Here is a 61,266-nt window from a genome sequence, read left to right as displayed (position 1 = left end):
AAAAGTACAGTGTAAAAATGCACAAAATTACTTCTTGCAATTAATGTTGGTCTGCTGTTCTTGCACTGAAAAAAAAAAGAAATCACAGTAAGTTGTTATTTTTTATTTGCTTCAAACCTTTTGTATTCCTATTTATACTGTTATACATAGATTTGAGCATGAAATATGTTAAGTTACTGCACTGTAAACATATCTAAAATTCCAGTTTCATCATATCTAGTTAAGCGCACGGCCCTATATGTGGCCCTGTGGTAGTGTCCATGAAAAATTGTGGCCCCCTCCAGCATTTAAGTTGCCCATTCCTGCTTTAGACCATATGCTTTAGAACACAATTATATACTTCCATATTTAACTTAAATAACACAACAAACCGCAGTCAGAGTCAGAGTGAGTTTGATCTGATCATCCACCTGACGTCCTCCCTACGCGGACTTTGTCTCTCTTTATTCTCTCTATCTCTGCTGTCATTATTACCACGGCCACTAGAGGTCACTGCCTAAAACTACAAACAACTGGACGAGACAATGAAGCTGTGAGAGAAAACGTCTGGTCATGCCTGTTTTCTTCTTTTTCTCCCAATTTTTCTTGATCAGTAAACAAAGGACCCCTTCTCTCACAGTGTGCAAAAACTCAAAACACAACCGTCACTGCTGGTTTCAGTCCGATACAGAGTCTTTTCCTCTCCAATCAGCTGAATCCACCGTGTAAACACTAATGCAACAGGAGCATCTGACTCTTTAATTCACGTTACCGCCAAAACACAACGATGACTAATTAACAGACTAAACACAACCTCTCTGGCCCTTGTGGCTCACTCTTCACTCACATTATGCACCGTTTAACAAGCAAAAATGGAGTTGGACTCAACCTAAACACACCTGCACCATTCACTTTAGACCATGTGCTGTAGAACACAATTATATATTTCCATATTTAATTTAAATAACAACACTGACTTTAGTTTCACAGGGACACAAACAGCAGTCAGAGTCCTGTTAGTTTGACCTGTCGTCCTCCCTACGCGGACTTTGTCTCTCTTTATTCTCTCTTTTTCTGCTGTCATTATGACCACGGCCACTAGAGGTCGCCACCTCACAACAAATATCAATATGAGTCATGACAAGCTCCAGCTTACTCCATCACACTGACTTTTTCAGCCTGCTCAAATTCAGTCTTCAGTCTTTTTGTCCCTGAAGGTGACAGTTTTCTTCTGGTCATCAGTGTTTCAGTTTCAGCTCCTGAAGTTTTCCTCGTAATGTCCCGTCAGCTCGTCCTGGTCCGGTCCGAGGCCGTCTTCAGTTGGACGTCTCCCCGCTGCTGACCGTGTTCACCACCTGGACCACGTGCACCTTGTTGACCTCCCTCCTGCTCAGCGAGCAGCTGAACACCTTCCTGAAGCCTTTGCGGAAGTGCTTGGAGACGAGGGCGTAGACGATGGGGTTGAGGCAGGAGTTGGTGTAGGCCACCAGGTGGGACAGGATGCGGAGGACGTAGGTGGCGTGGTTGAGCGGGAAGCGTCCGAACCACATGCAGAGGATGACCAGGTGGTGGGGGAGCCAGCAGAGGCAGAACAGAGCCGCCACCACCAGGATCATCTTGGTGACTTTACGATTGGACCGCCGCGACTCGGACACGTCCTTCACGGGGTCCACGCTGGTCCACAGGTAGCGGATGGTGCGGGCGTAGGTGAGGCCCAGCACCAGGACCGGGACGAGGTAGCCGAAGACGAAGGTGCACACGTCCATGATGAGGCGCGGCCGGGACTCCCAGGCAGGAAGACACACCACGGCGCCCGACAGGCTCACCTGGGAGTAGTAGCTGAGGTACGGCGCCGAGAAAACCAGCGCCAGCGCCCAGACCAGGCCGATGGAGGCCAGGGCGTTCCTCGGGGTTCTCATCTCTCGGGAGCGGAGCGGGTAGCAGATGGCCAGATACCTGAAAGAGACGACAGAACACGTGAGAGTCTGAGAATCAACCAGAGCTGCAGGTTGAGGCTTTAAGCACTTTAAACCTGCATTCTCTCTAACGACCAGCAGGGGGCGACTCCACAGGCTGCACCGAGAAGTCAGATTGATTAGGAGTTCATGATAAAATTACTTTTAGACTCTCATAGTGAGTTTATGGTCTCAATCGTTAGTTAAAAGTCTTCTTCAGTACAGAATGATGATTATTTAGTAATTTATGGTTCATTTAGAGTAAACACTAAAAAAACTGTGCACTTGATCTTTTATTTCTCAATTTGAGGGCACTTTATCATGTTTTATCACCTATGCTGTTTGTTTGTTTTCCCCAATATGTTAATTATCTAAATCCAAATATGTTTAGTTGACTAGTTAAAGCCTTCTTGACCTCACTAGTTAACAAGTGAGCCTCAAAATGTTTACTAGTTAACTAATACAGGCCAAAATACTAATGAGAAAGTGAACTCTGTCTTCCTATTGGCTCTCCTGTTCCAAATAAAAAACACCAACCAATCAGGACTTTTTGAAGGGATTCGTCTTTACCCATGCTTCATTTGCATGCTGTGACTCAAACTGCAACTAGTTAACAAAGCTAACATGTTAACTAGTCAAGACCAAAAATGCTGATTAGTTAACTAGTGAAGTCAAAATGTCAAGGTCGTAAGACTCCAACGAGTTGGAGTTGGTGTTTTGTCTTGACTAGTTAACTAGTGAGAGAATGTGTGTTTAACTAGTTAACCTGTAAGGCCAACACATCCCCAACTAGTGTAACTAGTGGGCATTTTGGCCTTACTACTTAACTAGTTAACATTTTAGCCCCAACTAGTGTCTTTTGACTCATGTGGTACTTGTGGACATTTTGGACCTCACTAGTTAACTAGTAAGGTCAAAACATCCAACTAGTCAAAACATCCAACTTGTCAACTTTCACACAACTAGTGTGAAAATGTGTGTAACTAGTCAACTAGTAAAGTCAAAAGACACAAATTAATGTTTTATATGTTAGTACATCTATCTATCTATCTATCTATCTATCTATCTATCTATCTATCTATCTATCTATCTATCTATCTATCTATCCATCCAGACTGAAAAAAAAGATTTTTTGGCCCTGTAATTATAAGTTCAATCATCTATATAAATTCTACAAAAAAAATACAAATTCAGTGCTTTTACTTTAAAATAGCAGTTTTTCATGTCGTGCATTACTTAGTGATTGTTTGTTATTATGTGTCCTCAGTTTTGTATGTAAATTGAATCATTCGTTCCAAGTAATATTCACTAAACCAGTTAATTGGCTTAATTAGTTGATATTTCCAAGTAAAATGTTATTGAAGGACATCAGTGAATCTGCAATAAATAAGTGGTTCTATTAAATAAATATTGCTTAGAAACAACCTGAGTAAAGATTACAAACGCTTTCTGTGTGGAAAAACTTGCCTAGCTTTTTTTTTTTAAGTAAATGTCTGTCTATAATCCTAATAACTCCTCTGTTGGTACCAATTATAAATATAACTTCATATTTATGTTTTTCCATCTACTCTCACATTTTCTGACTGTGTTTACTCTCTTGTACATGCACATGCACGTGTCTCTCTCTGACCATGCAGCCTGTATGAATATGAAGACATGGAGACATGAGGTGTGCAGGTGAGCGGGTCGCACCTGTCCAGGGACACGGCCGTCAGGGTGAAGATGCTGGCGTACATGGTGAGGAAGATGATGAAGTGCAGGACCTTGCAGAGCACGGGGCCGAACAGCCACTGGTCCAGGGTGTAGATGGTGGCCTGCAGGGGCACGCAGAACACGATGAAGCTGAGGTCCGCCAGCCCGAGGTTCAGGATGAACAGGTTGGTGGTCTTAGAGTTCATCTGTCCGTTCCGGAAGAGAACCGCCAGAACCAGAGAGTTCCCCACCGCACCCAGCACGAAGATCAGAGAGAAGCCCACAGAGATCAGCACCGACTCCGCTCTCCAGGAGGAGGAGGAGGAGGAGGAGGAGTTCACCCAGGACAGGTCCATCTTCATAAAATCACCGTTTCAGAATTCACATTTCAGTCCAGGAGCTCTGGGAGACGCGCGCCTTATTTCCACATTTCCACGTTTCCGTCTCCAGACGCAGCGCAGCGCGGACTGATCCGTGATGAGTCTGTCACCAGCAGCACAGTAACTGAGTACATTTACTCAAGTACTTCACTACAGTTTGCACTATAACGCACACACACTACCTCCAGTACTTCTCTGGTCTGAGTTTTATGTGTCTCACAATCTTTAGATCTTTGTCTCGGAGGATATTTTGTGTCTTTGTGGTCATTTTTCTTTTGCCTTTGCATCCCTTTGTAGTCCTGCTTCACACCTTTTGTAGTTGTTTTGCGTCATTTGTGATCATTTCGCATCTTTACCGGTTTTGCATCTATTTGTAGTAGTTTTATGTGTGTCTTTGTGGTCATTTTTTTCAATATTTTATCTTTTTAAGTAATTTTTGCATCCCTTTGTAGTTTTTTTTTGTATCTTCTTGGATCATTATGTGTTTTTTGGTGGTCATTTTGTGTCTCACATTCTTTAGTTGTCTCTGAGATATTATATGTGGTAATTTTGAGATATTATATGTGATCATTTTAAAAAAATCTTTTAAAGTCATTTTTCATCCCTCTTGTATTTGTTTTGCATCTTTAAGTGATCATTTTGTGTTTTTTATGTTGGTCGTTTTATCTCACAATCGTTAGATCTTTGTCTCAGAGGTTATTTTGTGTTTTTTGTAAATTTTTTTGCCTTTTAAAGTTATTTTTGCACCCCTTTGTAGTCCTTCTTCATTCCTTTTGTAGTTGTTTTTGCATCATTTGTGATCATTTTGCATCTTTACCTGTTTTGTATCTATTTGTAGTAGTTTTATTTGTGTCTTTGTGGTCATTTTTTTGTCTTTTTCACTCACTTTGCATCCCTCTGTAATCATGTGTCCTACCTTTATAGTTGTGTTTCATCTCTCTGGACTAGTTCTGCATCTCTGAGGTCATTTTGTGTCTCTCTTTAGTCATTCTGCGTCTCTTTTGTATTATTTCTGCCTCAATTTGTCATTTGTTTACATTTCTTCTTGCTTAATGTGTCAATATGTTTATAATTCATGTTAATATTTCTATTTCATAGTAATATTTCTATTTCTTGTTATTTTATTGACGCTTCTTTCTGTTGAGATGTCCCTGCTGCGGGACTAATAAAGGAATATCTGATCTCTTATCTTACTTTCTTTTCATGCCACTTTCTACCTGTGCTGCTCCACATTTCAGAGGGAAATTATTCTGCTCCAGAAATTACTTTTGTTTTCAGATTTTTGGACAGAAAACACATTAGTGGTGAGGAGGCTGAAGTTGGTTTGTGATTCTGCTCTCCAGGGGAAATTTAATGAACCTGAACTTACTTTGCAGTGTTTTTTTTTTTTACACCTCTTACTGTTAGAAAAAATCTTACTGCTGTCTGAGACACGCTTTCACATTTGTACAGGCGTTAATCCATTTGTGACAATGAAATCATGTCAGATTTCATAGGTTTTTTTTTTTCCACATGTAGACCACGTTAGACCAGGTCCAGATTTAAAACCACTGAACCTGGACTGCTCAGATCTGGACTGGATTATCTCAGAGAGACTAAAGACTCTTTAACACAGTTTCTGATCTGTGAAAGTTTTATTCTGTTTGTTAAAAATATGCAATAAAGACAGATTTATGTCTGAACCACAAATGAAGAAACTGTGTAAGAATCTGAGTTTACCAACAACTTTATTTATTTATTTATTTAACATCGTTTCAGTAATTTTTCATTTTGGTTCCCACTTCTCAAACATAAAGATTTTCTTAATTTGTATTTGTATTTGCTAATCATTTCTATGTTTTGATAATAATGTTGATGTTTGGACAAAAACATTCTAAAAGTGTCACTTTTACTTGTTTCAGATTATTTCTACGCTGTGGTATTGTTACTTTTATTGAAGTAGAATATCTGATAACTTCTTCCACTTATGGCGTTGCATTAATTTATAATTTAAATGGATAAATAAATGTTGAAAAAGACTCCGCAGGTTATTTCTCCTGGTGACTGGCAGCAGTCTGCCCCCTAGTGGCCGAATCAAACCACTGCACTGTTGAGTCTTAATCAAATTACAATATTCTGCCATAAAAGAGATTAAGTGCAGGGTTTTTTTAATTATTATTTATAAACGGCCTTTAAATTAATTTGTGCATTAATTTTATTTTGATAAAAATCAGATTTATTGCCAAATATGTTGTCACAAACAGGGAGTTTTGGTGTTTGGTGCATTTAATTAATAAAGTGAATAAAATAAAAATAAAAGTTACAAAAATATATATAGAGACAAACGAGTTTTTAGAGTATGTAGAATATAGTTAATAAACTCTGTAGTATAAATGAGTAGTGATGGTGGTTTAACATGTATTTTAACAGATTATAGTGAAGAAATAAAGACTCATTTTCCTGCAGAAAGCTTCATGTTGTTATCTGACCACCAGGTGGCGCTGTTGTCACACAAATAAAGGAAGGAAGCAGCAGGTGGGCTGATGAGGCTGATGACTCAGGATGTTTCTCTCTGATGAAGACACAAGTTTGTGTTTTCTCACATATTTAAAGTTTCTCCTGCAGGATCTTTGAGTCCTTAGACGGCTTCAGCTCGTCACCGGGTTTCAGATGAGTGACGTCATCAGTCATCAGGTCGTTGAGTCTTTTAGTTATCATAAAATATCTTCAAATGTTTGTAAGGAGAAATGGAAAAAAATGAAAACATTCCGTTAAACTGAGCTTCTCTGTGGCTGATTTGCTTCTCTGCTTATTTTGAATCTTTGAGGTTGTTCTGCTTTGGTGTGGCTGTTTTACATCTCTAAACAACTGTTTTTCACCTCTTTTACTTCTTGGTAGTTGTTTTGCATCTCTGAGGTTGTTTTTCATCTTTGGTAGTTTTGCTTCTTTGTTGCTGTTTTGCATCTCTTGTTGTTTTGCATCTCTTGTTGTTTTGCATCTATGTGGTTGTTTTGCATCTCTGAGATTGTTTGCATCATTTTGGTTGTTTTGCATCATTGAAGTTGTTTGCGCCTCTGGTTGTTTTGCATCTCTGTAGTTGTTTTGCATCTTTGTGGTTGTTTTCATCTCTGGTTGTTTTGCATCTCTGTGGTTGTTTTTCATCTCTGGTTGTTTTGCATATCTGTTGCTATTTGCATATCTGTTGTTGTTTTGCATATCTGTTGTTGTTTTGCATCTCTGTGGCTGTTTTTCATCATTGTGGTTGTTTTGCATCTCTTTTAGGCTGTTTTGGATCTCATTATGATCATTTTGTGTGTTATTGTGGTTATTTTGCACTTTGCCGTCCCTTTGCATCTATGTTGTTTTTTGCATCTCTGTTGTTGTTTGCTGGTTTCTGTAACTGTGACCATCTCTACATCCAAACAGAAGCTCTGCTGACACAGATTTTATTTATTTTACATCCTTATAAATAAAGTCTGTCTTACATTTTAATCTTGGAAAATCTGGAAAAAATTATGACATCAGGAGTTCATGATGAATGATGATGATGAAAATAAAATAAAAAGCTTTCGGCACTTTAGAAGATTGTGTTTCTTTTCTTCCCCGCATCTTTTTGCAGAAAAGTTTTTGTTTTGCTGAAGGAAAATAAATGAAAATTTTGTCAGTGAACATTTACTGATTAACTCAACACTGAAATCTTAACTGAGATCAGATCTAGAAGACGTGATATATTTCTTACACAATGTGTTTGAGCTGTTGATGAGGATGGGAGCGGTGTGGTTCTACCGGCTGGACGACGGAAAGATTCACTCTGCTGCTGCAACAGAGCCTCACTGTTTGACAGTCTGCAGCCTTCAGCTGTTTAATCAGTCAAAGGAGACGACAAGACCAAAATACATCATGCTGCTGAAATACTGCAGCCAGACACGGCATCGTTTTTAGTGGTTTTATGTGTCTTCGTGGTCATTTTGTGTCTTTTTAAATCATTTTTGCATCCCTTTGCAGTCGTTCTTCACACCTCCTGTAGTTGTTTTGCATCATTTTTGATCATTTTGCATCTTTACCTCTTTTGCATCTGTTTGTAGTAGTTTTATTTGTGTCTTTGTGGTCATTTTTTGTCTTTTTAAGTCACTTTGCATCCCTTTTGTAGTTGTTTTGCATCTTTAAGTGATCATTTTATGTTTTTTGGTGGTTGTTTTGTGTCTCACAATCTTTAGATCTTTCTCTCTGAGGATATGTTTTTGCCTTTTTAAGTAATTTTTGCATCCCTTTTGTAGTCATTCTTCATACCTTTTGTAGTGGATTTGCATCATTTTTGATCATTTTGCATCTTTACCTATTTTGCATCTGTTTGTAGTAGTTTTATTTGTGTCTTTGTGGTCATTGTTTATCTTTGTTAAGGCCTTTTTATCAGCCCTTTGTGATCATTTTTGCATACCTTTTTGTATTTGTTTGGCATCTTCTTGGATCATTATGTTTTTTTGGTGGTCATTTTATGTCCCACAATCTTTAGTTGTGTCTGAGGATATTTTGTGTCTTTGTGGTCATTTTTTTTGTCTTTTTCACTCACTTTGCATCCCTTTGTAATAATTTTTCATACGTTTTGTAGTTGTGTTTCATCTCTCTCGACTAGTTCTGCATCTCTGTGGTCTTTTTGTGTCTCTTCAGTCATTCTGCATCTTTCTTCTTGTCCATTTGTCATAGTTTTGACCCCAGCAGCCCAGTTTCAGCAGGTCGGTTCTCATTCATGTGTAGTAGTATTATCTGTGTGCATGTTTCCTTCATCACGCTGGAACATGTTGCTCACATACAGACAATCAGAACTGTGTAACAGGCTGTTATCCTTCATCACCACCTGACGCAAGAAATGTTCTGAAACAACACGACATGACTGAAATTAATTAGGAGCGATAATTCATCGCCAACTGCCAGAAAGCGTTCTTTTACAGAAACCAGTTGAGGAGGTTTAAATGAGTCATCGTCACCTGTCTGCAGGTGTGGCTGCCTCTCTGTACTGTCACCTGAAGAATCCCTGAATGCTCTCAGTCAGTGTGTGGGAGGGGAAATATTCCATCTGGTGCCAAAACCATCATTAGTACTGTGTGTTTATAACTGTCTTTAGACAGTATAGTTGACAGTATAGAATGTATAGTTGACTTAATTTAAAGTGTAACTCTGCACGTATAGTAAGTGGAGCTGCAGCTTCATAAAACTGTTTTGCATCTGTTTGTACTAGTTGTATGTGTCTTTGTGGTCCTTTTTTGGTCTTTTTAAGTCACTTTGCATTCCTTTTGTAGTTGTTTTGCATCTTTCAGTAATCATTTTATTTTGTTTTTTTTTGGTCTCTGAGGTTATTTTGTGTCTTTGTGGTATTTTTTTTGTTTTTTTACTACACATTGATAATGTTAAAGTGTTTCACACACAAAGAAAAAGAAAATGGCATGTAGTGATACTTCTAATCCTTATATTATTTATATATATTATTTATATTAAAATTTCAAGGCAACAAACTTGGATAAAATTTTAAGTTAAACTAAATATTTTAAGTTTTGTTTTTGAGTTTGCTCAACTGTAAGTTGTACTAACTTACAATTTTACATTGTAATAACTTTTAATCCTTACTTCTGCAATGTGCTGAATTGGCACGATTGTAACGCTGCTATGAAATGTCAGCTAATGTTACGACCACAATTTTGAGTTAGCATTGATACAGTAATGGCTACTCTTGTAGCTGTAACAAGCAGCGCGGCTAGCATCAGTTAGCCGCTAGCTTTCGCTAATGAATTTCACCGCTTTCCCGCATTTCACAACAAAGAAATAAGGGTTAGCAGAACTATTGTCCCTTGTTTTGAATCCCAACTTATAGATATAAGTAACAACAACTCACAAACTTGTTTTTGAGCATACAGCTGGCTTCCTTTGTTGTGCTAACTTACATTATTGCCCTGAATGTCAATCATTTATATTTCCAAGTTTTACCAACTTAAATCACTGTTTTAGGCCAAAAAAATACAAGTTGGCTTTTTTGCAGTGTGGGCAAATCAATATTTGTTGTGAGCACCTTTTGCCTTCAAACCAGCATCAGTTCTTCTAGACATTTCTTTCTCAGACTTTTTCACATTGCTGTGGCTGACAGCGACACACCCTCAGTGTGTGTGTGTGTGTGTGTGTGTGAGGTGTGACTGCACCTGAGAGGGCGTGACTTGGTGTTTGTCTGCAGACGAACTCGACCTGTTTCAGAGACTCGCTGCCGTCCTGCCGAGTGTGTGACAGAAAGTACCGTAAGTTCTTTTACTTTGACATAATTATTGCAGCATTCATCAAACGTTTTAAGTGATAATAATCTGTAGAGGTTCTTTTTCTTTATGTTGACATGAAATAATGTTGGTAGTGATTTAATGTTTGCTGTATTTGATGCATAGTCATTTATTTCCATGCCGTACTGTGTTTAGATGGATAGTTCACGCGCCTCTGAGCAGTTTGTGTCAGTGGAATATAACACGTTTGAGCAGGACAAATGATTCTTGTCACTGAAGATATAAATCTTCCTCCTCAGCTGTTCCTTTTCCCGCTGTGTAGCTCCCAGCAGACGCCACCATGCCTGAGACCGCCGAGGCCCACTCCCGCCACTTCACCACCAACCGCAACTGCACCGTCGAGGTGACCAACGTCAGCTCCGTGTACTGCCTCTACAACCCCAAGTAAGACTCCAACACTCAGCACCAGTCACACAGAGATGATCAGACACCTGGAGGCTACTTTAATGCATGGTAAAGCTTTATATTAAGGTCCTTGTAATAACCATTAATTAACAAGTAATAAGGCCCTTGTAAGTCCTTACAAGATGCTTATTAACATTATTGTGTGTTTCTAAGCTTATATAAGTGTTAATAACGGCATTACAAACAGCCATGACCCACCCATTATGTCTTTGCCATGCCTTTATTAATCTTATTTTGTTTGCTTATTGATATTAAAATATACTTTATTGCTCATCTATTATAAGTTAACTATAAGTTAACTATGCTTTTTGCAACTACCGGATCTAAAGCGAGAACAATGCCTTATTACTTGTTAATTAATGGTTATTAAGGACCTTATTATAAAGTGTTACCAATGTATTAAATATAAATGCGTCTTTGATTTTGAGGCAGTTGTTTAAGTAACTTTAAATTAGAAATGTTTGAGATGGAATCTACTTATTTTGACCGCATTAAATATAATCTTTATATGTATGTAATTCTAAATCAAGAGAATTTTGAATGAATCCAACACAATAGAATTAGTAATTAAAGTTGTTATTAACTCAACTTGTAACTTAGTTAGATTTAATAAATAATATTGCGTGCAATCTGTTGCCTCAACTTTATCAAAATGACCAAAAAAAGACACAAAATGACTGAAAAAAACACAGAATGAAAGAAAAAAACTAAATTACTTAAAGGAGAAACAACATGACAAAAAAAAAGACACAGAATTACCAAAAAAGACACACAATTATTAAAAAAAGACATAAAATTATTTAAAAAAGACACAAAATGATAAAAAAAAAAAAAACATAACACGGTAAAGTGCCATTCATATAAAACTCACATTAAACTTTCATATCAAGGTGGGGACCACAAAATATCGTCACGAGGGCCGCAATTGGCCCGCGGGCCGCAAGTTTGAGACCCATGCATTAATGCATGACCACCAGTGACGGAGAGGTCATTTACTCAAGAACTCTACCTACAGATTTATTATTTTTATGCAAACAAAAGGAAAATTCACAGCCTCAAATATTATTTTTCTCCACACATCTGCTCCATGACAGGTCTGATGGGAGGGGCTTGACTTTTCTTACTCCACTATATTTGCAAGATTTTATTCAGAGCTGAATAAATACATAATATTATACTACACATTGATAATATTGTGTTTTATACACAAAGGAAAATAAAATGGTATGTAGTGATATTTATGATCCTTATATTATTTGCTTTTTTCGTGCTGAATTTCCAAGAAACCTACGAGCAAATCTCTGCTAATCTAAACCTTTAACTGGTGCTTTTGCATGATTAGATTATTATCAGAAACTCAGAAAGTTTTACAGATCGGATGACAAAATCCCCTCAATAATTTCTTAGATTTAGTAACATAAACTGATCTTTTTTCTCCTAAACTTAATTTAAAGTGTGAGAACAACCTTCTGCACGTATAGTAGGTGGAGCTGCAGCTTCATAAAACTGTTTTGCATCTGTTTGTACTAGTTTCATGTGTCTTTGTGGTCCTTTTTTTGTCATCATCCTCATTTTATGTTATTTTGGTGATTGTTTTGTGTCTCACAATCTTTACATCTTTGTCTCGGAGGCTATTTTGTGGGTTTTTTTTGTCTTTTTAAGTAATTCTTGCGTCCCTTTTGTAGTCGTTCTTCATACCTTTTTGTAGTTGTTTTGCATCATTTGTGATCATTTTGCATCTTTACCTGTTTTGCATCTATTTCTAGTAGTTTTATTTGTGTCTTTATGCTAATTTTTTTATCTTTTCAAGTAATTTTTGCATCCCTTTGTGATAATTTTTCATACCTTTTGTAGTTGTTTTGTATCTGATTGGATCATTAAGTGTTTTTTTGGTGGTCATTTGGTGTCTCACAATCTTTAGTTGTCTCTGAGGATATTTTGTGTCTTTGTGGTCATTTTTTGGTCTTTTTCACTCACTTTGCATCCCTTTTTCACTCACTTTGTAATGTATGTTTCATACCTTTGTAGTTGTGTTTCATCTCTCTCGACTAGTTCTGCATCTCTGTGGTCATTTTGTGTCTCTTTAGTCATTCTGCGTCTTTCTTCTTGTCCATTTGTTGTTTGTTTCGCCCCCTCAGTCCCCACTAGGCCTATATCAGCAGGTCAGTTATCATTCATGTGTAGTGGTATCATCTGTGTGCATGTTTGCGTCATCAGGCTGGAACGTGTTGCACACGTACAGACAGTCAGAACTTCTCACATTCAATAACATAAACGGATCTAGTTGTTTTAAGCTTCTGATGTTTGTTCCTTCCTCTCCTGTTCATCCTGATGTTGTGTCAGTATTATAACTGCATGTATTCTCCCTGCAGGGTGCACATGGAGAGCGGTTTCCCCTTCAGCCCCCCCCAGCCGACCCTGCGCAGCATGAACACCGAGGTGTTCTCCTTCGACAAGGACGACAACACGGCGTGCGGCGCCGTGGGCGTCGTGACCTACGAGCTCTTCAACATGCACACCCGTACCTGCGACCAGATGATGGCGATCATGTTCTCCGTGCCGTACGACTACAACTTCTACAAGAACTGGCTCGGGGTGGGCATCTTCCCGCACGGCACCGAGTGCAACGATAAGCTGTTCGACACCATGTACAACAAGAAGGACTTCACCAACTTCATGCGCCACGAGGCCGACGGCTCGGGCGTGTCCTTCAGGGGGGCGTCGCTGGACGTGAGGGGCTGCATGTCGGACGGCGGCACCGCCATCATCAAACTTGAGCTGTATGACAAGATGGGCTAATTTTTTCTAATTCATCTGTTTGTAATGATGCAGAGAATCCTGAAAACCTGTCATTCGTGTCCTGTATGGGTGCTTTCAATCAATAAAAAAACAATACAAATGATTTCTTTTCCTTGATTCTTTTTGTATCACCTCCACTGATTTTTGCATGCAGCAGCTGCGGGGAAATTAAAAGTCTCACACCTCAGAGCGTGAACGGTATGTCACAGTTAGACGTGCAGACGAGCTGCATGTTCTTCTTCACGTGCACAGTAAAGACAGTTTGAGACAAAAGGTGTGGCGCCGAGCTGCGAGACAATGTGTCAGAAAAGCTGCACAAACCGGCTTATAGCTGAACAACATAAAGGCATTATGAAAACAAAAAAAATACCTTAGTGATGTTGTCGTTGGCTGCACCCTGTTCTTACACCGCAAAAAAAGGAGTGTCTAAAAACAAGATAAAAACACTAAGTCTGAGGGAAATGATCTTGCTGCATGGGCAGATAATTTCACTTGACAAGATTTATTGAATTAAGATTGTTAAATCTAGAAATAAGCATGTTGAACGCTTAAAATAAGAAATTAACTCTTAAAACAAGATAAATTATCTAACACATCTAAATCTAAGTTTTTTTTCATCTTGGTAATAACCAAATACTTTGCAGTGTAGTGCATCTCTTTGTGCTCTCACTGTCCCTCTAAAGCAGGGATGGGCAACTGGAGGCCCGGGGGCCGCATACGGCCCACACCCTCACTTGAAGTGGCCCTCAGTACAACTACATGCATTTGAGCATGAAATCTTAAAAGTGCAGTGTAAAAATGCACAAAATTACTTCTTGCAATTAATGTTGGTCTGCTGTTCTTACACTGAAAAAAATAAATAAATCACAGTAAGGGGTTATTTTTTATTTCCTTCAAACCTTTTGTATTCCTATTTATACTGTTCTACATGCATTTGAGCATGAAATATGTTAAGTTACTGCACCGTAAACATATTTAAAATTGCAGTTTCATCATATCTAGTTAAGTGCACGGTCCTACATGTGGCCCTGTGGTAGTGTTGATGAAAAATTGTGGCCCCCTCCAGCATTTAAGTTGCAACGCACACTGCAAATGATTTGTTTCTTACCAAGATTAAAAAAACTTTGATTTAGAAGCGTTAGATAATTTATCTTGTTTTAAGAGTTAATTTCTTACTTTAAGCGTTCAAAATGCTTATTTCTAGATTTAACAAGAAATCTTGTCAAGTGAAATTATCTGTCCATGCAGCAAGATAATTCCCCTCAGATTTAGTGTTTTATCTTGTTTTCAGACACCTTTTTTTTTGTGCAGTGTACTCCGTAACCTCAGGAGAGGCAGCAGCAGCAGCAGCAGGAGGAGGAGGGTGGTGCTGTGGCTGCTGTGGGTGGAAACAGTCCTGGGTGGGGCTCAGGTGCCAAACATTCCCAGACAAGAACGACCTGAAGAGTGATTCAGACCTGCAACTGCCTGAGAGAGCAGCAGCACACCTGAGCTCCGGACAGGTAAGAAGCATTCAGCACTGAGCTTTATCTTTTATCATCACGGCCTCTCTTCTCTTCTGTCTCTGACTCTCTGCCTCTCTGCTGCTCTATCCGCTGCAGCTTTTACCTGCAGCATCATGAGTGAATCAGCAGAAGCCGTGGCTGCGAACCTCAAGAGCAGTAGAAACGCCACCATCGAGATCTTGAACCTCACCAACGGCTACTGCCTCATCGACCCCAAGTGAGTGAAACACGACACGGCACAGCTGCAGATACGTTCAAGGGTGAAAAGTCAATAAATACATTTACTGGACTACTGTAGCTTTAAGTAAGAAGTGAAGGTGCTTGAATTTTACCTGATTATTCCCATCTTATGTAACTTTATACTTCACTACATTTTTTTGGCAGATGTTGTACTTTTTTACCCAAATACATTAATCTGACAGCTTTAGTCACTTTACAAATTAACATAAAAATAATAACTACAATCCAAGCGAAAGTTATGGAAGCTGATCTTGAAGTAAAATTCAACCTTCACGAAAGTGACAATTTGCTGCTTTTATTATTGTTAATAATGCTAATATATTATTATATATGTTGAGGTTTGGACTATGTGAAGGTTTCATCTTCTTTTTTACAAACCAAACAATCAAACAATAATCATTTAATCAATGAATGCATAATGAAAATATAATTCCTTTAAAATAGTTTCAACTAAAACCAAAGCAATATTTATTTAACAAGTACTTCTGCTTAAATAATTTCTGGACATTTTCTTGATTATACTTTCATACATTTTCTTAAGTAATATTTTCAAATTTTCAATGCAGGATTTTACTTTAACAGTTTCTTTCTTACTGTTTGTGGTATATAAAAATGTTTTTTTTAAAACCTTCATCTACTACTGGATAATTTGAGGTTTAAACTCAAAGGTACAAAACTGTAAATACAAGTTCTGCCACTCTGACTGTAAAGACTTAAATTAATATTCTGCCTCCTTCCTCGTCTTTACATTTCAATTTAACGTTTTTAAAAAATTTGAACAGCTGAGAGCATTGCAGCTGTCAGATGTAAATTAAAGAAAAATTAAATTTTTCTGTTTCAGTCCAATCAGTTTTCAGTGCCTTCACTGTCCACTATATGGCGCCGTAAATAGCAGATCTTCTAACTTTTCTCTCCTTTCAATGACAGGGTTTACCTGGAGAGTGGCCACGTGTACATTCCGCCGCAGCCCACCGTGCGCCCGCAGAAAGTTGAGGTCTGCAACTTCAGCAGGGTCAAAACGTCGGGCGCCGTGGGCGTGTTGACCTACGATCTGTTCAAGAAGGGAAGCCACAGCGCCGCCGAGAAGATAGCCATCATGTTCTCCGTGCCCCGCGACTACAACATCTACAAGAACTGGCTGGGCCTGGCCATTTACAAAGCCGACAAGGAGTGCAACGAGAAGCTGTACAAGGAGATGTACGAGAGCAAGGAGCAGGTGGGCTTCGTGAGGGAGGAGGCGCACGGCTGCGGGCTCACGTTTGAGGGCATGAACGTGGACATCATGGGCACCATGTCCCCGATGGGCCGGGCCATTGTAAAGGTGGAGATCTGGGACAAGCTCTTCAACCCACCAAAGACCCAAGGTCCGTACTAAACCAACCAACCAACCAACCAACCACCGACCATCCAACCAACCGACCGACCAACCGACAATCCATCCAACCGACCAATCAACCACCCAACCGACCAACTAACTGACCATCCAACCGACCATCCAACCAACCATCCAACTGACCACCGACCAACCAACCGATAATCCATCCAACCAACCAACCGATCATCCATCCAACCGACCAACCAACCGACCATCCAACCAACCATCCAACCGACCATCCAACTGATCATCCATCCAACCGACCAACTTACCATCCAACTGACCAACCAACCAACTGTCCACCCAACAGACCATCCAACCGACCAACCAACCAACCAACCAACCAACCACCCAACCGACCATCCAACCCACAGCTCAGTTCTATAATAAACAGTGTGCAGTGTAAGTTCAACCTTTGTACACCTAAACTCTTCATGCAATAAACCTGGTCTGAAAACAAACTTGTGTCTTTGTGATCCTTGCAAGAATAAAAAGTCTTGGCAGAGGTTCAGAACAGGAACCAGTGGAACCAGTTACTGTGTGTCTCTGCACTTGATTAACGTATGTTTGTTCATTTAAAGCACAAATATAATTTCTGCTACTTTCACACAAGTTCATTCAGAAAGAAGACAAAAGTGTGGTTTCTCATATAAATATAAAACAAAAAAGACAGATTAATTTCCAACATAATGAGGTCTGTTTTATTAACCCTCTGAACTCCAGCATGTCTTAGAGAGAAACAGGTAAAATCAGGCATCATATCGTCATATATTCAGTATTTGTGTCAGAATCTCTTTATTCTACATGTGTCATTTAAAATAAAGTGTTTGCACTAACAAGATCCTGTTAAAACATTAAATTCTGCTCCTCAGAGACACTGTGAAGACATTGATCTGACTGTCTGATTGATGAGATTGATTCTGCTGAGACCAACGGTCACGTGACAAATATTCACTGAAAATCTGTTTACACAGAGCAGAGAGGAGAGGACAGGAGAGGCTGTTCACACAGAGCATAGAGGAGAGGACAGGAGAGGCTGCAAACATGTCAATATTTTAATATGGACAATATGTGGAGCAAACTGTTTTGGTCGTTTTGTTTCTTTTTTGTGTCTGGTTGGTAAATTTGTGTCTTTTTGGTTATTTTTTACGTATGTTTTTTCGTAATTTTGTGTCTCTTTTGTGTCGTTTTTGGTCATTTTGTGTTTGTAACAACATTCATGACACTTGGAATTTCAATTCATCAGATAAATGCAACTTTTTCTCTTATTCTAACTGTGTTATTCTGTACAAAGACATGTTTGAGTTGTTTCCACTTCTAGCCATGATTGTGCTGATTCCATAGAGCTGCAGGACTTGAATGTAAAAAGAACTTAAAAAAACAAAACGCCCTGAAACGTTTCGTTGGGGTTCAGAGTGTAAATTAACAATGAAATCATGAAAGATGAAACTTGATGTTGCAGGTTACAGTCACTCATCTTTATGTATTGCACAAAGTCGCCATCTAGTGGTCAGTATACAATAATACACATGCATAAACAAGACCTTTTCCTTGATAATTCTTCTGCATATTTAGAGGTACATGCACACATTTTACTGAGCAGAAAGTCTCCTTCACCAGTGCTTCTGTTTTAGAGTTACTCTACATACCTGCACAATTAATATGAAGCCAGCATCTGGTTAGCTTAGCTTAGCACAAAGACTGGAAACAATGGAAAGTGCTAGCCTGGCCCAGGCTGTCCAAAGGGAACAAACACTGTGCCTCCTGCAGCTGATGGAGGCTACAAAAATACTGCACAGTTCTGAAGAAATGCAGATATATCGAGGTGAAACACTGAGTGAATCTTGTGACGAGCCCAGGAGAAGTTTGAGTGTTTTCAGTTTCAGTCCAGCAGCAGGTCAATAAACTTTTCGTCATCAACTTTTAGATTCAGTGTTTCCAAATCTGAACCAACCATGTGTTAGATTATGCGTGTGGGTGTGTGTCAAGGTTATAATAGTTTTGGATTTTTTCATTAGTTTTAGTTTTAATTTCGTTGTCAATTTTTGTTTTCAAATTCAGTTATTTTTAGTTCGTTTTTAGAGTGAGTTTGCTAGTTTTAATTAGTTTTTATTTTTTGGAAAATGCTTAGTTTTAGTTTAGTTTTTATTAGTTTTAGTGTTTGTTTTAGTTTTTTGTAATGAGTTATTTGTTGGGTGCCAGATTCAATAAGTTCACAATAAATGTTGCCTTTATTTCCTTTGTCTGATCCATCTCAGCCCCAATAAGTTTATTGAATCATAAAACCAGAAAAATGAAATAGGTTTCATTTCAACCCAAAAGGTTTATGTATGAAAAAAGTTGACAAAGACTAAAACCAAGGACATTTTCATTATAATTTTAGTTAGTTTTAGTTAGTTTTGTAACTACACAATACAGTTTCAGGTAGTTTTTCAGGTAGTTTTTTTTTTTTTTCTTAAACTCATTTTTATTTTTATTTCAGTTAACGAAAATGTTATTTCAATTCTAGTTTTCATTATTTCATTATTATCATATTATTTCATATTTTATTATTACATAGTTTTCGTTAACTATAATAACCTTGGTGTGTGTCTGATCCTGTGTGTGTGTGTGTGTGTGTGTGTGTGTGTGTCTCAGTCTGATCCGGAGCACTGCTCGTAGAAGACGCTGACCACCGTGTTGAACCTGTCCTTCAGGTACATCTCCAGTGTCTTTAGGGACATCTGTCTCACGTCGTATCCTCTGAACTGTTTCTTGGCCGCCGTGCTGACGGGGACGATCTCCTCGCTGCTGTTGCGGTCGTTGCGTCCGATGGCGGCGTACGAAGGGAACGCCTCCTTCAGCTCCTGCGGCAGACTGGTGTTGTAGTTGGGGCAGCAGTAGGCCGACCAGAGGTACTCCGGCACGGCCACGCGGTGCTCCTTCAGCCAGGGCTCGCCGCTCCGGTACGGGATGGCGCCCGTCACCACGTACGCCTCGCCGAGACAGAAGGCCTGTAGGGTTTTGTTGACGGTCTGCTCCAGGACCTCCCAGGGCCCGTCGTTGGAGCCCGCCTTCTGGGGGACCACGTTGGTGAGGGTGAAGGTGGCGGCGCGGTCCTCGTGGCTCTGGTGGTGCAGGCTCGGGTTCAGGTGGCCGCGGGAGAAGGTGGAGTTAATGTAGTCTGGAGACACGGCCTGACTGTCCACCACGTTCTGGTCCAGAGGGCCCGGGGGGAACGGCAGCATGTTGCCGTCACCTCCTGGGTATGCCAGCTGGTCAGGAGAGGGAAGAGGAGACAGGAATTATTATTCACTTTGTAATTTAGAAGAAGACAAAATTATGTAGACGCCCCGAACAGTCTGCAGCTACAGTCTGCAGCTAGTCTGTAGCTCCCCGAACAGCCTGCAGCTACAGTCTGCAGCTACAGTCTGCAGCTAGTCTGTAGCTCCCTGAACAGTCTGCAGCTACAGTCTGCAGCTCTCTGAACAGTCTGCAGCTACAGTCTGCAGCTAGTCTGCAGCTCCCCGAACAGTCTGCAGCTACAGTCTGCAGCTAGTCTGTAGCTCCCCGAACAGTCTGCAGCTACAGTCTGCAGCTACAGTCTGCAGCTAGTCTGTAGCTCCCTGAACAGTCTGCAGCTACAGTCTGCAGCTCTCTGAACAGTCTGCAGCTACAGTCTGCAGCTAGTCTGCAGCTCCCCGAACAGTCTGCAGCTACAGTCTGCAGCTAGTCTGTAGCTCCCTGAACAGTCTGCAGCTACAGTCTGTAGCTCCCTGAACAGTCTGCAGCTACAGTCTGCAGCTCTCTGAACAGTCTGCAGCTACAGTCTGCAGCTCTCTGAACAGTCTGCAGCTACAGTCTGCAGCTACAGTCTGTAGCTCCCTGAACAGTCTGCAGCTACAGTCTGCAGCTCTCTGAACAGTCTGCAGCTACAGTCTGCAGCTCTCTGAACAGTCTGCAGCTACAGTCTGCAGCTCTCTGAACAGTCTGCAGCTACAGTCTGCAGCTACAGTCTGTAGCTCCCTGAACAGTCTGCAGCTACAGTCTGCAGCTCTCTGAACAGTCTGCAGCTACAGTCTGCAGCTCCCCGAACAGTCTGCAGCTACAGTCTGCAGCTCCCCGAACAGTCTGCAGCTACAGTCTGCAGCTACAGCCTGCAGCTCTCTGAACAGTCTGCAGCATACAGTCTGCAGCTACAGTCTGCAGCTCCCCGAACAGTCTGCAGCATACAGTCTGCAGCTACAGTCTGCAGCTACAGTCTGCAGCTACAGCCTGCAGCTCTCTGAACAGTCTGCAGGTTAAAGCTCAGTACTGAGCAACATCACGCTTACACACTGTCAACAAAATCAGAGCCATCTGATTAAAAAGGTTTTATAAAATTTTAACAGACATTTTTTTAAAGAAAATAAAAGATTCTTGAATTCATGAGCTTAATGAAAAGAAGTAACATTTAGTCTTTTTAATGTAATGTAAAACAATCACACCGAGCCAGAATCTGTCCCTCAGTATCACTCTGCAAAGTGTTAAAATTTGTTCTCTATATTTAGTCAAATGCGCAGCTGTTCCTCTTTGTCCACTGGGGGGACGGACTGTCCTGAGAAAAGAGATCCCACATGTTTACTGTTCACAGAGGAGAAAATGAAAAATATTAACCACTGTGAGTCTGACAGTTGATGGTCGGTTGGTATAATGTCACGATCGTTGTTTAAACGTTAAATGGTTTCTATTAAATCCAATAATGTGAAGCGTTTCCTGTGGAGAGCCGACAGACCGTGAACACACAAAGAGACACTTCTGCTTTACTGCGGCTCGTTTCCTCATTTAGTCATTTATTGACTGTAAACACAATGAGAGAACATTATATAACTGGAACATATGAAAGGATGTTTTTCTTGAAGAGTTGTCTGTATGAATGTGTCAAATACAGTCATGGAAAAAATGATTAGACCACCCTTGTTTTCTCAATTTCTTGTTAATTTTAATGGCTGGTACAACTAAAGGTACATTTGTTTGAACAAATATAGTAATAACAACAAAAATAGCTCATAAGAGTTTCATTTAAGAGCTGATATCTAGACATTTTCCATGGTTTTCTTTAATGATTTGGGTTTTTTTTTTGTCACTTTGTGTCTTTTTTGATCATTTTTTTCTATATCGATTTTTTTTTTGTCAATTTCACATCTATTTTTAGTAATTTTGTGTCTTTTTCGGTCATTTTTGCATCTATTTTTTGGTCATTTTGTGTCTTTTTTAGTCATTTTCACATCTATTTTTGGTCATTTTGTGTCTTTTTTGATCATTTTTACATCTACAGTCACGGAAACATTCTTGATAATAACCAACATCATTATCATTATGTGTATTTTAGACACCCCTAACCCTAACCCTGGTCTCCCCTACTGTAAATAAAACATGCTCAGTGTATTTTTGAATTAATAGATGGACTCCAGGAGGTTAACCCTTTATCGGGCGAAGAACTATATTTGGTAACTTCAGTCGGTACCTAAATGGGGTCCCCATGTCTCTCTGTTTGCTCGAAGAACCACATGGATTTCGTCCAGCTAATCAGCAAAGATCAGGCTACAATACTAGATTAAAGCAAATCTGCGCGAAAAAAGTCGCAGATTTACGAGAAAAAAGTGGGAAAAAAACAACTTTTTTCTCGCAGATTCATCACTTTAAATCTCAGAAATCTGCGCATTTTTTTCTTGTAGATTTGCCACTTTAACTTCGTCAACTTTTTTTTACCATTAATTTGAGATTTTTTTCTCACAAATGTGTAACTTTTTTTACGATTAATTTGAGATTTTTTTCTCATAAATATGACCCCCCTCCCCCAGGTCCGTATGTTTTTTATACACATTCTGGCTGTATGTAATATCGTCCAATATTCTCTAGGGTTGAAATTTGGAATTTGCAAGTATTTCAATGAGTGCCCTATTAATTATAAGGGTTAAAATCAATTTTGCAACCTGTAGGGTATATCATAAAACCACTTAAATACATTATTTCAGCAGCTGACAGATTGAAGTTTATAATCTAACAAATTATATTATTATTATATTATTGTTATTCCAGTGTAAATGGTTTTTGATATTTTGCTAAAAATTGTGTTACTTTTTGTCCCTGGTCTGCCCTACTGTAAATAAAACATGCTCAGTGTATTTTCCATGAATAGATGGACTCCAGGAGGTTAAAGCTCACCTGTGGCTCAAACTTCCAGCTGGCCGTGGGCCTCTTCCCCTCCGGAGCAGAGAAGCGGTAGGCTGAGAACCAGGGCGAGCGGCGGGGCCGGCTGTACAGTGTGGCGAAGCGGTACTGGTTGTAATAGCGCTGGCAAATGGGGGTCCCTGCCAGACCTTTAGGAGGCCAAGACTTGTAGAAGACCTGCAGGCACGGAGCGAAGTCTCCGACGTCAGCTGCACACAGAAAGAGAGAGCAGGCTGCAGAGAGCAGCAGCTGCAGCACAGAGCGGACACGGCAGCACATCCTGCTGCTGGAGGGTCCAATAATCTGATCACACTGCTGCTGTTCACTCACTCACGACCTCTCTGTGGAAGCAGAAGTTACAGCATTAGTTTCAGTCATCTGATTCTCAGAGGAGGGGAGAAATCCACAAAGCTGCTCGCTTCAGCAAATTTCACTTAAAACGAGACTCAGAGACTTCCTCTAAACACACAGAGAAACAATAAAACACTCTTATCTCTGCACTGCAAACTGACCTACATTCTTCTGGAAATGTTTTCACTCAGTCACACCAGTCCGATTCCATGGAAACATGGAATTAGTTTCAATTTCTTCTATAAATGTGTCATGAAACCACCAAATATGAAATCACCAAAAACACACAAGAAGTGTGTGTGTGTGTGTGTGTGTGTGGGTGTGTTCTTGTACTTTCAACATAGTGAGGACCAGAACACGTTTTTAACCAACAGAGTGAGGACATTTTTGCAAAGTGAGGACATTTCGGCCGGTCCTCACTTCTTTAAAGGCTTTTTTGAGATTTCAGACTTTGTTTCAGGTTTATGTTTAAAAAATGATAATTAACTAAAACTGTATTGTGTGGTTACAAAACTAACTAAAATTATAGTGAAAATGTCCTTCGTTTTCGTCTTTATCAACTTTTTTCATACATAATGAGGATGGATCAGACAAAGGAAATAAAGGCAAAATTTACTGTGACCTCTTTATCTCCCACCCAACAAATACCCCATTACAAAAAAATAAAACTGGTAAAAACTAAACTAAAACTAAGCATTTAAAAATAATAAATACTAAACTAAAACTAGCAAACTCACTCTAAAAACTCATTATAACAAACTGAATTTGAAAACAAAAAATCACAACGAAATTAAAACTAAAACTAATGAAAAATTAAAAACTATTATAACCTTGCTAAGGAATTCACTGTTCCAATGAGGGCCCTCACAAAGATAGAAGTACAAGAATGTATGTGTGTGTGTGTGTGTGTGTGTGTCTCCTAACATTACTTTGATGCACTGAACATATTTTAAAAAACAACAAACAGTAAAAAGCGTTTCCCTTTCTTTAACAAAGATTTTCACAGCAGGCCACATAACGGTGTTTACATAAAATCTCGTGTTCCTCCTCAGCACAGAGAGGGAGGGCTTTGTGGGAAAACTCCCCCTCACACACACACACACACACACACACACACACACACAGACACACACACACACACACACACAGACACACACACACACACACACACACACACACACACCCTCCCCCAGCTCCCTCGGCTCCTTATGTAACCCAGTAAACCGTTTGGAGCTGCAGACGCTGGACTTCACTGGTCCACAGCCGCTCACAGAACTTTTCTCCTGTTTCAGGGATTCAACGTGAGTTAAAACACTTTTCCTACTGCACATTAACAGCTAGATGCATTCTGCTCTGGTGACTTTCACCTGTGCAACAGTTTGTGGCTGATTTGTTGGAAAAAACGTGCACAGAGTTAAGTAATTTTTTTAACTTCTGAACAGTAGACATGCAGAAAGAAAACTCTGGAGGGCATGTCTCTTCATGTTGTGAGTGGAGGCTCTGCTAAGTGTTTTTAGCCTGTTAGCAGCTGAATGCATATCCTGAGATTATAGAGAGCATAGTAGCAGTCAGAGCCGTGCATTCCTCTAGACTTTAATCTGATAGAGCAGCAGTTTTTAAACTCTGTGGGCGTGCATGTAGTCATTACTTTCTGGTTTCACTGGTAAATCCAAACCACAGGTCCAGAACTGGAAGATAAAACCAAGAAGAAGAACCCAGAAATACAACATCTAGCAGCAGAACTTACTACTTCAGACTTTAGACTTCCCTCCGCTCCATCTTGCTAACATAGCAGTAATGATTGACGGTGATGTGTAGTTTAAACAGAGACTTTCACCAGGAGAACGGGCTTCATGTCCCATGAGAAAACAAAAGGAAACCACTTTTAATCTAACTTCCGTTTCATACGTAACTTCCGTGTCTCACTGCTTCACTTCACCAGCATTTCCATAATTTATTTCCTGTTTAAACTGTCTTTTAGAGCCTAACCAGGAAGGTTTATGCCCTAAACCTAGTTCAGTGGCTCAATTTTGTAGCCTAAATCCACAGAAACGGCAGCTTTTTTACAGCAGTGAACTGTACGTGTCTGTACAGTCATGGAACAAATTATTAGACCATTGTTTTCTTCAATTTCTTGTTCATTTTAATGCCTGGTACAACTAAAGGTACATTTTTGTTTGGACAAATATAATGATAAAAATAAAAATAGCTCAAAAAGAAGTTTAATTTAAGAGCTGATATCAAGAAGTTTTCCATGGTTTTCTTGATAATGGAAAATGTCTAGATATCAGCTCTTAAATTAAACCCTTTAAACACCGTAAAAAAAAAAAATCAGTTGCCTCAACTTAAAAGAATGAGTGAACAGTTGCATGAATTATTTTGATTTGTCAGAAATTGACAGAAGTTCTCAAAACTCAAAATAATTCATGCAACTAGTTCACTAATTTTTTAAAGTTGAGGCAATTCATTTTTTATGTGCAATGTTGCAAATTTTTGCTTGGAAAACTTAATTTTATTTGGTAAAACTTGATAGAATTTGTTGGGGAAACTTAATATTAGTTGATAAAATTTAACACTATTTGCTGGGAAAACTTAATTTTAGTTGTTAAAACTTGACATTTGTTGAGAAAGCAGTATTTCATGTTAGGAAAACTTATTAATTCAAGGGACAAATGCAAAAATTAGTACACTGAACAGATTTTTTTTATGTTGACACCACCAGACAAAGAGTAGGTAATCCCACAGGTAGGAAAAAAATTATTTGTACAACTAGCTCACTCATTTTTTTAAAAAGTTGAGGTGTTTTTTACAGTGAAGTGATGCGAAAAATCAAAACAGAGAATGAAATATATTTCATCAATTTGTGTTTAGCTTTGGATTCATTTTCATTGTGAAAAAGTCATATATACTAAAAAAAACCAAAATGTCCAAACAAATATTGATCTTACTAAACGTGGTGCTTTCTGTCCTGCATCCATGTCAGAATTTGTTGTGATTCACCTCATAAGTGTGACATAAAGACACATTAAACTGGTGTGTGCTCTCAGGGTTGATCCATGGGAAGCCTCCCAGGTGTTTCCCTCCTGCTCCTGGTGGTGAGTGCGTCCCTCCTGAGCGTCCACGGCGGAAGGATCCTGGTGTTCCCGGTGGACGGCAGCCACTGGGTCAACATGAACCTGCTGATCCAGAGCCTCCACGCCGGGGGCCACGAGGTCACCGTGGTCCGCACGGCCAGCAGCTGGTACGTGAAAGAAAATGCTCCGCACTACCGCTCCATCACCGTCACCTTACCGGAAGCCATCTCCATCGAGGAGCAGGACTTCTTCGTCACCTTCCTGACGAAGATGCTGACGATTCAGAAAGAAGGCGCTTCTCTTATTGCCTTTGTCAAGTTCTACTGGGAAATGCTCGGCGCGCTGTCGGGCATTCACCAGCAGGCCAGCATGCTGGGGGTGGAGATGTTCGAGAACAAGACTCTGATGCAGAGTATTCGTGATGCTCAGTTTGATGTGGTGCTCATCGACCCGGGGCTGCCCGTCGGGGTTCTGGTGGCTCATGAACTTAAGCTGCCGACTGTTTTTAACGTGCGATGGATCACCAGCGGAGAGGGACATTTTGTCGTGGCTCCATCTCCAACATCTTACGTCCCGACTTCGGGATACGCCGCGCCGGATAAGATGACCTTTGGGCAGCGGGTCAAGAACACGTTCCATTACGTCCTCAACATGTGCATTGACAAGTTTATAGTCTGCCCTCACTACGACAGGCTGGTAGACCGGTACTTTGGTCCAGATGTGAGCTTCTACCACCTTCTACAGGGAGCAGACATCTGGCTCATGAGGGTGGACTTTGTCTTTGAGTTCCCCAGGCCCACCATGCCGAACATTGCCTACATCGGCGGTTTCCAGTGTAAGCCCTCTGAGCCTCTATCGTCAGAGCTGGAGGAGTTCGTTCAGAGTTCAGGGGAGCACGGAGTCATCCTGATGTCTCTCGGTACTCTCGTTGAAGGCCTACCTGTCGAAATCACTTCTGAAATCGCCGCCGCTTTTGCCCAAATTCCTCAAAAGGTAATATGGAGGCACGCCGGCGAGCCTCCCAACAATCTAGGCAACAACACGTTGCTGGTGAAGTGGATGCCCCAGAACGACCTCCTGGGTCACCCCAAGATTAAAGCCTTCGTGGCTCATTGTGGCACCAACGGGGTCTACGAGTCCATCTACCACGGAGTGCCCATCATAGCCGTCCCACTTCTGTTCGACCAGTTTGAGAATGCTTTGAGGTTGGAGGCGCGAGGAGCCGCTAAAGTGGTGGACGTGACCGCGATCACTCAACAGAACTTTCTGGAGACGATACAAGAAGTTCTTCGCAATCCGTCCTACGGGAACAACATGAAGCGTCTCTCGGCTCTCCATCGGGATAAACCGGTGAGTCCTCTGGAGACGGCGATCTACTGGATCGAGTTCGTCATGAGGCATAAAGGAGCTGCACATTTACGCACAGAGTCCTATAAGATGCCCTGGTATGCTTATTATTCTGTGGATGTTTTAAGCTTTTTGACATTAGTCCTGTTGGTGCTGACAGCCATCGTTGTCAAATCAATCCGATTTGTTTGTGTTCGACTGTGCAGGAGGAGAAAAATCAAGAAGGAGTAGTTCCTGTCTCCTCAAATCTGATTAATGCACATTTAAAATGAACATGTAGAAGGAAGAGATATTCTATACTGTAAGCCATATACTTGCCATTGTTCTTGTGAGGGCAATAAATGTGTCGTGAGGTTCGTCCACTACTGATGAATAAGTTGCCAGAAAATCATGTTTCTCAGAGAATATATCCTGCAGATTCTTGGTTAACGCTTAAATATCTCATTAGCTTTTTAACGGATTGCCAATAGATTTGAAACAGATATTGGTGATGGCCAGAAGACAATATTCCTGATAGTTTTGGTGATCCTCTGACTTCCACTCGAGCGCTGTCAGCAGGTCAGAGTGTTCATCTCTCTGGTGAAATATCTCAACAGCTAAAAGATCAATTGGCACCAAATTTTGCACAAACATTTGTGGTTCCACCGAATGAATCCTGATGACTTTTCTGAGCAATTTTTCCATTTCATGCCACCATGAGGTTGACATTTGTGATTTTGGGTCAAATGTCTTGACCAGTATTGGTTGGAAAGCCATAACGATTGGTTTGTTTCCCTCAGGATGAACTGTAAAAACATTTATAACTTCAAATAGCTTGAATAGTATCATAGTTATCTGCAAAACCAACAACATTCCCATCAGCTGCATGATGTGTTTACAAGTAACTGTACACCTTTCACAACAGTGTTAAAGTATTTCTGTAGAAGTTCTCAAAGGCATGGCAGAAGTTAAACTCTTTTCAAAATAAAAGCCATGTAGTCTTTCTGTGGACAGAATCCCTTCACTAGCATAAAGCTTTTATTCTAAAATGTTTACAGGACCATGCAGTGAATTACACGGCTCTAGTGTACTGTCTTCTATTTGTGGAAATATGAAGGAAGAAATTGAATTATGTATTTTATTATGGATATCATTACAGATAAACTCAGGCAGCACAGCAGCAGAGTGCGGTCAGTTTGGACGGCACTCGGGTGCGAGCTGCACATCACTTTTTTTTCTTTTAGTGCTGCAAGTAAACGTTTACTATGGACAAACAAACAAACAAGAGTGACAGAGAGAAAGTGAGATCCAAAAACAAACCTGCATTAGGAATCTGAATAATTAATCGATGACTGATTAATGGTCAGAATTAGGTAAGAATTTGGTTGAATATGTGGAATGTTTTATTGATCTGTGTATTTTTTAATGTTAATTTAATCTCTGACTGCGTATCAGTGTCACTGAACTGAACCGAGCATTCAGTTCTGCGGCCGTACGTCAATCAGCCAATGAGCTGAGAATTAAGTCGGAAGAAGCTAGAGTTTAAAAACTGAAAGTTACAATAACAAATATAAAACACAGAAATACAAGAAGATGCATTTGAGAAATAATAGCTTTCTGTATCAAACCTTGCTATCATGAATTACTGAGTTTAATTTTTATCCAAAACTTATTTAAAAACAAAACACATTTAAATATGCAAGATTAGTGTGAAAACTGACCTCATGTCTCGTCGGGGGCTAAAACATAAAACATTGAACTTCTTGACATTATCTTTACAGTTTAATGTCACTGAGTTAGTTTTACAATTGACAGGATCAAGTCTCTTTTCATCATTTCAAAATAAAAGCGTCCTTTATCAAAACAGGCTTTAAAAGCACTGTATGTATGTATAATTTTGCCCATGTATGCATGCAGCGATTAATAGATTAATTGATCGTTAACGTTATAGGATTATAGGATTGGAGTTGGCAGGTTTCTTCCTTCTCATCCCTACCTGCAATAATCGCTTATAACCACAGGTGGCTCCAAAGAAGACAAAACGAAGATTGTAACTCTAACATTAACTCTTCTAACTGCATCCTAACAACCTCACACAAAGAATAAGAACACTACTAAGCTTAAGATTCCTGATTTTTATGTGAAAAATCTGCAAAATCTAAAAAGTGCTTGATGCAAAACAATCTGCACTTTTAACATGAAATGGAGAAAAGTTGCACTTTTAAAACTCTTGGTTGGCAGATCTATATCCTTTACTGACTGAATTCATGTTTATTTTTTATAAGAATCAATATTTCAAAATAAATTCTGTAACATTGTGTTGTGTATTATCAAATGAAGGAAGAAAATGAAGTCTGTTGTATGTTGTGAAATTTAATAAAAAAAGTATGAAAAGACAAATGTTTTGGCAAATATTGTCTTTATTTGAAAGCTGTGAGACTAAATACACTATCAAATATTAAAAGATACATAAAAGAATAAATGCCAATAAAATAATTAATTACTAATGTGACAAAAATAATGTTTCTATTTAAATTGGCATTTGTGTTATTTCTCTATTTATTTACTAAATGTTTAATTTTCCTAATTTATTCATTAATGTATTTATGAATTGTAATGTATTTATTTTTGCATTATTTAAATGTATTTTTAGATATATTTTTTTATAAATGTATATATTTTCCTTTGCGTCTTTTTTGTCACATATTTATTTATTTATAATAGTATTTAATGATTAAATAAATGTATAAAGATACACAACAAACTATGATAAAGCCCCCAAAAAGGCGATTCATTTTTCTGAAGAAAAATAATAATAAACGGAACAATTTCAATAGGGTCCTCGCATCCTCAATGCTCGGTCCCTGAATATTCTTTTATTTCTCACACTATCACCACCAACTATCAAACCAACTGTATACACCAGATATATATTCTCCTCTAATTGCCAATATATATAAAAAGTATACAGTAGTACTGTGACATTTACAATATGAAATAAGGAATAAAAATGTTCTCGTTTGATTTAAAGATTCTTTTCACAGATCCATCTGTAGGTCTTCTTGCAGGAACCGTCCATCCAGGACTTTAGAGGCTTTTCACTGGTGTCTATGTGTCCACAGTCTTCTCCTGAAGGGTCGTCCTGCTTCCAGTCATCTGGTTCAGTCCCCAGTCCTGGTCTGCTCAGCCAGTACCTGCACAAACACCGTTATAACATATGTAATACACACACCGTCAAGTATTCTCTGTCTTTGAGCTCCGTTTTTGGGCTCTACCACCTCCTGAGGGAAAAATCAGTCTCTTCTTCTACTAAATGCTGCTCTGTGCTCACCAGCTGCTCTCTAACTGAACTGTACTGTTGGTCTTTAGAGCTTTTTTGGCTCTTGTGGTTCATATTTGTATTTTTTTAAGCGAGAATGGTTGTATGAGGTTCACTGTAAAAATGTCCCATTGTTTTTACAGAAAAAACTGGCAGCTGTGGTTACCAGAATATTTCCGTAAAAAATACAGTACATATGTCAACATCTTTGCATAACAACTTGTAAATTTTACATCCTAAAACTGTAGTAATTTAAAACATAAAAAATACATTTTAAAGTTGTTGCTAATTTAACAGGATGATGCGGCTTTTATACTAATTATTTATGCAAAATTTACATGCAGATTTTGCTTATTGTGCATTGAATACCAGTAAATTGACATTCAGTTATTATTTATTGTACACTGAATACCAGTAAAATTTAAAGGTTGTTCTGTAAAGTTGTTTACATTTGTACTGTATTTTTTTTGCAGAATTATTCTGGTAACCACAGCTGCCATTTTTTTTCTGTAAAAGCAACGGAATTTTTTTTTACAGGGTTCTTAATCACAGTCAGTGTATTACCGTCCGGGATCAGCTTAATAACGTGCACGTAATATTTAGAATATTTTCACCACTTACCTCATAAAGGGGATTAAATTGGCTGGAACTGCTGTTCTCTGTGCTCGCTTCAAAGCCACCAGACTCTATTGACAAAAGCTGTAATTCTACCTCACAGAACACAGGAGTTGCTGGTTGGATTTTGGTGTTTTTAAAGGTTAGTTCTGATTCAACACAGTCCCACAATGCTGGTCTACAGCTGCTTCGATCGATGACTGACTTAAATAACTATTAAAAGTTGAATCTAGTTCCTGAAGACTTTTCTCCATTTTCTCTCTTGTTGTTGTTTTCTCTCTTCTTCTCCTGTTTACTGACGGATTAGCCTACAGCGACACATCACACTGCCACCTGCTGACCTAAAGTGCATTACTGCAGCTTTGTTTATTCGCTCTGAACCAGCTGATGAAAACTCACTAATTCAAATTTTCTTTAAAGCAGCATTTCACAAATTCTCTTTGACTTTAACCCTTTTAGACCTAGCATAGAACAAGTCCGCCAGAATAAATATTTACATTTTTACATTCTGTAGTGACATTTTTTGGAGCATTTTCATGTGCTATACATCAATACAACCCTTACATCCCATATTCTAATAATATAATCAGACTTGTGTCCATACTGATGAAATAAATTGATTAAAAGTTCATAAAATCACAAAAAAACCCACATATTTTTCTAAATACAGGAATATCATAGCTGTATCCTGAAATGAAAATATAATGCACATTGTACACATTTGCAAAAACACAGCATGTACATCAAAATAACCTATTTACAATCTTTGCTCCTCCCGGTCTAAAAGGGTTATAATGGAGTGAGTGTTTCTGTGACTTACTTTCCGTGTTCAGTGAGCGAGCTGCCGTCCACCCAGCTCCAGCGTCCCTCCTCCTCTGCGTCCGTCAGGCCGATCCACAGCCGGCTGCTGGGCTCCAGAGCCCGGCCGCGCTCATGAACAAACCGCTGAACACACGAAAGATTATCTGAATTATTATCTGCCTGGAAACAGATGTAACTGACCTTTAGCAAGGTTACTTGTGGTGTATTTGTGTTATATAGCCTGTTTTTCATGTTTGTATTTTTTCCTCGGTGTTTTACAATGTTTTGATGCTTTTACTTTGAAAGGGTGCTGTCCAGTGTGAAACGGGTGCTTTTATTTTGACAGTTAGTGACAGGAAGTAAATGGGACGGTGCTTCGTCATCCAAAAATTACTATAAAGTATCAAAAAGGTTCTTTAGTGCCTGGCTGACAGGGGCACATGGTTTATTGTTCTTTATTTTTCTTCTGTATGTTTATAACACAGACTGTATAAATAATGGACGTAGTCGCCATGACGTCACCCGCTGGTTTGTGGCCCTTTGGAAGTATCGAGTTCAGCGTTACAATTGTCGCCATCTTGCGTCGCCATCTTGTTTCCGATACGATGCAGTTACTTACTGACCTCAGAAAACTGAACATCGACTCCTTGGAGTGTCTGTTAGTCCAAACAAACGCTGAACAAGACATTTTAATGAACAAAACGTTCAAATAAACTGTCATTAAGTGAAAATACAGTGAAAGGGTCAAAGTTATGAGACCAAATCGGTAAACGTCCTTTATATATATATATATAACTTTATTGACACGTTGCCGTGGATATGCATTGTTCTGCTTCTCTCCTGATGACGGCTCGCCTTGTTAGTGACCTGTCAATCAAAGGTAGCCACGCCCCAAATCATACGATTCTTTATCTTCTATTTTCTTCTAAATGGGGCCATTATTAGAACTATTAACATGAAATTATCTTGAAGAATATTTTTTATGAGTGGTTGAGAATATTTTGTTGTCCTAAAAAATTTTTCTGAGGTAATAAATCAAGTCAGAAGTTTTCTCATTTTGCATTGAAATGAATGGAAATTTTTTTGCAGCCAAACTTAGCTCTGCTGGAATTTTTGGTAGAGTGCAGCTTAAGGCACTTCCTGGTTTGCCTCCCTGCTCAGACCCGGAGGTTGCCACCTGGTTTATTAGTGACTATTTTTGTAGTTATTATTATTGTAAAAGTGCTTATATGCTAATGCTAATGTTGGCTATTTTCCCTCGTAGCTCTTACGGTTATTTTACAAGGTGGCGCTACGGTTCAATAAATAACTCTTGTGAAACATCAGTAGAGAGAGTGGACCGTGATTCAGCCAGGGATGCTACACAGACCTGTGAGCTGTTGCGTGACCGCTCTACCTGTTCTGGTTCGGTGTTGACGACGAGCAGGTCGCCCCCTTGTGTCTGGCACCAGGTCCTGCTGGAGCTCCAGCTCAGCGAACGGGACGAGAAGTAGTAGCACTTGGACTGAAACAGAGTCCAGCTGCTGGGACACTTCCTGCAAACCCGCTCTGTGGGGAGAAAAAGTTTTATGTCACATTGTTGCCAAAATTGAGGTTTAAAGTTCCAATGACACAATTTAGTATATGCATTTTATAAAAGTCTAAAATATCTTCTTCCTCACCTTTATTTATTTATTTTGACTCAATCCCACACACACTCCTGCGCCTCCAAATATTCACTAGAGCACCAAATGTGGATTAATCCGCCGCTGAAAATAGTTCCTAACAAATGCACTATTTTCTCCTGTTTAGATGCGTTTATGCTCATTTTGTATTTTTACATTAAGAAAACCCTGAGTGGAGAGGTTGTAATTTACAAAAAGTCTTGAAATATTGCATAAACCTTTTTATGTACTCGCTGGTTGATTCTTTTCTTTTAAATACAAAAAAAAAAAGACACAAAATGACAAAAAATACACAAAATTGACAAAAAAGTCACAAAAAACATAAAATGACAAAAAAGACAATAAATTTTGACAAAAGACACAAAATTTCCCAAAAAATACACAAAATGACAAAAAAGACAAAAAAATCATAAAAGAGCAAAAAAAAAGATATAAAAAGACCAAAAAGTTGCAAAAGACATACAATGACAAAACAAGACAAAAGATACTAAAAAAGACACAAAATTACAAAATAAAAATAATAATGAAAGACAGAAAAAGACAAAAAAATGCACTAAAAAATACTAAAAATACAAAAAAGACACAAAATTACAAAAAATACAAAAAAGACACAAAATTACAAAAAATACACAAAATTGACTAAAAGTCACAAAAAACATAAAATGACAAAAAAGACAAAAATAATAATAAAAGAGCAAAAGACCTACTAAAAAAGACCCAAAATGATAAAATAATAATAATAAAAAAAGACCCAAAATGACAAAAAATGCACTAAAAATACTAAAAAAAAAAAAGACCCAAAATGTCTTTCTGTGATTTGCTGTCAATAAATATCTCCAGTCTTATTAACCTGCTTGAACTAATCAATGTGCCTCCAGGCTGTAAATGAATCGACTCAGAGCTCCTAGAGGTAAAACTTTAGTTCACCTCTGGTGGTGTGGTGGACCTGGGGGCAGTACAGGTCCAGGTCTCTGTAGGCCTCCTTCACCTCCTGCACCTCCTGCAGCAGTCTGTCCGTCTGCTCCGTCAGTCTCGCCTCTCGCTCTGCTGCTTCCTGCCTCTCTCTGCTCAGCTCGCTGCTCTGGTTCTGTCTCTGCTGCTGCAGCTCCGCCACTCTCTGCTGCAGCTGCCTGTTGTGATCCGTCAGCAGGCTGCTGACCTCCGCCAGCCGCCGGTTCTCCTCCTCGCTCCTCCTGTTGGAGTCCAGCAGGTTCCTGATGGTCTGAGACGTGTTCAGCCTCTGTCCCTGCAGCTCGGACGCCTGCTGCAGCAGACGCTCCTGTTCCTGTGAGAGCTGGAGGTTCATGGAGGTCAGGTTGAGGATCTGCTCCGTCAGCTGGCTGCTCTCCAGACTCAGAGCGAGGTTAGCAGAGACGAGGCGAGCTGCTGTCCTGTTGAGGGTTTCTGTCTGTCGGAGCAGCCGGGCCCTCTGCTCCGTCAGCTCCACCTTGTCTCGTCTCAGCTCGTCGTTCTCCGTCCTGACGTCCAGGAGGCTGTCGCTGATGTTCTGGTTCTCAGACAGGAGACTCTTCCACTCTGACCTGCTGTCTGACTCTTTGTTATCTGGAAGATAAAGAATCATTACAGCACAGATAAATGTTAATTCAGTTTCAAGAAATACTAAGAAAAAAAGACAAAAATATAAAAATTACCGTAAAATGACAAAAAATACATAAAATAGACAAATACTAAAAACACACACACAAAAAACCCCGCAATAAAGACGAAAACACACAAAAAACATTAAAAAAAATTAAAGGAATTACTAAAGAAGACATAAAAAGACAAAAATACTTAAAGACAAAAAACACGCAAAATTACAAAAAATACACAAAATTAATCATATAATGACAAAAAAGACACAAAATTCCAAAAAAGTCATAAAATGACAAATAAAGGACAAAAAAATAGACATAAATGACAAAAAAGAAAAAAATATAAAAGTTATAGATATAGTTATAAAAGTTATGATCGTCATCTTGTACTCACAGAGAACAGAGAGCGCCACGGAGGAGGCGAGCAGCAGCAGACAGAGAACCGACAGGCCGAGCAGAGGACAGACGCAGGGACACGGAGACACTTTACTGCTGCTGAGGAGGTCTGGAGCTGTTAGAATAACCAATATTATTATTATTATTATTATTATTATGAGGACAGACGCAGGGACATGGACACGCTTGACAAAAATACACAAAATTGACAAAAAAAGTCACAAAAAACATAAAATGACAAAAAAGACAAGAAATACTAACAAAAGACACAAAATGACCCTAAAAATGCTAAAAATATAAAAAAGACACAAAATGACAAAAAAGACAAATAAAATCATAAAAAATCATAAAAAGCAAAAAATGACAAAATATCATAAAATAGCAAAAAAGACGTAAAAAGACAAAAAATACCAAAAAGTCACAAAAGACATAAAATGACAGAAGACAAAATATACTAAAAAAAGACACAAAATTACCCAAAAATACTAAAAATATAAAAAAAGACACAAAATTACAAAAAAGACAAATAAAATCATAAAAAATCATAAAAAGCAAAAAATGACAAAAAAAATCATAAAATAGCACAAAAAGACATAAAAAGACAAAAAATACCAAAAAGTCACAGAAGACATAAAATGACAAAAAGATGAAAAAAAGAACCAAAATGTCTTTCTGTGATTTGCTGACAATAAATATCTCCAGCCTCATTAACCTGAACTTGACCTAATCAATGTGCCTGGAAATGAATGAAGTATGACTCACATTTGTCCTGCTGCTGCTTGGCTGAAGTCTCTGAGTTGGAGGTGGGATTATTAATCCAGGAGAGACGCTGAGGACCGAACATTTTACCTGCTCATAAAGTTCAGAGCAGCAAGAGGACAGGACAGATGTTCTGCAGAGTTCTGTCAGTTAGAGAAAGAGAGTTAGTTTGTATCACAGGTGTGCTGCTTTGTGACACATTAGGAAACATAAATGTCCCACTGTTGTGAATCAGCACACACACACACACACACACACACACACACACACACACACACACACATGGCCAAATGCATACACATGCACATGCACATGCACACACACACACACACACACACACATGGCCAAATGCATACACATGCACATGCACACACACACACACACACACACACACACACACACACACGACAAAATGCATACACATGCACACACACACACACACACACACACACACACACACACACACACACACACACACGACAAAATGCATACACATGCACACACACACACACACACACACACACACACACACACACACACACACACACACACACACACACACACACACACACACAAACAAACACACACTCTGACAGACTATTTTCCAGACATCAAACATAATGAAGTGTTTCTGTGGTTTTCCTGTTATGTTTCATGTTTCTGTCACTGAAGCTTCATGATTCACACAGCAGTGAAATATATGCATGCATATAACATGCATAAAAATAGGCTGAAGCCTTCAATATTTTAGTATTTAATGCACTTTTACTTTTGATACTTAAAGCACACACACGTCTGTAATTCTACGTCTTCTGATTTATAATTCAGTGTTTTACAGTGTGGTAATGTTACTCTTATTAAAAAATGAGATCTCAGTTCTTCTCACACTATAAAACTAATTTTGTATTCAGTGCAAAAAGACACAAAGTGTCAAAAGACAGAAGATTACAAAAAAAGACAAAAAAAATCATAAATGAGCAAAAAAGACACTTAGAAAATACTAAAAAACCACACACAAATGTATACAAAAATGCACAAAATTGGCAAAATAGTGACAAAAGACATGAAAAAAGACAAAAAAACATTTAAAAAAGACACAACATGATTAAAAAAATCATTAAAGAGCAAAAAAAAGACAAGAAATACAAAAAAAGACACAAAATTACCAAAAAATGCACAAAACCGACAAAAAAGTAACAAAAATAAAAAAAAAAATAGACACAAAATGAAAAAAAAAAAATCATAAATGAGCAACAGGACATAAAATGACAAGAAAGGGGGGGAAAAATACAGCCCATTAATAAAAAAAGTTATGATCTACGTCTCATCTCCATCACCTCAGTATTATGATCATTCATTGAGTCCATCAGTTGCAAACAGAAGTACTTACTTTAACCCAAACTCTTGTTGTTTTCCCTGAACTTAACCCGGCGGTTCTGTTTCTCAACATTAACCTGGACCTGCTTAAAGTTAAACATTCACTCACTCTCATTCAGAAAGCCTGAACTATTTCAGAGTTTCACCTTCTGTGAACTGAAGTTTGTGTCACTCATCATCATCTTGCACTCACATAAAACAGAAACAGGTATATATACACTACTGGTCAAAAGTTTTAGAACACACCAACTTTTCCAGCATTTAATTGAAAACGATGCAGTTTAATGTCTCAGTGTATTCTGAAATGAATGCACATTTGCAACATTTAAAATTCTTTATTGAGCATGATAGTGTTTTGAAAGTAAAAAAAAGATTCAAAATCACATTTTATGTTGGACTAAAGGACTAAAAAAAGACACAAAATGACCAAAAAAAGACACAAAATGACTTACAAAGACATGAAAAGAATTCAAAAATGGACAAAATAGCCCAAGACTCCATAGAGTTAAGTTGTTAACCCACTTCTTGTTCCCTGAAAAAGGCCTACTTGTATAATTCTGAAATGTACATTATTTTTCAGTTTTGGTTAAGCTTACCTTTTTTATTTACCTCTGGCAGTTCACCACTTACCTTTGTACCCTTTCAAGCTGTTCATTTGACTTGAACTGCTTGAATTTCAATAAAAAAATGGAAAAATTGGGGTGTTCCAAAACTTTTGACCGGTAGTGTATATATTTCCCTGATATGAGAGCGTGGTGGTGTGTGTGGGGACTTACCTGAGCTGATGGTCTCAGAGTGTCCTGGTCCTGAAGCAGCTCCTTTATAAACTCTCTCCTCCTCCACAGACTCTGTTTGATGTCTCTTATCTGCCTCTGAACAATAGTCAGAGCAGCTCATTGTTTGGCTGTTAAACAGCACAATGACTCACCCGCTAATAGAGTTAATGGTCTGTTTCTGGTGATCTTTAAACAGCTTGTAGCCTTTCATTTAAGCAGTATATAAAGTGTATAATCTGCTATAATATTACTCTGTTACCTGATTGAAGCAGCAGGTGGCAGTGTGTCCTCTCAGTCTGCTGCAGAGACACTATGTGGACAAAAGTTTGCGGACACAGACTTATTTCACGACCACATGTGTGGTTTGTGTTTGTCTTATTACAACACATAATATGTTTGTAGTCAGCGGTCCCTCCAGCTGACTGACTGACTCTGAATGTGTCAGTGTGTCCTGCAGCCTGCAGAGTGGAGCTCTACACAGATTAATGCATAAGGTTTTGCAATAAAATGTTTAATTATTACAGATGGATGTAAAGAGTTTGAGTAAATGTTCTCACAGGATTTTCTCTATATTGTATCCATTGGTTTGTGTTGTGGTATGCAGTAAACAATACCAAAAAAAAGTCGCAAAAGACATAAAATGACAAAAAGGAAACAAAAAAAATGCAAAAAATAAGACACAAAATTACAAAAACAAAAACTACTCAAAATTACCAAAAAAGTCATAAAACAGCAACCAAAGACATAAAAAGAAAAAAAGACAAATAAATACTTTTAAAAAATGCACACAATTACAAAATAAGACAAAAAACACTAAAAATGAGATACAAAATTACCAAAAAGGTCCTAAAAGAGCAAGAAAAGACATAAAATGACAAAAAGAAGACAAGAAATAGTAAAAAGAAACCCACAAAATTACAAAAAAGACAAAATCAAGACACAAAATTACCAAAAAGAGCAACAAAAGACAAAATGACAAAAAAATCGTAAAAAATGCACACAATGGGGCGCCCCGGTACCACACCTGGTAGAGCGCGTACCATAGAGGCTTTGACCTCGCAAGCGGGCGGCCCGGGTTCGAGTCCGACTCGGAGCCCTTTCCCGCATGTCTTCCCCTCTGTCTCCCCCTTTCACTCTCTCTCACACTATCAAATAAAGCCTTGAAAAATGGCCAAAAAATATCAAAAAAAAAAAAAAAAAAGAAATGCACACAACTACCAAAATTCACAAAAGACATAAAACGACAAAACAATACAAAAATACTGAAAACAAAAAAAAGAGCAGCAAAAGACATAAAATGACAAAAAAGACTTAAAAAAGACAAAAATTACAAAAAAGACAGAAAAGACAATAAAATGAGACTAAAAATTACAAAAAGTACACACAATTACCAAAAAAGGCATAAAAATGGCAACAAATACACAAAAGGACAAAAAAAGACAAAAAATACTAAAAAGAATCCACACAATTACCAAAAGAAGTCACAAAATTACAAAAAAGGACTGAAAATACAAAAAAAAGAAGAAAAAAAAGACAAAGAATACTTTTTTTAAAAAATGCACACAATTACCAAAAATAAAAAAAAAAAGACAAAATGACAAAAAGAAGACAATAAATACTAAAAACACAAAATGACAACCAAAAAAAAAACTAAAAAACTAAAAATCATTTGTTGTTTGTGGCTCCTCCAGCTGACTGACTCTGAATGTGTGTGTGTGTGTGTGTGTGTGTCCTGCAGCTGCAGAGTGGAGTTGTACTCAGATTAATGCAACAGGTTTAGCAATAAAACTAAATATCACAAATGGATGTAAAGACTATGAGTAAATGTTCCCACATGCTTTTATATTTGTTGCCTCCATTAGTTTTAGTTTGATGCAGTAAAGGAGCTGCAGCCAGCAGGACGTGTGTCAGGACAGAGGCAGCAGATAACAGAGACACGAGACAAAGAGACAATGCTCTTTCTCTGCACCAGAATCATCAGCAAACAGGCTGCAGAGAGAAAACGTGTGAGAAACTTCATGTTCTCACAGCCTCTGGTAACCTGAATGTGTTGCATCATCACTTTACTGCAGCTTTACTGCTGTTTGTTAGTGTCACATTTTATGGATATATTACATTGTATTCAATGCAGAGCAAGAACAGTGCAGAACCAATGATAAAATATCTATTATTAAATGCAATAACTGCAGTAAGTTTGTGTTACAGGAGTGATTTTGATTCATTTTGAGCAGATTATTTCCTGCAAATGTTTAGGAACTATTGATACAATGTTCTGCATTATTATGTATTTCTTTGAATTTTTAACAGTTATAAATAATTTATAAGCAGCTTTTTTGACATATTTTGTGTTTTTTTTCTCCCTAACACTGACACTAATATTGAATTGACTCTCTGGTTATTTTAAATGCAAAGTTCTCTCAATAATGATAATAATATTAATAATAATAATAATAATAATAATAATAATAATAATAATAATAATAATAATAATAATAGTAGTAGTCAAAGTTCAACTATAATAAAATAAAAAATAATAAATAAAACAATTAGAAATAAAATTATAGAAAGGATAAAAAATAAAATACATAAATGAATAAAATGAAAAAATACTGAGAAAAATAAGCTAGTTTAAATATGCACAAACATATCACATGTACAGATATTTTGTGTATATAATATACATGTATATAAAATTACATATATTTTAATAACATGCAACTCCTCTAGGCTGAATCCTTCAATAGTTTAGTATTAATGTACTTTGGATACCTAAGGTGCAATTTGCTGATAACACATCTGCAATTCTACTGCTTCTTTTATCATTTTTAAATTATAATTCAGTGTTTTTACAGTGTGGTGTTGTTACTCTTATTTAAATATGAGACCTCAGTACTTCTGCAGGAACGAGGCTGTTTAACAGAGGGAGAAGGATCAGCCTGTCCCTGTGTGTGTGTGTGTGTGTGTGTGTGTGTGTGTTCTTTTACTTCCTACATAGTGAGGACCGGAACACGTTTTTAACTAACAGAGTGGGGACATTTTTGCAAAGTGAGGACATTTCGGCCAGTCCTCACTTCTTTAAAGGCTTTTTTGAGAGTTCAGACTTTTCGTTTTCGTCTTTGTCAACTTTTTTCATACATAATGAGGATGGATAAGGCAAGGGAAATAAAGGCAAAATTTACTGTGACCTCTTTATCTCCCACCCAACAAATACCCCATTACAAAAAACCTAAAACTAATAAAAACTAAAACAAAAGCATTTCAAAAAAGAAATACTAAATTAAAACTAGCAAACTCACTCTAAAAAACAATTAAAACTAACTGAATTTGAAAACAAAAATTCACAACCTTATTAAAACTAAAACTAATGAAATATAAAAAACTATTATAACCTTGCTAGGGAATTCACTACTATTCCAATGAGGGTCCTCACAAAGATAGAAGTACAAGAATGTGTGTGTGTGTGTGTGTGTGTGTGCATACAGCAGAGACTCTGTGTTAATGATTCCTCTCTGAGTCTTCTTATCTTCAGGAACATCACAGAGCCGTTATCTTATCTGTGATGTTCTCTAACATCTGGACCTCTCTGACCTGAAACCCCCCAAACTGAGTCCTCACTTCTAAAGTTGGTCCTCACAAAGACAGCACACACACAGAAACACAAAAACTTTCAGGAAACTCACAGACTTTTCTTAGAAATTTCACACTTATTGTTGTTGTGTGAACCTGAAACTCTGTGTGTGTGCAGCCTCTTATGTTTCTTCTTATATTAGTAACTTGCAAAATAAAAGATAAAACACCCAGTAAACAAGCTGGATTTAACTGACAGCTTTTTAAAAATGTTTATACAGATATTACGATGATGTTGTTGTCAGTGGTGGAACGTGACAAAGTACATTTACTTAAAATGTTTAAATATCACAAATGGATGTAAAGATAAAATGACAAAAATAAGACAAGAAATACTTTAAAAAAGACATAAAAAGACAAGAACTAAGACAAAAAAATTACCAAAATGTACACAAAATTACCCAAAAAGTCACAAAAGACATAAAATGACAATAAGAAGACAAGAAGTTAAGAAAGACATAAAATGACAAAACATTACAAAAAATACTAAAAATAAGACAAAAAATGACCAAAAAGTAAACAAATTTACCAAAAAGTAATAAAAGAGCAACAAAAGACATAAAATGACAAAAAAAAAAAAAATCCACACAATTACCAAAACCACACAATAACTAACTAAGTACATTTACTCAAGTACTGTACTTTTGTACAATTTTGAGGTATTTGTACTTTACTTGAGTATTTCCATTTTATGTATAACTTTATTCTTCTACTTCCCTACATGTATCTGACAGCTTTAGTTACTCAGGTCAATATTTAACATAAAAAAACATGATCAAATTAGAGTGATGAGACATTTTTATTTATTTAAACTCATTACAGTACATTAAGTAGTTAAAATGCGCCCCATCTTGACCTCAGATTCAAACGCTGCTTACATAAATGCATCAAAAATAAAAATACAATAATATATTTAGAATATGTAAAACAATCTGAATGGGTTCATTCTGCATAACGAATGCTTTTACTTTTGATACTTTAAGTACATTTTGATACTATTGTACTTTTACCACAGTACGTTTTAATTCAGGATTTTTACTGAGGTGGAGTCATTTCACAGTGTGTATTTGTACTATTACTGCAGTAAAGGATGTGAATACTTCTTCCAACACTGATCGTTATCATCCATCATCGTGTTGTGAAAATCTGACTTCTAAAATTAATCAACAAAGAAAACACACAAGGTGAAACCAATAAAACAACACCAGCCACATTCTGTCACTGCTGCGAACAGCATATATAAATATATATTCAGAACTTTATTTATTAATGGCAGTCATTCACACACACACACACACACACACACACACATACATTAGCAGGTGTTTCAGGGCTTGTTGACAGAATAAACAGCTCACTGTGTGACGCTGACGTGTTTCTTCCTGTTGTGGCTCGACTCCTCGGTGACTCACCGTCTAAGGAGTTCACTTTGTTCACAAACATTAACCATCAGCAGACTATTATATTTCAGACAATGGACTTCTTTCAGCTTTGTCTCTCACCTTTGGGATTAATGTGGCGCTGTGAGACAGACTGTTTCTAACAGTGACAGAACCAGCCTCTGTGTTTCTGTTAATTAAACAATGAATTGATTCTAGATTTATATTTGACATATATACATAACGTATTGTAACGTGAGTGGCATCAATCCTCTCCACCAGAAAGCGAATATAAATATTTCCCAAAACTGCGAAACTATTCCTTTAATATACACAGAGTATAAAAAACAACATATAAATGTTAATCTCTAGCTGAGATTTTGTTATTAATGCTTACTTCATAATTTTATCACTTCTTTTAATCTTCTACCAGAATGGTTTACAGCATTTTCAGTATCATCGTTGTTTGTAAAAGCATCTTATTATGAGCTATATTTCTCTTTATTGTTAGAGCGACCTCTAGTGTCCGTAGTGGTTATGACAGGAAGTTATGAGACTTCAGACGAAGTTGCAACAATCGTTCATTTTCATGAATCCCACTTGCTTCAAGCTAGACCATAATAGACTGTTATTATTTTTTCTATATTATATGTGTCATATAGCACTTAACTATACAATACTGTGTATATCTCTGCATGTATTTACATATATTTATTCACTGATGTTCATACCACTACATGCACCAACCTATTTAACCTATTTAACATGCTAAAATATATTTTCTTCAATGTGCAATATCTGAAAAATAATTTGTGAGAAAAAATCACAGATTTAAGAGATTAAAGTGGCACATTTGCGAGAAAAAAGTTGCAGATTTATGAGAAAAATGTGGCAAATCTGCGAGAAAAAAGTTACAGATTTACGAGATTAAAGTTGCAAATCTACGAGAAAAAAGATGCAAATTTACGAGATTAAAGTGGCAAATTTGCCAGAAAATAGTCGCAGATTTATGAGAAAAAGTGATAAATCTACGAGAAAAAAAGTCGCAGATTTACAGGATTAAAGTGGCAAATTTGCGAGAAAAAAGTCACAGATTTATGAAAAAAGGCAAATCTGCAAGAAAAAAGTCACAGATTTAGCAGATTTTCTCACAGATTTTCTTGCAGATTTTCTTGCAGATTGCCACTTTTAATCTCGTAGATCCGTGACTTTTTTCTCTCGTAGATTTGTCACTCTAATCTCAGAAATTTGCAACTGTCTTTTGAAATATTACCTCCCTTCCCCGAGTCTGTATTTTTTTCCTCTTATACTTGGCCCTAATATGCCGTGTATGTATATAATGTGTACAGTATATGTCTTATTTTTTTATATCTATTTGTCTGTTTCTGGAGCTGCTGTGACGACTAAATTTCCCCACTGTGGGATAAATAAAATCTGATCTGATCTCATCGTATCTCTGCTGACACGTTGTGAAGGACCAGAGCTAGAGTGCAAAAACAAACAACCAGTGTGGTCGTATTGTTGGCGGTTGGAGGATTGAACATACACTGTGGGTTTTATTGTGGCGGGATGGAGCCGCTCTCACTCCTCCAGACCACCAGGTAAACCAGCACGGGGATGAGGCTGACGGGGATGAGCGTGAGGGCGATCACGACGGCCTGGGGGGCGTCCTCAGACGGAGGCTGCTGCTGGATCTCTGTGCCGGACGAGCAGTTGTAGAAGTAGGTGGAGTGGATGGAGATGAATAAGGCCTGGATGATGGAGTTTGGGTAATAACAGCCAAATGTTTCTGACACTAACTCCAAGCACACCGTCATGGTGTTGTACGGTCTGAAAGAAGTCCAGAAAGTAGGGTATTAATAAGGCAACCTGGTCTCACAGAAATCCGTGAAATAGCCACGGATTTGCTTAACTCAAAATCCGTGGAATAGCCACGGAATCACTCAAATTTCCGTGAAACTGACACGGATTTCGCTACAATGCAAGTTAATGACAGTCATATCCCAACCTGGTATATATTTCCTATTGGTTTGTGTCCAAGTCACGTGACTTTCTTCGCCACAAAGTGATTATGTACATTCACTGAGTGAATATTTAGAAAATAAAACAAATATTTCTCGTTAAAAATATAATCAAAATCCATTTTTATGCAGAAACAAAGTCAAAATATTGATTTTTTCACTAAAAATGAGAGAACTGTCCGCCATGTTTTTGTTCTGACCGCCGGGACCTTGAAAGTCACTTGACTTGGAACAAACCAATAGGAAAAAATACCAGGTTGGGATATGATTGTCATTAACTTGCATTGTAGCGAAATCCGTGTCAGTTGCACGGAAATTTGAGTGATTCCGTGGCTATTCCACGGATTTTGAGTTAAGCAAATCCGTGGTTATTTCACAGATTTCTGTGAGACCAGGTTGAAATGAGGGGGATTTCTGAGATGATTGGTTAATTTAATCACATATTAGTTAAACCCTTCTGTTATGTTCGTTTCACAGGAACGGCAATAATGTTCGTCTGTCAATTTTGAAGAACTCCATTACCGTCCATTTCAATCAATATTTAGTGCACTGGTGTTCTTTACGTCTCACTGATCAGGTTCAATGAGAATAATTCACTTGTTTTTCATAATAAATGCATGTTAAAACTTTTTTTATGTACATTGGAAATACCTACATATAAAATACAATAGTTTTACATTACATTGATTTTTAAATAATTTTTTTATTTTACATTTTTAGATTCTGTCTTTTTATGAAAAAATACCTTTAACTGTTTTATTTTTATTTTTAAACTTTGAAATGGATCAATTTGACCCGCAACATAGCAGGAGGAGGGTTAAAAAACTGACCCTCATTCTCTGGTTCCAGCTTTTATAATGTGGGGATTTGGGGCTTTTCTAACTATTGGTCGGATAAAATAAGCAAACTGAAGACTCTTCCTTGAGCTTGGCGGGAGTTTTTTTTACTATTGTCTGATGGTTCACAGACCAAACGAATGATTGATTAATAGTAAAAACAGTTGAATCAAAACAAAAACTATAAGTTGTCGCAGCTAAAATAGTTGCTGTGTGTTCTCCGTGTTTTAAAACTTCAAATTCACATTATTCTGGCTTTTGTCTTGTATTTTGGGCATGGTTTTGACTTGACATAAATTTGAAAACAAAACAAAACAAAATCCTGGAAAGCACAAAAAATATGAACCTGAAATTAAGCTTTGAGTAGCCACATATGAAACAAAGAAAAGATAGTTTGCATTATATTATGATGAATTGATTTAATTCATTCTGAACACACTGAATTTGTGAAACTGGATACATTTTTTTATTGAAACTCTTCAGTTGGACCATGAAGCAGTGGAGAAGTGTGGCACATATATATGTGACTAAAAGTGAGAGTGCTGTGGTCACGGTTTCCTGTTTGAACATAAACAGAGCCGAGATGATGGAGGTTCACTCTGAGAGGCTCTAAGGCTGCAGCCGTCTGCTGGCCCAGGCCTGCTGATGGATATCTCCCAGAGTCACATTAAACATCACCGTGTTACTTAACGAGGGTTGGGCTGCTGTTATTCTTCATGCATTTTTAACAAACCTGAACTTTCCAACTTCTAGACTCGACTGTGAACAAAACACACAGTAAAAGTGCATTTGTTGACTATTCTGTTTTTTACGTTATTTTTTATTTGGTATGTATTTTATGGTCTCATTATGAACATGCTGCCAATGGTCCGTTGTTAGTTTAATATTATTGTGTTCTCTAATTGTATCCATGTGAATAAAATAGGAATAAAATGTTCCTTGTTAATTTTAATGCCAGGTGCGACAAACCAAACAAATAACCAAAATCATTATCAAGAAAACCATGGAAAATGTCTAGATATCAGCTCTTAAATTAAACTCTTATCAGCTTTTTCTGTTGTGGGTGCTCTAATATATATATATATATATATATACATATACATTCACATACTTGCATGTTTATATTACAAACAGTCATGGACATTATTATTAGACCCTTGTTTTCTTCAATATCTTTCTTTTTATGAACTATTTTTGTTGTCATCTTTATGTTTGTCCAAACAAATGTACCTTTAGTTGTACCAGGCATTAAAATGAACATGGCACTTAAGAAAACAATGTTCTAATCATTTTTTCATGACTGTAGATACTGTTTGGGTCAATCTGACCCCGAACAGAAGAGCTGACTCGTGTTAATTTATCAACTCACTGCATCAAAGAAAAAAATAAAAAATGTAAAATAAAATTTTCAGTAACTCAATGTCATGTAAAACTATTGTATTTTATATGTGGGTCTTTCCAATGTACATAAAAAAAGTTTTTAATGTGCATTTATTTTGAAAAACGAGTGAATTATCCTCATTGAACCTGATCAGTGAGAGGTAAAGACTGCACTAAATATTGATTAAGATGGTTAGTAGTGGAGTTAATCATGAAATATAAACAATGTTTGTTTGGATTTTTTAGTTTCTGACACTTTTGGATAATTAACATGCCCCGGGTCAAATTGAAAATTGAATATTATTGCTGTTCCTGAGAAACGAACATAACAAGAGGGATAATATCAATAGAACTTTATTAATGCCCAGGGGGGAACAACAAGCTACCCAGCAGAATATTATACTGCAAATGTGGCCACTAAATGCAAAAAGGAAAGAAAAAGCTTATTGGATTTTTTACTTTTCATTGTAAGACTTTGAGCAGATTTGTAATGTCAAATTGTGCTGTAGAAATAAGCTTAAATTTACTTGAATCAGGAAGAAAATGATTCGTTAGGCTCTTCCTTGCTAAGTTTGAAACTGAGGCAAAAGAACCGAGAACATTTTATTTGAAAATGTCATAACACTGCAACTAAAACTGGTTATAATAATATAAATGTAACTTAATTTTATTAATTCTTCTTTTCAAACCAAAAAAATAAACAACAACATAAACTACAACAGCGTAGGGTAGGCTAGATGCATATACGTATACATACTCACATAGACACCATTAAACAGATGTACATAAACATATAAACATTTACACACATACAGTATATATAACCCTATACATATACATGCATCTGCCCTGTCTAAGTAATAAGATATAAGAACCAGTTAACTTAATATTCACTACGCATTTCCTTTTATCATTTTGGTCCGGAAAAAAAAGGGAGTAGGCTGAAGTAAAAAATACTTATCTAGGCCTCTCCCCTGGTACTCAACACTTCAAATAAGAAAATTTCTCTCTATATATAGCCACTTAATGTCAAATAAATATGTATTATTATTTATTTACAAATTTCTTCAAATCATAACCTTGGTAGCCTGAATTAAAATGTGTTCAACCAATGAATGAAAAGTAGAGCCAGTTAACTAGAGATAACTCAGTAAGCCTTACCTGATAATATTTTCAAGCACACACCACTTTTCTGGGCTGATTGACGTCATTTCCATGCGAAAATTGTCTCCACACAAGCTGTGACTGTACACTTCCAGTTCTTCCTCGTGGCAGTATCTGCCTGGAAACTCTGTTTCCTGGTCCTGGAAATTCTCTAGAAGGGATAGTGACACAGAAACACAAAACGGAAACCAAGCTATTATTAATTACTCAGTGTCTTGCTGTGTAAATTGTATGAAATAAACCTTGTGATGTTTAATTTAATGCGATTTTCAAAAGTAATGAGGTCATTCAGCAGCTAATGTTGAATGTTTCTTTATCTTACCAAAAAGTGAAACGAGATTCCTGATACCTTATCGTGTAGTTTGAAGCTGCAGAGTAAGCATTTCCTTAAATACAGGAAATTTTAAATCACTGATAAGTGGCGGTGTTTCCCCTCATCATGCAGAATAAATCTGCGAAAAGTCTGTAAAAAAAACTCACCGCTATCCTCTCTGATAACAGATGTTTGGTTGTTCTGCAGTTCGTCCTCTATGACTCTCTTCTCGTCTATGTACAAACTGGATGTCACGTTGCCTGCTTGCATTGTACCTGCAGGCAAAAATGCATTAATTTAGAATTAATTTTAGAAAGGAAATGAATCAATCAATTATTAAGGGCTGTAAACCTCTGCTTAGTTGGTTGATTTGTTGGTCCACATGTTCTGGCTGTAAACTCCATGAGGCCAGTTTCAGTTTGATGATGATATACCAAGTAAAACTGGAGACAAGCTCAAATATATTTAGTATAAAATGATAGAACTGGATGTAACTCTCTTATTTGTTATATTTGCAACCTGTGTTCACGTTTGCAACATTTAAAATTCTTTATTGAGCATGATAGTGTTTTGAAAGTAAGAAAAAGATTCAAAATCACATTTTATGTTCGACTAAAGGACTTAAATAGACACAAAATAACTGAAAAAAGACACAAAATGACTGAAAAAAGACACAAAATGACGAAAAAAGACACAAAAAGACACAAAATGACTAAATAAGACACAGAATGACTAAAAAAGACACAACAGACACAAAATGACCAAAAAAGACACAAAATGACACAAAAAAGACACAAAATGGCACAAAAAGACACAAAATGACCAAAAAAGACACAAAATGACTTACAGAGACACGAAAAGACATGAAAAGGATTGAAAAATGGACAAAATAGCCCTATAAGACTCCATAGAGTTAAGCCCAACCCTGTTCTCTTTTCCTGACCTTGGGATATTGGTTTGGGTGCTAAAAGAAGTGGTAAAGACGTGTTGGCAACAGTGATTGCAACATTTAAAACATTGATTATGATGCATGCAAATCATGTTGCAAATGTTTTTGTTGGAAATCGTACAAACCACTTCATTAGAATATGTTGCTGCACGTGATGGTTGGTCTTTGTGATATCCGTGAATACATTACCCAAAGTTAGAACAATTTTTCAAGTCTGAAAACGGAAATAAACACCAAATGTGCAGCGCTTCAAACAGAATAAATGCTCAGCACCTTGTTACTGCTGTAACAACACAGTTTAGTTTTAATATCCAGAGCTCCCATTGAAATAGATAAAAAAACATGATTTGTGAAAATATGCTGGTTTTCGTAGTATCCATAGAATTCAGTGATGATAAATTGAATGTTTTGAAGTTTGAAGATGTCATGCCAAGATGCCAAATCTAATCTCATTTCAGATGGGAATTATCAGGATTTCCTGTTTTTCTTTTTCATATCTGATATAGTAAACTAACAGTCTGAAGAAACGATGAGTAGACAATTTTAGTAACGGATGAGTCATTAGTCAATGATGCAAAAATTATTCAAATTTCACTAGTTACGACTTTTGCTGTAAATAAATGTAATATTTTGTATCGTTGGTTGAATGGAACAAGCAATCTGAAGATGCCATGTCACCATCAGGGAAACTGTAGAGGACATGTTGAACTATCTGACATTTTATTGACCAGTTAAAGGTTTAGTTAATAATCAGAAGATAAATTGACAATAAAGATAATTCTCAGTTGAAGCTCTGCTCATGAAAGTTAAATTGTCTTACTGTTAGTGATGAGCTCTCTGAATGTTTGGTTGCCCTCAACTTTGTTCAACTCTTCCACTGTCATGTTGGCTGTTTGTGATTCCACAAAACCTGCAGACACAAATTCAACGAAACATTACATGTACAATACCAACACATACTTTAAATCCTTTTCTTTGCTGCTACTGAAACTAAAAAGCCCCTCTATCTTTCCCACACAGGGGAAACAATAGACACTCAAGGACACATGTCGCAAACCTAAAAAGCAGGAAATACTTAGAGAATAAAACATCAATCACCTAAAACACACGTTTAACACTGAATGTGTGAAGCTGGACACGTACCGAAGATAAGAGCGGGGAAGAGCAGGTAGAGGATCATGGTGGGCAGCAGAGAGCGTCCGGGCCGCTCGGTGACCTGAGGTGCCATTAATGATGTGAGGGCTGAGTGGGTTCAGGAACAAGCCCAGCCCTCTTTATCTGAGCCTGCTGCCTGAGCTAGGGCTGTTTGTGAATGCATGTGTGGGTGTATTTATGTTCCAGTAAAGCTGATATGTGACTGATAAACTGACGGACAGATAACTCTCCAATCATGAACCCGAGGTGCAGTGAGGAGATAAGAGAGTATTCATACTTTACATCTTCTGCCTTTTAATTATGACTCATTAATTAGAGTCACTGTGTGACAGAAGCACTTTAAAGTCTGACCGCTGCCAAAAAAACCCATTACTTATGGATTCTTTATTACTGAATAGATTTGTTCATCATTAGATTAGATTAGATTAGATTCAATTTTGTGTACACCAGGGGTCTCAAACTCAAATTACCTGGGGGCCGCTGGAGGCAGTATCAAAATGACCAAAAAAAGACACAAAATTACTAAAAGAAGACACAAAATGAGAGAAAAAAAAACTAAATTACTTAAAAAGACACAAAATGACCAAAAAAGACACAAAATTACTAAAAAAAGACACAAAATGACCAAAAAAAAGACACACGATTGTTAAAAAAAAGACACAAAAATTACCAAAAAAAGACACAAAATTACCAAAGAAAGTAATTAAAGGGACCTTCCACACACAACACGGTAAAGGTGTCATTCATATAAAACTTAAAACATTAAACTTTCATATCAAGGTGGGGGCCACAAAATATCGTCACGAGGGCCGCAGTTGGCCCGCGGGCCGCAAGTTTGAGACCCATGGTGTACAGTGATATATATATCAATGTAATATAAATAAATACAATAGGTTTTAGCAGCAGATAGCAGTAAGTAGTGCAAATAGATTAGTATAAAAAGTGCAGTTGACAGTATATGAATACGCTATAAGGGATAAATACAGTGATAAACAGATTAAAGCAGATGTTCAGTGGCTTTCGGTGCTGCCATTTCTCTTAAAACCCTGTGAAGCTTAGTTAACATTGTAAAACTAAAAACCATCAGCTAGGGCCCCGCCTCCAACACTGTCTCCAGTTCTCTGCTTCTTCCCTCTAAAAAGTTTCTCAGTGGTGCATGAAGACAAAACTTTGGTGGATAAGAAAATAACCGGATCTTCTGCATCTATTGGGTCCATTGGACTCGGCACTGAAGTCTTCCACCGGCTACTTCCGGTTTAGTGCTCTGAATGTAAATAAATGCGGCGGATCAACTTCTGACAGTTAAACATGTCATTTCATTGGGGTTGTGACGTTAATAAAAAAAAAAAAACCTGTTGGTTTACAGACTATTTCTATGGAAAAAGTCTTTCTAGGCCCAATGGCGTCATGATGCACCTGTAAACTGTGATTCCACCTTTCACCGATACATCAACACCTGGTGCTCTCCCTGGGGGCTTGTATTACACCCATAAATTGTATATAAAGAACGATGACATGATGGCCCCCAAAGTGAGGCCAAAACATCTGCAGCGCCCCCTGGTGGCAGGCTGCAGTACAAGTTATAAAGTTACTGGATGGGACATGAGCCAAACTAAAAAATAGTGGTCGACCGGTACAGGTTTTTTTAAGGCCGATGCCGATTATTTTGACTTTGAGTCAGTCCAGAATCGGATCCCCGATATGTGCTGCCGTTTTTTTTGGGCCGATTCTTGAAGCCAATATTGCCTTTTCTCCCTCCATTTACATGATAAAAATGACACAATGATAACAAATGTTGCACAAGTGTCAATTTAAACAAAAAAAGAAACATTTATTAACAAAACAAACAAAACATTCACAGTTGGACAGCAAACAATGTGTATGTTGTTCTAGGCCTCGAGGTGGTGGCACCTCAGATGATCCACATATTTGATGTGTTTTTCTTTTTTCCGGTATCAGCAGCAGCTCACCAAAAAATGGCAGATGTTGCACCGAGCCTTGCCTGCTGTTGGCTCAGTGAAATGGGCTAATTGATCGGCAAACGCACACACGTATCGGCCGATAAGGACACAAGTAAAAAACGCAAATATCGGTCTACCTCTACTAAAAACCCAATAGAGGTCAAATAAATGTTTCCCAAAGATGGTTTCTGTCATTTTAGACTGTTCTTATCACGATGATTAAGTGTTTTTTATAAGTTATTTGGTTCTATAAAACAGGGTTGTCACGTCATGATTGACAGCTATAATTGAATTGTGGTTGGCCGGCGAAAACTGTGCAGACTGGCTCCAAATGTGGAAGCAAGTGGAGTCTCGTTGATTCTTCACACAGTCTCTGGTCAAATCTGTGAAGTTTCATAACTGCATCTTGTACGACAGTGAATCAGTCCCACTAATAAATATTATCTGTGCATCAAAGCCTGATACATCTTATTCCTCTGTGCCGTAGAGCTCTATCGTTGTGCAAAAACACATTATAATCATTAAACCACCAATTGTGTTTGTGATCTGAGGCTTTTAAAGACAGTTTATTTATTAATACAGTCATGGAAAAACATATTAAACCATTGTTTTTGTCAATTTCTTGTTCATTTTAATGCCTGGTACAACTAAAGGTAGATTTGTTTGGACAAATATAATGATAACAACAAAAAAAAGCTGATAAAAGTTTCATTTAAGAGCTGATATCTAGACATTTTACATCAAGAAAACCATGGAAAATAGCTGGATATCTGCTCTTAGCTCTTATCTTTAGTTGTACCAGGCATTAAAATGAACAAGTAATGGAAGAAAACAAGGGTGGTCTTATAATTTTTTGCATGGCTGTATGTAAATAGACACAATGATTTTGGGTCTGAGAGCCACAAACTCTTCTCTGGGTAGAGAAGTTAAGTATTTGGAGACAGAGCTTATTGGTATTCTGATCTGTTGACAGTAAGAATAATCTAGATTCCTTTTGGTTCCTAGTTCATCCTAATTAAACAAAAGTCAGCTACAGATGGCTCCTGGTGCTCCAGGGGAAGTGCTGGTATGTCCTCAGTGACTGACATAAACACATGATAACACATCATCTAACTCCTGATTGGAATGGGATTGTCCTGACATTGTTGGTAAAGGGAGCAGCACAGTTTCCTGCTCTACCTCAGATAGTGAAAAAAGGCTCTTAAGGGATTTCCTCCTTCGCTTAGCAGCAGGCGAGGAGGCAGCCGGGACACAGACGAGCTGGAATGAGGAAGCTTGTGCAGCATGATGATAGGCAAAACACATAAACAACAACTCACACAGAGCTCTGACATGTTGCCAAAGGTGTTGACAGCAACAGTAACACAAACTAGTTTCTTGTGCAAGAAAAACGTTGATTTTTTTATAGTATTTTGGAGAAAAATGTCTCTAACTCTATGGAGTCTTGGGCTATTTTGTTGGTTTTTGATTATTTTTCATTCTGCCTGTATATACATAAAAATGTTTACCATGCCATGTTGGTATCATTTTTTTTCAGCACAACCTCATTATTTTTTTCATTTTGACTTATTGGATCAACATTTTGAACACAAAAAACCCCACAAAAACATACATAAAAAACATTTTTTTTAAACCAAAAACAAGAAAAAATACATTTACTTTTTTTTTTACAAAAAATCCCACATAAAACCCCCACAAAAAACACACAAAACATGCATCAAAAAACCACAAAAAAATACAAAAAACACACAAAAAACACATTTGTTTTTACGAAAAACAGAAAAATACAGAAAAAATCACAAAAAACATTAAACACAAAATATTGCATTAAAAATGCTGAATGCACACTGCAAAATTTGAAAAACCTCTGCAAAAATGTCAGTAAAATCATGTTACACTTGGTCATGGTGGTTTTCACTTTTGCTGCTGTTGACGCGCTAAATGGGACTGAAACTTGTAGAAAAGCCAGAACCTTAGAGGGAAGCTGGCAGCAGGGCTCCATGCTGCTTCGTTTTTACATGGTGACTTCATGAAGAAGTCGTGCTCTGGTGCTTTCTTGGACTCCAGAGGGTTAAATGCAGGAGGGTGCGCTAAGCAACAACTTCCTGCAAGCTTCCTGTCAGCTCTTGGTAAGAGCTTCTGTCTTCACCGTGGCTTGCCGACACAGGAAGCTGCTCCGGCATTCAGGGGTTTGCTTCAAGCTGAATGCCACTTAGGGACATTTTTGGAAAAGCAAATTAAGGATGTTAAGCACCCAAACAATACCTTATGTAGTGTTGCAGATATTTTTTTACCCCGTAGCAGTTCGGCCTCTAGTTTTTTTTAGAATAGAATAGAATAGAATAGAATTGCCTTTATTGTCATTGTACAAAGCACAACAAAATTAGAGTGCAACTCCCATAGTGCATAAAACAAATTAAGAACAATAACACACAAACACTTAACCCTTTATCGAGCGAAGAATAGTATTTGGTCACTTCAGCAGATATCCAAAATAAAAAATATTTCAAGGAAACAGTTGCAAATTTACTAGATTAAAGTGACACATCTACAAGAAAAAAAGTCGCAGATTTAAGAGATTCAAAGTGGCAAATCTGCGTGAAAAAAGTCACAGATTTACGAGAAAAAAAGTGGAAAAAAGCAACTTTTTCTCGCAGATTCACCACGTTAAATCTCATAAATCTGCACTTTTTTTTTCTCGTAGATTTGCTGCTTTAATCTTGTAAATTTATTTTTCAAAATATTACCCCCCCTCCCCCGGGTCCGTATTTGTTTTTACACATTCCACAGTTGACATTCTGGCTGTGTGTAATATCCTCCAAATTTGGAATTTGCAAGTATTTCAATGAGTGCCCTATTAAGGGTTAAGGACAATAAGGTATAGAGGTATAAAAAGTATAAAATATCACAGCAAGAATAAATAATTGAATGGCAAAAAAAATACTGAATATAGAATAAATAGCTATGTATGTAAAGGAGACGAATGAGGATGAGTGGTAGCATGTAGAGGTAGTATTTTGGATAATATGAATACAAATAAATTGCACTATAATATTATTGCACTTATACGGTAAGAACAGGACGTAGCAGATACAGAAGACAGATGAAGGTTGTGTGTGGATTTAATTTTTCCGAGTATTTATGTTGGTGATAGCTCGAGGGAAGCTGAATATTAATGTGAGATGAACACAGTGTGTCAAGTTGTTCTAGTAATAATTCAGAAGATAATGAATTAATAAATTGTGACGGACTTAGAACATTATGATAGGAGTGTCTTTAGGTTGTTTCCATGCTTGATTATGTCTCATAAGTTGTTGAAGCAATTTTTGGGTTGTTACCATTTGCTACACGTTTGGTGCTAAATTTGACCAGTTTTTATTGCCCGAGAATTGATAAAAAATTGTCAAAAAGCTCTTAAAGATTCTACATTGAGTCAGCGAGACCTTGATGAATGCCACAGAAAGAAAACATGACGTAATTTGACATCAAAAACGATTTTTTGAAGGTTTCTGTAAAGATTAAAATATTTTCCGGTGATTTTATCTTGAGCACTTGTGTTCTGTAACCTGCTGAGAAAGCTCCTTATTGTGAATCTAGTGTGTCAGCCATCCATCCTCTGAATGCTCCAGGTCTCTAGTTTATGGTTGTAAAGTTTCATGAGGCTGTGATTATCCTAGAGGTCACAGCAGCTCATTTTATACACTGAGCTCAAGTTTCACTCACTAACATCATCACACATGAAGAACATTGGGCTCATTGAATCCACAAGAGTCTCAGCTTTCCAGTCATACCAGATTTATGCAGCTCACAGACTGTTTAGGGACCCCAGGATGCACAAAGATTCACACACAAGAGGATATAATAACACATTTTGGGTTCTGCCCCAAACAGCTTCTGATAAAGTGCATAAAGTGGGCTTGTCACGTCTAAAAACAGCCCAAAGATTTAATAAAGTATCAGATGAAACAGAAGGGTTCACAAACAGAGTTTTGTCTTGTTGTCTCTCCTGATTTTTGCTGCTCACAGTGTTTAGGGACCCCAGGATGCACAAAGATTCACATACAAAATAGCACATTTTACTGCAGGAGAAACAATGCATAGTTTTGCCATAAACTGCATGATATTAGCAAGAGACGTGTGTACCCAATGGAACCCATTTGGATATCTTGAGGTCTGAAGGGTCCCCTTTGAAAATGGTCGTATCAGTTTTTCTCTCACTAAAAATGTGAGAATTAGTTCCTCTAGTGCAACCTTTACTAACAATAGAGCCATTGTTGGCCCAAAAAGGAGAAAATATCTCGGAATGGATCCATTTCATCATCATTTTTTTAGCCTTAAAATGAAGACGAAACAGCCTTAATTGAAGTCTAAATTAGCCTACCAACATTACTAATAGGTCACAATGAGCAAATTTTAGAGGTTAAGGTGTCGGGCTGTAGACTTTCATAAGCTATGATGCATATCTTAGTTTCTATTATGAGGGGCCGTACAAGCCATAATTCATTCTGGTCCTCTCACACACATACATTCTCCTTTCACATACATATATTTTCACTCTCACACACATACATTCTCCTTTCACATACACATATATACTTCTCACATATATAGCTCCTCCTCCTGGAGCAGGAAGTCACTCTCAAACCAGGAAATGCATACGCAAGACTTACTCAGCTTATCCTAACTTGATATTAAATAGCAGAACTTTACAATGAAGCTATTCAAAGTTTTCCTGTTTTCTTATTTGTTGCAGTTTTTAATTTTTGGAGTAAGTAGCAATGAAGATGACATTAGACATTTTTTTAACAATGTCTTACAATGTATTGAACGACTGCAAGGAGAAACTACAGATTCTTTTGTTCATGAAAGGCTGTATGGACAACTTCGTGATCACATTCAAACCTTATCTGGATTTCTGTCAATCTCAAGATTTGTTGAAGATTCAAGAAATAGAGTTGCAGTCAATACATTAGAGTCCTTGTATGGATGTCTTCAGTATTTGCTTACTGCTCATGAAACCAGACAAAGAACCAGGGCTGACAACAGTTATGCTCTGTTGCCTCCACCTGTCATGACTGGACATCAGGGCAGACCTAGATACAGCATTTCACAGGAGCAAATCTCTCATTTAGTATCCCTTGGAATGAACTGGAAAAGCATTGCAACATGCTTGGGGGTAAGCTGTCGGACTCTCTACAGGCACAGACAGCAGCTTGGTGTTCAGCCACTAACATATGTAACGAAGGAACTTGGGAGTTGCCTGGTCTGAAAAGTTCTCGCATCTCACTTTCCACCGCGCTGTGATTAACGTTAGGTGCAGCTGAGCCTGTCCTCTGCCGCTCAAGGGATGAGGACAAGGATGGGATGGTATCAGAAGATGACAAAATATTCCTTAGTACTCCAATAGCTTGCTGAAATGCCCGCGTCTCATCTCCCCCTCCATGCTGATTGTGACCTGACCTGAACGTGACTCTGCTTGAGCTTCTCAGCCAATCACAGAGCGATAAATTACCTTCTTCTTCCTCTTCCTTCGGGTTTATGGCGGGTTGCAACCATTGCTTATTAGGTGTATACCGCCACCTACTGTACCGGAGTATGTAGACGATAAATGCTGCCTTCCGTTTCCACTATACTCCTTCCGTTTCTACTATACTTTCACTCACACATACATACATTCTCCTTTCACATACATATATTTTCACTCACACATACATACATTTTCCTTTTACATACATATATTACTTATAATATGAAAATGTATAAATATGAGTGAAAATATATGTATGTGTGAGTGAAAATATATGTATGTGAAAGGAAAATGTATGTATGTGTGTGAGAGTGAAAATATATGTATGTGAAAGGAGAATGTATGTATGTGTGGGAGAGTGAAAATATATGTATGTGAAAGGAGAATGTATGTGTGTGAGAGTGAAAATATATGTATGTGTAAGGAGAATGTATGTGTTTGAGAGTGAAAATATATGTATATGAAAGGAGAATGTATGTATGTGTGTGAGAGTGAAAATATATGTATGTGTAAGGAGAATATATGTGTGTGAGAGTGAAAATATATGTATATGAAAGGAGAATGTATGTATGTGTGTGAGAGTGAAAATATATGTATGTGTAAGGAGAATGTATGTGTGTGAGAGTGAAATTATATGTATGTGAAAGGAGAATGTATGTGTGTGAGAGTGAAAATATATGTATGTGTAAGGGGAATGTATGTGTGTGAGAGGACCAATTAAATTAAAAGAATACACAATGATTTGGGCCTACACCAATGATAAATTAAAATAAAAATGAAAAGAAATAACGTTGTATAATCGTATTATTTTTTTGTCACAGCCACAGGGAGCCGCTGTAGACGGCCGAAGAGCCACATGTGGCTCCGGAGCCGCAGGTTGCCTACCCCTGACTTGCTTTTTCAGTTCTGCATTTCCAGTGTTTCCCCTACCAACATTTTTCCTGGGGGGCATGCGCGTCGGAAAATATGTCAAGACTGTGAACCTAAGGGAAACACTGATTTCCATATAAGTAAGACCATGAAATCCTATAATTGTACTCTGAATTTGTTTTATTTGTAGGAGCTTTAGATGAAATCAAGACAAGTGCAGTTCTTTGTATTCCTTTAATATATTATGATTTATGTAATATACTTTTACCATACATCTTCATGTAGCTGAATACAGTCATCAAATCAGATTATTTTTAAATATCCTTTAACACATTTCCTGTGCTGGTGCTGCAGGAGCACGTATAGAATGACTCATAACACACAAAAACAACAAGTCAACACTGAAACATGTCCACACTTCAAATAAACCACACTGCTGATGTGTGTGTGTCATACTGAGAGAGAAAGCCTTATTAAATACATTGTAAGCATTTGAAACGGCAATAAAAAGGAAAAACATAAACAGAAGGAAGTGCAAGTGCAGAAAAACAAAATTTAGTTCATATGTAAAAATTACATAAAATATGAAGAAGAGAAATAAGATCAAATAAAGCAGCAAAGGAAATAACCACATTACAAGCAATTAATATGTAAATATAAGAGGTGATTTCATATAAAACAGATTACATATTGTCAAAGAATAAACTTTTGAGCTAAAAATAATAAATGAAAATGATTAAAAACAGTGAAATGACGGGTCCTTACCGCAGCGGCCTCTCTGTCTTCACCCTCTTCTGTTTATCTGTAACCAATAAAAAAATCTTTAGAAAAATACTAAAACAAGCACAATTTAAATATGTCATGACAACCCATTTTAAATAAAACCTGTTAAAATATATGATGTCCTCATTACATCACTTTACATGATTTGCATTAATAATTCTTGTTTTTTCTAATATACTCATACAAAAATCAACTGTAAATCAACATTTTAATTAAAAGAAATGTTGAGTTTTTGTCTTCCGTCACCTTTTTGCACCTCTGAGAACTTCTTGAAACCGAGAGAGCTGCAACATCATAGCCACAAACTGTACTGATAAAGAGCAGCTCCACACTGTAACATGCTATAAATTAATATTAAGTAATTAATCAGTATTGCACACAAAAGTATTAGTAGTTGTGTAAATGTTTGTGCTGATGTAATAACTGAAGC

At 37.6% G+C, this 61,266-nt stretch overlaps 7 protein-coding genes across 7 annotated transcripts; 3 read left to right on the top strand and 4 right to left on the bottom strand.

The window, feature by feature from the left end:
- Nucleotides 1–1,295: 1,295 nt before the first annotated feature.
- Nucleotides 1,296–4,173, bottom strand: LOC131959770 (galanin receptor 2a). The gene is made up of 2 exons (XM_059324987.1): nucleotides 3,627–4,173; nucleotides 1,296–1,935 (listed from the first exon to the last, which is right to left on the bottom strand). The coding sequence occupies exons 1-2, from the start codon at nucleotides 3,986–3,988 to the stop codon at nucleotides 1,296–1,298; spliced, it is 1,002 nt and encodes a 333-aa protein (XP_059180970.1). The 5' UTR covers nucleotides 3,989–4,173.
- Nucleotides 4,174–6,621: 2,448 nt separating this feature from the next.
- On the top strand, nucleotides 6,622–13,586 carry LOC131959742 (uncharacterized). Its single transcript, XM_059324954.1, has 3 exons — nucleotides 6,622–6,679; nucleotides 10,565–10,686; nucleotides 13,080–13,586. The coding sequence occupies exons 1-3, from the start codon at nucleotides 6,656–6,658 to the stop codon at nucleotides 13,504–13,506; spliced, it is 573 nt and encodes a 190-aa protein (XP_059180937.1). The 5' UTR covers nucleotides 6,622–6,655; the 3' UTR covers nucleotides 13,507–13,586.
- Nucleotides 13,587–14,883: 1,297 nt separating this feature from the next.
- LOC131960098 (DELTA-stichotoxin-Hcr4a-like) lies at nucleotides 14,884–16,751 on the top strand. Its single transcript, XM_059325327.1, has 3 exons — nucleotides 14,884–15,008; nucleotides 15,108–15,228; nucleotides 16,179–16,751. Exons 2-3 carry the CDS (start codon nucleotides 15,125–15,127, stop codon nucleotides 16,624–16,626), a joined length of 552 nt encoding a protein of 183 aa, XP_059181310.1. The 5' UTR covers nucleotides 14,884–15,008; nucleotides 15,108–15,124; the 3' UTR covers nucleotides 16,627–16,751.
- Nucleotides 16,752–17,746: 995 nt separating this feature from the next.
- Nucleotides 17,747–25,042, bottom strand: LOC131959398 (endonuclease domain-containing 1 protein-like). The gene is made up of 3 exons (XM_059324589.1): nucleotides 24,917–25,042; nucleotides 22,813–23,159; nucleotides 17,747–19,880 (listed from the first exon to the last, which is right to left on the bottom strand). Exons 2-3 carry the CDS (start codon nucleotides 23,095–23,097, stop codon nucleotides 19,260–19,262), a joined length of 906 nt encoding a protein of 301 aa, XP_059180572.1. The 5' UTR covers nucleotides 23,098–23,159; nucleotides 24,917–25,042; the 3' UTR covers nucleotides 17,747–19,259.
- Nucleotides 24,395–28,929, top strand: LOC131959397 (UDP-glucuronosyltransferase 1-2-like). Its single transcript, XM_059324588.1, has 2 exons — nucleotides 24,395–24,470; nucleotides 26,217–28,929. The coding sequence occupies exon 2, from the start codon at nucleotides 26,226–26,228 to the stop codon at nucleotides 27,819–27,821; it is 1,596 nt and encodes a 531-aa protein (XP_059180571.1). The 5' UTR covers nucleotides 24,395–24,470; nucleotides 26,217–26,225; the 3' UTR covers nucleotides 27,822–28,929.
- A 1,450-nt stretch (nucleotides 28,930–30,379) lies between these two features.
- Nucleotides 30,380–36,803, bottom strand: LOC131959130 (C-type lectin domain family 10 member A-like). Its single transcript, XM_059324235.1, has 6 exons — nucleotides 36,722–36,803; nucleotides 35,958–36,074; nucleotides 34,896–35,531; nucleotides 33,701–33,852; nucleotides 32,324–32,448; nucleotides 30,380–30,763 (listed from the first exon to the last, which is right to left on the bottom strand). The coding sequence occupies exons 1-6, from the start codon at nucleotides 36,801–36,803 to the stop codon at nucleotides 30,595–30,597; spliced, it is 1,281 nt and encodes a 426-aa protein (XP_059180218.1). The 3' UTR covers nucleotides 30,380–30,594.
- Nucleotides 36,804–45,034: 8,231 nt separating this feature from the next.
- On the bottom strand, nucleotides 45,035–51,768 carry LOC131959128 (uncharacterized). Its single transcript, XM_059324234.1, has 5 exons — nucleotides 51,684–51,768; nucleotides 51,361–51,450; nucleotides 49,759–49,866; nucleotides 49,276–49,429; nucleotides 45,035–45,707 (listed from the first exon to the last, which is right to left on the bottom strand). The coding sequence occupies exons 1-5, from the start codon at nucleotides 51,766–51,768 to the stop codon at nucleotides 45,434–45,436; spliced, it is 711 nt and encodes a 236-aa protein (XP_059180217.1). The 3' UTR covers nucleotides 45,035–45,433.
- Nucleotides 51,769–61,266: the final 9,498 nt, after the last annotated feature.

This window comes from Centropristis striata, chromosome 21 (genome assembly GCF_030273125.1).
Source record: "Centropristis striata isolate RG_2023a ecotype Rhode Island chromosome 21, C.striata_1.0, whole genome shotgun sequence".
Lineage (NCBI taxonomy): Eukaryota > Metazoa > Chordata > Actinopteri > Perciformes > Serranidae > Centropristis > Centropristis striata.
Note: the sequence above shows the minus strand (reverse complement) of the source record. Positions and strands in the feature narration are given on the sequence as shown.

Excerpts from the sequence above, each read along its gene's own strand:
- LOC131959770 (XM_059324987.1), bottom strand. The coding sequence starts at position 3,988 with ATGAAGATGGACCTGTCCTGGGTGAACTCCTCCTCCTCCTCCTCCTCC. Across the intron at positions 1,936-3,626 it reads ACGGCCGTGTCCCTGGACAG|GTATCTGGCCATCTGCTACC; the intron begins GTGCGACCCGCT and ends CGTCTCTTTCAG.
- LOC131959742 (XM_059324954.1), top strand. The coding sequence starts at position 6,656 with ATGAGTGACGTCATCAGTCATCAG. Across the intron at positions 6,680-10,564 it reads GTGACGTCATCAGTCATCAG|CTCCCAGCAGACGCCACCAT; the intron begins GTCGTTGAGTCT and ends CCCGCTGTGTAG. Across the intron at positions 10,687-13,079 it reads TACTGCCTCTACAACCCCAA|GGTGCACATGGAGAGCGGTT; the intron begins GTAAGACTCCAA and ends TTCTCCCTGCAG.
- LOC131960098 (XM_059325327.1), top strand. The coding sequence starts at position 15,125 with ATGAGTGAATCAGCAGAAGCCGTGGCTGCGAACCTCAAGAGCAGTAGA. Across the intron at positions 15,229-16,178 it reads TACTGCCTCATCGACCCCAA|GGTTTACCTGGAGAGTGGCC; the intron begins GTGAGTGAAACA and ends TTTCAATGACAG.
- LOC131959398 (XM_059324589.1), bottom strand. The coding sequence starts at position 23,097 with ATGTGCTGCCGTGTCCGCTCTGTGCTGCAGCTGCTGCTCTCTGCAGCC. Across the intron at positions 19,881-22,812 it reads GCTGGAAGTTTGAGCCACAG|CTGGCATACCCAGGAGGTGA; the intron begins GTGAGCTTTAAC and ends TCTCCTGACCAG.
- LOC131959397 (XM_059324588.1), top strand. The coding sequence starts at position 26,226 with ATGGGAAGCCTCCCAGGTGTTTCCCTCCTGCTCCTGGTGGTGAGTGCG.
- LOC131959130 (XM_059324235.1), bottom strand. The coding sequence starts at position 36,803 with ATGTTCGGTCCTCAGCGTCTCTCCTGGATTAATAATCCCACCTCCAAC. Across the intron at positions 36,075-36,721 it reads CAAGCAGCAGCAGGACAAAT|CTCCAGACCTCCTCAGCAGC; the intron begins GTGAGTCATACT and ends TTATTCTAACAG. Across the intron at positions 30,764-32,323 it reads TCGCTCACTGAACACGGAAA|GTACTGGCTGAGCAGACCAG; the intron begins GTAAGTCACAGA and ends GTGTTTGTGCAG.
- LOC131959128 (XM_059324234.1), bottom strand. The coding sequence starts at position 51,768 with ATGGCACCTCAGGTCACCGAGCGGCCCGGACGCTCTCTGCTGCCCACC. Across the intron at positions 51,451-51,683 it reads CTTCCCCGCTCTTATCTTCG|GTTTTGTGGAATCACAAACA; the intron begins GTACGTGTCCAG and ends TTGTGTCTGCAG. Across the intron at positions 45,708-49,275 it reads GTGCTTGAAAATATTATCAG|ACCGTACAACACCATGACGG; the intron begins GTAAGGCTTACT and ends GACTTCTTTCAG.